The sequence below is a fragment of the Hemibagrus wyckioides genome, linkage group LG15 (genome assembly GCF_019097595.1).
Source record: "Hemibagrus wyckioides isolate EC202008001 linkage group LG15, SWU_Hwy_1.0, whole genome shotgun sequence".
NCBI classification, from domain to species: Eukaryota; Metazoa; Chordata; class Actinopteri; order Siluriformes; family Bagridae; genus Hemibagrus; species Hemibagrus wyckioides.
Window position 1 is genome coordinate 353,546 of NC_080724.1, and position 72,089 is coordinate 425,634.

The 72,089-nt window shown below is 39.2% G+C and overlaps 1 protein-coding gene across 3 annotated transcripts; it reads left to right on the forward strand.

The window, feature by feature from the left end:
• Positions 1-5,928: 5,928 nt before the first annotated feature.
• pax7b (paired box 7b) lies at positions 5,929-48,969 on the forward strand. 3 transcript variants are annotated; one of them, XM_058409273.1, is made up of 10 exons: positions 5,929-6,351; positions 7,303-7,538; positions 7,944-8,088; positions 8,294-8,422; positions 24,797-24,996; positions 31,678-31,843; positions 31,931-32,127; positions 44,313-44,562; positions 45,159-45,204; positions 46,787-48,969. In XM_058409273.1, exons 1-10 carry the CDS (start codon positions 6,267-6,269, stop codon positions 46,983-46,985), a joined length of 1,653 nt encoding a protein of 550 aa, XP_058265256.1. In that variant the 5' UTR covers positions 5,929-6,266; the 3' UTR covers positions 46,986-48,969. The 3 variants fall into 3 exon arrangements, with proteins under 3 accessions (XP_058265256.1, XP_058265254.1, XP_058265255.1); XM_058409271.1 differs by lacking the exon at positions 45,159-45,204; XM_058409272.1 differs by lacking the exon at positions 45,159-45,204 and having other exon boundaries at positions 7,944-8,073.
• The last annotated feature ends 23,120 nt before the right edge of the window (positions 48,970-72,089 follow it).

The window sequence follows — 72,089 nt, forward strand, 5'->3', positions numbered from 1 at the left end:
ACAACACCACCAACACCATCACCATCATCAACAACAACAACACCATCACCATCAACAACAATTCTACCAACACCACTTCCACCACCAGCAACAACAACATCAACAACTCCACCACCATCGACAACATCAACAACACCACCATCAACAACAACAACACTATCACCACCAACACCACTTCCACCACCACCAACAACAACATCAACAACAACACCACCATCAACAACAACACCAACACCATCAACAACAACACCACTAACAACAACACTACCACCACCACCAACAACAACACCACCAACAACGACATCACCACCATCAACAACAACACCACCAACACCACCACCAACAACAACAACATCAACAACACCACCACCATCAACAACAAAAACACTACCACCAACACCACCACCACCACCAACACCACCACCAACAACACCATCATCAACAACAACACCATCACCATCAACAACAATTCTACCAACACCACTTCCACCACTACCAACAACAACATCAACAACTCCACCACCATCGACAACAACATCAGCAACACCACCAACAACAACACTACCACCACCAACACCACTTCCACCACCACCAACACCAACGACAACAACAAAGACAACAACACTACCACCACCAACAACACCACCAACAACACTACCACCACCACCAACAACAACAAAGACAACAACAAAGACACCAACAACACCACCACCACCAACACCACCACCACCAACAAAGACAACAACAAAGACAACAACAACACTACCACCACCACCAACACCACCACCACCAAGAACGACAACAACAAAGACAACAACACCACCACCACCAACAACAGCAACACCACCACCACCAACAACAGCAACAACATCATCAACAACAACAGCCTGCTATCATCTAAGAAAAGCAGAGAAAAAAAGGCCACCAAGTAAATTCTTCACATGTTCTGTTATTTTAACGCCACAAGCCTTTCTGAATTAGAGTCCTGAATTATCATCGTTTTATATACAATAAATCAATTTACAATATTTTATTCACTCAGAAATGAAAAAAATGAACAGTTGTGTTTATTCCACATCTGATCAGAACTCAGAAGTATTAGGTCTGCAGGTCTTATTCTTTTTCTGCATTTCATACTGACATTTATATTACTTGGATTGTCTGACTTTATCAAATGTTTTAAGAAAATTATATTTATACGTACTATTAACTTAGCATTCAGTCTGCAATATATTAAAATAAAGCCGATTACATATAGCTTTTTTGTTTGTTTTTTTGTTTTTAGTTGTCTAAGACGTGTAAGAACATTAAGACTGGGACAGATGTATGTCACAGTTAAGGAGAGCTTCAGGTTCTCCTCGTGTGCAAGTTTTTCAGATTGATTTAGTGAAACCAATTGGGGCAGCATGTAAAATTGACTCTGCTACTTTCATCTACATTAAACACAGAACTTTTTTCTGACATTTTGAAAACAAAGCCTGAACTGATTAAAGCAAAAAAAGAAAAGAAAAAAGAAGCAGTCCATCACATGCTGATAAAGCTTATAGGACATCTCTTAGGGAAGCTTTCACCCTGCGAACATTGAGACAATCCAGTTCCCCTTTCAGAAAATCTTTAATCTGAGGTTGTTTTGTTTCTGTTGTACAAATACATTTAAAAAGTAAAATGTAATGTAATAAAAATGAGATTTTTATTTTTAATCAGATGAAAAATGACATCACACAATGATCCTATTGAACAGAGTAATGTAATGTTAAAGTAATAATTTGAAGATATTGGGGTGATGTGGTATGTGATGTCCTATCGCTGGAGCACGATTTCTTTGAAGCACCTGTTGATAAACTTAACCCGAAAGCCAGTAGATCTGATTTAGGAGCAGGCCCTATGATGCCCTTTCTTGACTTAACAGGGCAAGTATGTTCTCAGAGCTGAGACCTGAGAGCTGTGATGCTCCACACAGCATGACCTCCCTGCAGGTCCTGACCTCCCTCATGCTTTTACACACATACCATACCTGAACTCACACATGGGCACATGAAAGAGGCACATGGTGTGAAAGGACATGTAGCATGTAGCATGCTAGTTCTAGTCCACCTGGCCTTCACTCCACATACAGCGACATTTTAAGTGCTTTCAATCGAGATTTTTTTCACATCTTTCACATCTTGATCTGAAATGAAGCATTTTGTCATAAAACAAACAAAATCAGTAAACATGCTCATTCTTGTTTAGTTATGTTATACACTAGGTTGTATATAAAGCTGTATTGTCTATCTTCTATTTATTAAAATGTACAAGGTAAAGCTGATATCTTCTTAAAACATATTATAAGGTGGCATTTGGCTTGGTCTAACTTTTTAATAAAAATGAACTTACATTACTTTACTGTTGTTGTATTGTACTGTAAAATTGCGACTAGCCACACAGGTGTAATGACCTGTGCTAGCTATTTGAGTAGAGAAATGAACAAAGTTCTGACCACAGTGTGTGCGCCTCAAACCTACACTTTTGGAAAAACGGGTTTCTTCATTGGTTCTTAACGTTTAACAGTTCAATATAGAACCTTCTCTGAATAGTGTGTGTGTGTGTGTGTGTGTATGGGGGGAGGGGGGTTGTGTGTGTGCAGTTTTTATTCAATGCTAAAATGTTTCCTTTTGGTTTCTGAGATTGAAGTATTTTTTTTGTTGCAAGTTTTAGTTTTACTGCATAATAATTGGCTGCATTACTACTACTAATGTCAACAGTCAAAGGCCCTCAAAATATTGTGTGTGTGTGTGTGTATATATGTGTGTGGGTGTGTATATTGTATGTGTGTTTATAGGAATTAGAGAGTGAGAGTGATGTTCTGTACCTCACAGACATTCTTTCCTCTGCTTGCAGTGATCTATTGTGACAAGATGCCATTACCAGACCCATGATTTAACAGCCTTAACCACTTCCAGCTGCACCACGGTGCTAAATGTGTCATGAGGAAGTCAACAGCAGGATGACAGGAGGCTGTGTATGATCAGATGCACCTGCTGTCTCCTTCTCTGGCTCTACGAAAAGGCAAAGCATCTCAGCAATAGGAGCTGAACATAATAGCGTGTTCAAGCACTTCCAGGGTTGTGTGTTCCGTCATGCGTCCTGTATGTGTGTGTTTGCATATTCTCTCTCCGTGCTTCGGGGGTTCCTCTGGGTACTCAGGTTTCCTCCCCAAGTCTAGAGACATGTTTTAAGCTGATGGGCCTCTCTAAATTGAGTATATGTGTGATTTGTACCCCAGGGTTCTCTGCCACCCTGTGATAGGACAACCATTATTATTATTATTATTATTATTATTATTATTATTATCTACATGTTTATAAAAGATCCCGATGATTTCTATGAATAAACTTATCTGGATGTCACGGCAAGCAAACTAATTAAACATGACATTTTATAGCTTTATTGCCATCTAGTGGAAGCTTCTCTTCTCTCTAAGATAAAACATTTTATTTAAAGTTTAGGCAAGAACAATCGATCCCCATGCAGTGTATGCTTTTACTTTATCAACATGGTAACACCCCTGAATCAACTCAAACTTTTCTAGAACATTGGGAATTTTAGTGCAGCGCTATAAGAACTGGAACTGAAGATAATCATCAGCCGAGTTGCTGGACATCTACTGTCCTACATCCTAAATCCAGATCATCTACAGGACAGGAAATCGGAATCATATACACTCAATTAAGACAACAATTAAACCCTTCTGAAAAGGACAGGTTGTGTGACAATTAGTGTCGATAAACATTCCTTAATATTAGTCCTAGACATCAGGTTTTGGTTAAATGAAATTCTGTAGGAACTGATTTGAACAATAATTTCATTATATAGGGAACAGCTCCACGGATTATCTCGAATTATAATAACAGAACAATTCTCATTGTGGTGTTTGAGCCTCACTGAAGGTGGCTTCGTATATTTTTGGTTTTCCAGCAGCTGTTTTTGAGTTACTTAAAATGCATTTTTCTTCGTTTTTTTTCTCTCTGCTTTTAGGGCTTGGCTAACATTGTAAGTCATTATCAAAAGGCCCAGAAAGAATAAACAAAACGCTGGAATAATTTAGTTTACTCACAAAATTAAGGATTTGAAACAGTGGTGAAATAAAGGCCACTGGTTTGTTTTAGTTGTTCTGCCCAAGAGAAATGGAAACGCTGGAAAAATGCATGCAGTAAAAAAAAAAAACTCATAATCGTGTCATTTTATTTCAGTTGCTTTGAGTCGAGGATTTTTTAAAACATAATACCTATTATAAGATTGCAAAAAGTATTATTTTTTAGAGTTTAGCATTTATTGGAAGATGGAGAAAAGAGATCAGTAGCTGTACATTTCTGTTGCCTATGTGAAATAGTGTATTTCTGATTTACAAGTGAAGTGGATTCAGGTTTGACCAGCTTCTTTATTAAATTATTTTTTGCTTGTTTTAAAATGCGCTTTTTTTTAAACCTCCAAGGTATCACTCTAGCATGAATTATTTTGGTCTCTCGGGATCGTATGAGCTTTGCAGATATCTCATGTTTCACTAATTACTGATGCATTACTGTTAACGCCGGCGTGTGTGAATATCCCAACAGTCTGAAACTGTAATATAGCAAACAATCTAAACAATGAACAATTCTGTTTTTAATTAAATGATCACAGCCTGTAGTTATTCGCCTTTTACGCATGCGCAAAATGCTCTTGACGCTGTTGATCTTTTTGGGATGAAAATTTGACCAAATTCTTCTAAGGTGACTTCTGTTCCTCTGTTATTCAGTGAGAAGGTGTTCGATTAAGTGCAGCAAGTGTTGCTGGTAATAATGAACTTCGTGTGTGTTCGGCGTTATAAAATTTAAAAAATGCAGAATTTAGAGATAGATGATGAACAGAGAGACTTGTGTGAACCTTACTGTGAAATGTGTGTTAATAATGCATTACTAAACGACATGCTTGATGATGTTTTTAAGCCATGAATTGTTTAGCGATTTAATAAAGGATTTATAACCGTTTAACAACGTTCAATAGGCAAGTAGTTTACAATTTCAGGAAAATGTTAACTATGATCTTGATCAGCTTGGTCACCTGCCATTCTTCTACTACTGCCCTTATTAAATCATTAACAGTCTGGCTACTACACGGGTCAGGTCGCGGTCAATTTCCGTGTTTCTGTGCACGAGAACTTGCAGTAAGACTGTTTGAGCATACACAAGTGTTTATGCAAATTGCGCTACATGTTTTGCTTCAGATGAGCATGCAGAACCTGACCTTTAACCTGTCAAAAAGCGATAGAGGAAAAGTAATCAGCATGGCAACACCGTGCAACTACCTGTTACCTGTAGTACACGCTATATTTCTGAAAATTCATCAAAGGTACGCGTTCAGGTTCAAGTCTTTTCTATCACCTCTACATCACCACTACACTATAAGGAGCTGGATAGCAGGATACTCAGCAAACTTTTTTGTATTTTGAGTACAAAGATAATTTTGTTACATGCATTTACTTCATGGATCTTTCACCACTGAAAGAAGCATTTAGTGTAATCCTGCTGGAAACCAGGCTGTGAGTCACAACACTGAGCTGAAAATGATGTGTGAGCTGAGATCAGGCCTGTTTGCAGTCTTGACTAAAACATTTTGTTTGTCTTGTCCCGCTGGTGCTGTTATGAAAAGGAAGCTGAGCAGTGTTGTGTTTTGTTTGTTTTCTATTCAGGAGCGGTGGTGTGGAGTGAATGAAAAGTGTGAGCGCGTGAGCGGGTGTTTCTCCGCTCTCTGATTGGTCCATTAAAGCTCTGCTGCGCCCCTAAAATAAAAGAAAGCTGAGAGAGCCTATTGGCGCGCGCGAGCCTCCCTCCTGCACCATGCGCCAAAAAGTTGTCCACTTAAACTACTACTCGAGCTCGGCGCACATTTTACCATCAAAACCTGCCGGACCTTTGCAGAAAACACTGCGAAGAAATTAAGTAACCTTTGTCCACTTAAAGAGAGTTAAAGGAGCTGGTTCCCCTCCTTCCTCATTCGCGCGCTCGACATTTTGTTGGCAGTTGTGATTTTTGCTCGTGCCCCTCTCCACAAAATAGGAGACACGTTCATTCTTATATCAGTTTAGGAGTTTTAATATCCAGCGCTTTGGTTGGATAAGAATTTTTTGTTTTGTTTTGTTTTTGATTCGGATTTCCTGTTCCTCTGTTGCAAAACCGCATTGATCATCGAGTGTGGACACTAGTTTTTAATTTCGGCCTGTTCTGCGCCTCCAAAAAATAAACAGAATGTCGTCTTTACCGGGATCAGTACCTCGGATGATGAGGCCAGCACCAGGACAAAACTATCCCCGCACCGGCTTCCCATTAGAAGGTGGGTCAGCTACAAACATGTCTTTAAGGTTCAAACTTTTTCTTTTGAGAAAATAATGATCATTGAGCCGATTTTATTTCTCGGCTTTAGTTAACCTATTCTTACTTTTCTTTCTTTCTTTCTTTCTTTCTTTCTTTCTTTCGTACATTTGAGAATTAAAATTGCCCCATTTGAATTAATTTATTTATTTATTGCCACGTGCCCATCAAATGGTACGTGACCGAGTGGTTCAAATAAAACTTGTCAGTGATCCGGCATGTCCGACAGGATTGAGTGAAGAGTTCAGTGGTGCAGGTGGAAGCAAAATTGCACATAAACATTTGTAAAGCAGAAGTGCGAATAAAGCGGACCCTAGAAATTTTACAGGTTGTTCTAAAGCCCATGGAGCCTCTCATATATGAAAAAATTAGGCATTATTTAATTGTTGATAACATATTGGTTAATGTAATTAAAAAAAGAAAGAAAAGAAATGTGTTGCAGCCCAGTGTTCTGTCGAATTGTTTGGATAATTCGGTTCGGCCAAAAAATGGTTTTATATTTTGGATTATCGTAATTTTCCATTTTTAGTCATACTACGCTTACTAGGCTTTATTTCTCAAACAATAATAATAATAATTGTTTATTATTATTATTATTATTATTATTAATAATAATAATAATAATAATAATAATAATACTTTTTTGGGTTTGAAGAACGTGTTGCAATAAATGAAAATAGAATGCATTTACTCTGTCTTTTATTCATAATTTTGTAAAATGCACGGCCTAAAAAGTAAAAATATTTTAGATGTCTTTAATGAAAAATAATATTAGAGCTGTGCATTTTTACGAAATCCGAAAACGTGTTTTTGTTATCATTACAAAGATTTCATAACAAAAGTTATGTTGCCTTTTTTATAAACAATATTTTCGATCCATTCTAAATCTTTTTTTTTAAACCATTTCTCCTAGTGTCCACTCCTTTGGGTCAAGGGCGTGTGAATCAGCTTGGCGGGGTTTTTATTAACGGCAGGCCTTTGCCTAACCATATCCGACATAAGATAGTGGAAATGGCGCATCACGGAATCCGGCCTTGCGTGATCTCGCGCCAGTTGCGGGTCTCCCACGGCTGCGTGTCCAAAATCCTGTGCAGGTATCAGGAGACAGGATCCATCCGCCCTGGGGCTATAGGGGGGAGTAAACCCAGGGTAAGTAGATTGTTCGAAACTTTATTTTTCTTGTATTTTATGTATTTTTAAAAAAGTATTATTATTATTATTATTATTATTATTATTATTATGTTGCACTATATTTACACATACTTACATTGTATTTATGCACTATAATAAAACATTATTATTATGTCCCCAGTACTGGGCACTGGGACCTAATAATAATAATAATAATAATAATAATAATAATAATAATAATAATAATAATAATTTATTATTATTATTATTATTATTATTATTATTATTATTATTATTATCTCAGCAGGATGTTTTACATGTTGCTGTGGACAACTGAAATTAATTTCTTTCTCTTGTGTCCCTCTTCTCTCCACTTCTTTTTTTTTTTAATATATTCTGGTCATTCCTATTTAATCCTAAAAGCAGGTGGCAACGCCGGACGTGGAGAAGAGAATCGAGGAGTACAAACGCGAGAATCCGGGAATGTTCAGCTGGGAAATACGCGACAAACTGTTGAAGGACGGAGTGTGTGATAGAAGCACAGTTCCTTCAGGTGAGGCCTCACCTGGTAAGCGACCCTTTTTATACGATGACCATACTCACACACCTCTGACCTCCACAGCGAAAATATATTTTATTTAATATAAGATACATCATTATTATTATTATTATTATTATTATTATTATTATTATTATTATTATTGTTATTATTATTATTATTATTATTATTATTATTATTATTATCTGAATGTGTACATTTTTCTTTTTAAAAGTGAGCTCAATTAGCCGAGTGCTTCGCGCCAGATTTGGCAGGAAGGAAGATGAAGACGAATGTGATAAAAAAGATGACAGTGGGGAGAAGAAAACAAAACACAGCATTGATGGAATACTCGGTGAAAAAGGTAAAGAAAAAACGGATCTTTTTCCCTTTTCTCGGAACAGACATCTATGGTCACCGCGGGTAATTTGCAGGATTTTGTTTTAGTTTATCTCTCTGGGTCTTAACTCAGTGGACCTGAATTCTACAGTGCATGAGGTTAATGCATGCTTATTGGCGTTAATGCCCAGTGTCTGACCGACACTGCAGATTTGTCCTGCTGTTGAGCTGTCATTGCGCCATTTGATCTGGCCTACTTAATTATTTATATTGGCCCTGACGGGAGGTATTTAGAGCTTGCCGCGTTTGTACAACAGACTCCTCCGGCGCTGCGTAAATGCTCTCTAGAAAACTGGAGCCTGACAGATGACCGATGTGGCAATCAAATTCAATTACCCTCAGTAGATTCACCACTTTGCGCGCTGGTGCACGCCATCATGTGTCACTCTCAATTCTCACCTTAACGCATTTTTAGGCCGCGACCTACGCGTGTATGATGTGTGTTAATGCGTGCTTGCGTGATTATTTTTGCATCACATTTGACGGTGTGTAGGCCTGGATGCTTGCTTTGCTTTATGAGTTTTAAAGTCGTTGTAAGAAAACGTTTGCGCGCTTTGCAATGTTTTTTTTTTTCCTTTTTTTGAGCTGTGTTCAAACGATAGCAGAAAATGGTTTTCTTCACACTGACAGTCATTCATGAAACTTGAAGATGAACTTCACTCCAAAAAAGCCTTCATTCTATTGAAGGCTTGAAAGTAAAGAATCTGCGTTACAAAGGCAAGATCCAAAAGCGAGGCGTGGAAAAGAGGACTAGATCCGTGCATTCACATTCAAAACGCCGTAAAGGAGGAGAGAAAACTTTTAAACAAAAGAGCGAGAAAAGAACTAAAGCAAGATGAATTATTCAATACACCCCACTGATAGATAGTTTTGTAATTTTATAGAATCTGCTGCTGGAAAAGAATGATTTGGAAAAGCGCAAAATATTTGATTCTCACATGAAAATGCGCAGGATTTCTTTGAAGGACGTTACTGTGTTTTATTTTTATTTATTTATTTATTTATTGTTTATTTTATTTTTAGCGGGGCTGTATTTTTGTGTATTTTTCCTGAGATGTTGAGGGTGTTTTCTCACAGCCCTTCATGTAGGTGACTAAGGCGGCGTTTTCCAAACTTGTCGCTGGAGTTCCAGGTTTATTCCAGAGTTAAGGCTGCGTCCTAAACCCAGTTCCTTCGTAATAAAGTGTAGTAGACTAAGTGAGAACCGAGTACCACCCGCTGTAACTATGGTAACCTTTGGTGGCTCGTCATGCTAGAACTTTGCTATGCGCAGAATCTTTTTTTCTAAATTCAGACTCATATGAGCCCATACTCAAGAATTGACATATACTATATGCACTGGAGACAAGAATGTTCAACAACAATTTTATGAATTTACTGATGGTGGTATAATCATAGATTACATAAAAATATACCTACTTCATCACCACACCACATCTATCTATCTATCTATCTATCTATCTATCTATCTATCTATCTATCTATCTATCTATCTATCTATCATGTTTAATTATAAAATTGTGCTAGTTTGTAGTCTATATACACTTATCAAGTTGGGATATAAACACCGCAGCCTTTGAACAATTTGTCTCCAGTTTATTTTGTCATGTTTTTAGTTGTCACGGTGGCGCGTGAACGCAAAGCCTCAACACACACTGCTTTACTCCCAACGTAAAAAAATCATCTCTGGTCTTGTTTCACTCGATCATCCTGCTGGCATTTAATAACGTCAAGACTTATTAGAGCTGGTAATGGAAAGTGTGTTGTGAATGTGCAGATACTGGGCAGGGGTGTAATGGCTCTCAGGCACAGTGCGCAGTGTATTTAGCTCCTTCTCTCCCCAGCACTCAAGCACAAACGCTACGATGAAGGGGTTTAAAGCAGCTTAAATTGAGCCTTTTATTTCTCTCCACTTTCATCTCTAAACGCTTCTCGCTGGCTAGCCTTGGGCACAAATTCATGAGATTTGAGCTTCTCGTGCAGTTGTTAGGGTTTCATATAGATATTTGATTTATTTTGTTTTATTGTACTTTCCAATTGCTTTAGCGGATGCTGGAAGGAGCGGAAAGTGACAGACATACCGAACAAATCCTTAAAACATATGAACAAACAAGTCTACGCCTGCACTGGCAATCAGTGTTAACTTTTATTTATTTAGTCCTTTAATCAGAGCACATTAGATCTCTTGCTCGTTGTAACCCAGTTCATTGCTCGTTGTAACCCAGTTCAGTTCATTTGCATTAAAGTTGCGACGCCTACTTTAGTTATTCCAGTAGCTATAGGTGGACCGCATGATATTTGCTTTCAGTATTAAGAACCAAGATTTATGTTGAAATAATAATAAAAAACAAGAATTATGTTGATTATATTCTGATAATAAATATGAATAATTATTTGTTTGGTTGCCAGGCGATGAATTTCTGATGAGTAAAAATCCCATCTTTACACAAAGAGCGTTGGGAAAGATAAATAAAGGCTAACTGACCCAAATCCTGTGTCTCTGTTCAGTGACGTAAACTACCATGTGTGATAGAATAGAAATCACTTAAAAATGTAAACGAGGTTCGGAATCATACACAGGCCCGAGGCTGCAACTGTTTCTATTAAAATCGTAGTAAAATGCGAACTTGCATTTGTGTTGTTATTAATAACAAGCTGGAGCGCACGATTAAGACACTCACCGACCCAAATCTCCATCAGTCCTGTGTGTGCAAAAACAAAACAAAACAAACAAAAACAAACAAAAACAAATGACCACCAACCGGTTTCCTAAATCAATTTCAATGAGAGGAGAGCATTTCAAACAAATCTATATTAAATGGTGACAGAGAGGTTTACTGAAAGTATGGGGAAGTTATTTCGCTATTAATAACCTTTTTTCCTCAGGCATAAAGAGTCACTCCATCTGCACCTTCTCGCAGCTACTGGGCTGGGCTCAAATTGAGGGAGACCCAAATGTTGGGCAGAGATAACACAATCATCAGAGCCGCGCTCCTGTGCTGAGCATCAGTGTATTAAACTGGGATTAACCTCACCGCGCTGCCTCCCATCACATTTCACTGGAATTCTGGGGTTTGGAAAGTATATAGTCCAGTCTAAAGTGGGTTTATAAACCGAACAACAAGCATCAATTATTAATATTATTATTATTATTATTATTATTATTATTATTATTATTATTATTATTATTATTAGTAGTAGTAGTAGTATTAATAATAATAAATCCATCTTCAATAAATGGTTTATCCTAGTCAATGTCGCAGTGAATAATAATAATAATAACAACAACAACAACAACAACAATAATAATAATAATAATAACAACAACAACAATAATGAGAGGTAAATGGTCATGATTAAAAAAAATCATGGTAAAAAAGGACACTATTTAGAACTGATTGACCGGAACCGGAACCGTGTGCAGAATAAGTGAATTACATGCTGTTTAATTTTAGTCGTGCTCTTTGCAGGGAAATAGGGCTCAACCAGAATAAAACTGACTCCTTAAATCCATAAAAACCAAGTGACGTAATTCGTGGAACGAATCAAATTAGTCAAACCAGCAAAAGTGGCCGTCATTGTGAACTGGAACATCTTCGTAGTTTAGGTTGAAGAATTGTATATATATAAATTCAGACACAGTAGTGCTTGGCACAGGGTTACAAACTCTCTAGATGCTTTCTCATCTAACGAAATGGTGCAAATGATTTGTGCTTGGTTAACAGACCTACTTGATGAGCATTAATAAATGTCCATCTTAGAAATCACATTTTTTTTATGTAGCCTTGTAGTTAAAATATTTATCAATAATTTATTAACGGCTTCTTTGTATCTTTTCAGCGATTTGGAGCACATACATTTTATTCTGATATTTTATACATTTTGTACTTTCTAAATCACTTGGGATACTCTCTCATCGTTGCATAAAACAATATTATATAAATTTCCTCACCTATTTTAATCAGGTCTGCTGGCTGTTTCACCTGGGGGCAGATCCTGTATTTTACGGCAAAAAACCCCTATGCGTTTATATTCAAAGGCACGAGAGAGGGAAGGAAATAGACGTTAGGGTTGGGGAGAAGGTTGGAGGTGGATCGGGGAAAATCGAGAGGCTTAAAGTCTTTTGATCCTCGGGCGCTTTTGCTTATCAGAAACACTTGTGGTGACACCACGACAATGAGAGTTCATCACATTACAGAGTGCCAGTGCTCAAACCTGCAGCTCATTCATATAGCTGTGTGAGATTGGATTCTAAATTCAAAAAAGTTTTGTTTTTTTCTTTATTTTATAATTTTTAATAGTCATTCGGCATGGGTAAATTCGCGTCGCAAATACTATTTAGAACAAAATATTGACCACTCATTAACTTTAAATTAACCAACACACCCCGCACTCATAAAACATTTCGATGATCATTTAAGTAAACTTTTAAGCAGTAATTGATATGAGTGTATTTCGAAAGCTGATGGTCCAGAGTCGGAAACCCTTCATGCAGACTGGCACCGCGCTGTGCACCACGTCTCAGATCAGAAGACCGAAATGAACAAACGACAAGGGAAACTCCTGCTGACCGCAATAAAAGTGCTGGCCTTCGGGCTTCCTATCCAGTGGCACAAAAGTGGTTTTGATCGCCCAGTCACCTTCAGTGCTGGATGCGGAACCATAAAACTGGCATCCCAGAGAACTCTTGCTGACCCGAGCCAAAGAAAAGCTTAAATAGTCTATCTGTTTCAGGCACCTCTACTGAGCTCCAGGATCTAGAACATTTGATATAGAATGTTGTAAAGAAGCTGCAAAACAACCATTTTAAATAATCCGTATTGTACCATTAAAATGTACCGGATTGACCAGATTTATTGACTTAGGTCAGCTAATTATTCGGTCGTTTTAACATCACACAGACAATTAAGACTTCTTAAAAAGAGTAGGTGGTAATTTGTTAATTAGCCAATAGCCTTTATTAAGCCAAGAGACAGGACAGAAGCCAGCTTTGCAGCAAAGCACTCGGAAAACTTGTTGATTTTTTTGCGATATCTTATTGTTCGTTTCGCTTTCTAACAGCATTAATGGTCTCTTTGGGAATACAAATATACCAAAAAGAGGAGTTACCAAGTGGAAAGGGTTTTTTTTAATGGGATGAGGGTGCGGGACGGGGGTGGGTCGAGGCCCGCTCCTTTGCCATGGAGTGTTCAGTAGCCAGTCGTTAATCCCGCTTTCATTTTCGCCGACAAAATGCCCAGAGTCTTGTGTGGAGAGCCGCTGTGACGCTGATCAGCTAACAAAAGGCACTTCTTCCACAAGACTGACCAGGCGAAGAGCAGCTTCAGGGCAGCTATAAAACCAAAGCGTGTCTCTCAGTGAAAAGTACATTTTATACATTTAGAATGGATCGTCTTTGTTTACAAAGCTGTGTATAAGGGGAACTGAAGCAGGAAGCTGTATCACATTAAAGCGCACAAGGTGTCAGAAATGCTTAAAAAAACAAAACAAAACAAAATCAAACAAACAAACAAAAACAAAACAACGACATTTAAACGTGTAAATAAAAAAAGTCATCTACTGAATGTATTTTCAATGAAATCGATTTACATCGACTCCTTCCTGTGAATTTCACTGGGTTCTGTGAGATGGCAGTCTGTCTAGAAATGTTTTACTCACTGAACAGTTTTTTATTTATAATTTAATCCGTAGCCTGAACAATAGTTTAGATTTAAATAGCTTATGATAACAAATGAGAGCAAAAGTTGTTGTTGGAGTATTTCACAAAAAAGTTTTTTTTTCAGCTTAAAGAAATTGAAAAAGTCAACACTTGTCTATTCTTACCTAAAACCACTTTTGTTATTTCAATGTTCCAGCCATTTGTTTGAGCAAAGATCACTCTGTTGTTTCACTGACTTCCACAGCCCACTTTAAATACAGTCACTCTACATGAGAGAGAGAGAGAGAGAAAAGAGGAAACTCTCTTGTTTGGTGTCTTTTGGCTTTTCCACATTCACCATTCAGGCAGGTTGATGAACTCCTCCAAAAGTTTATTAAGAGGAGCGAAACAAAAGGCCCTAAAGCTTTTAGGCAAGCAGGGAGACAGTTTATAAACTGGCTGCCATTGTTCCTCAAAGGCGGGTGCATGAATAAGTTTGAATGGGCTCTATCAAACTGACATGATCCAGTCAGACAACAGCATGTTAAAAGGAGAGGCTTTTCTTTCGGCTGCAGGGATCGGTATATTTCCTGCATTAATGTACATCTGCGGTAGGAGGGCTTCAAGCCAGGCACTCTTGCCCTCGGTCAATACGCAGAGCCGCACTCTTTAGACGGCTCGAAGTAAAAGTCTGTGTTCCGCACGCCCACAGTGGGCAGCAGGTGTCACAGGCCTGGGAGAAGTATGGTAATCTCAAGTGTAGAAAGAAAAGGGTCAACCCTTTCTTAAAAAGACCCTAAAACAGACTGTTTTCCAAGTGAGTGACTTGGAATTGGCTTTTTGTAGTGTTGGATGTTGTCTTAATGGAAGTTATAGGATTTGCATTTCTATGACTGTTGCAGAAAGGTTTAAAGCTTTCAAAATGTTTGTATGCTTCTTGTCAAGGCCGCTTCTCTCGTGAAACTATTAGATGGTATAATTTAAGATGAAGTTGCCTTTGCTACATGGAAAATGATATTAGCCGAAATAAAGCTTCAATTTTGTATTTTTAGGGGTAGATTATATTTAGATAAGAAAATGAGAAATTAGACTGAGTTCAGGTCTGAGCAATTATAACAAAACAAAAAAACAAAACAAAAAAACTTTCTTTCAAAAAAACAAAAGCTTCCTTGTGTGTGTAATGCGCTGCTGCTAGAGGAGAACGGGTGTGATCTGTGACCTTAAGCCCACACTTTCACAAGAGTTGTGTTCTCCAGGTTAGAGTGTACGGGACAGCAATCCGTTCACACTGTGTGCTACTTTTTGGACATTAGATTTGAACAAATTTTACAAAACAAAGATGGAAATGCAAGGAAGTCATAGCTCTTAAGAGTCAGGACTCTTACACAGGGGCCAGATTTATGGAAAATGGAATTGTGTGAACGACACAAGAGTAATAGCACAACAATGCCTTTTAAAACAAACAAACAAACAAACAAACAAACAAACAACATTGAGCATTCTCAAATTCACAGTTGTGATGTTTTTATAAAATATTTGAATTGACCAAAGATGATTAGTTATGTCCATTGTTTTGTTTGCATGTGTCAGCATCTGGTCATCACAATGTGTCCAAGCAACAATGTTTTATTACATTTATTAATTACATAAATCTATTAATAAATCAGTGCAGATAAACCCCAAAGATTTTGCATGTACAGTTAAGCGGTTAATTACATTTATTTATTATAATTTTATCTATTTGTTGGTCAGTGAAATCCACAGTGCTTGGTATTCTGTTGCTCTGTGTTGGTTTTAGAAGCTGACAGTAAATAAACCTTTCTTTCTCTCAGTTATTTGCATCCACACCTCACTAAATTCAAGCTGTGAAATAATCACAATTGTTTAAGATGTTGTAAAAAAAATGGATCAGTTGATTAGACAAAGAGGTAATGATTTAAGAAGCATTTAGTTTATCTGGGTGCACGAGTCTCTACAGCTGTGGAAACTTGTTGATGTTGATGTTTAATACAGCAGAGCCAGGCTGAATGAGGGATGCGTTTCTGGTTTTTGTGGAAAATGTTAGTGATATTGTACACCATGCTTCACAACCAAAATAATCATTTAGCAAATGCAAAATGGAATGTTTGTTTTTAAGAAATGAGTATTAATTTATTTCTTTTTACAATTCATTAAAATGTCACCAAACAAATCATCCCATTATTACAGTTCAAATTAAAATAGAGCAAAACAAAATGCTGAAAAAAATGGCGACTAACAAACTGAAAGTGTCTCCAATTTGTGCAGCTCTGTCCTAATGTTATTTTTATTATAATTCATATAAAAAGTTGTTTAAATATGCATGCCTCCAGTTTGCAAATGCTAAAATTTCAGCCTGATTGAGATGACAGTAGAAGCATGGCCCATGTAATGTCTAGCACTAATTAAGTGGAGAGGCATTTGTCCCGCATCGGTCCTATGATTAGCAGCGAACACCATAGTCCAATAGCTTAAAAATCAGCTTCAGCCCACGCTACTTAAAACCATAAAATTTCCCATTTTATGCTCTTTAGCAGCTTCACCCCAAGATTCTTCATTAGCCTTATTTATAAGTTGTGCACTCGCACAAAGACAATAAACACGTTCCTAGAGTGTTACAAATCAGAAATGTGCTCAGATTTTTTTTCCCCACAATCTTAAAACGTGAAAGAGTTGGGCAGTGCAAGAGTGATAGAGGTCCAACTCCCGGCTCCCCATGCAGCTTCAAAATGGGCTCAGGCTATTTTTACACCGATTTTCTCCCTCATTTGTGTCACCATTTAAAACAACCACTCTGAAACACCCTTTATTACTGAGCAGTGAGTGTTTATACTGGATATCAGAGTGCTTAGATAATATGGGTATTTATTATGCAGCATTAATTATATTGACTAAATTATATTCAAATGCTGATCTCTAGATTTCTGAAAGATTGTGTACCTCGTCTGAGTTTCATGCTTTTGTATCAGGCCACATTACAAAGCACTTTATAATGTCTAAGAGCTCTAATCATTGAGCTCAAATAGTATTCTTTCTTCCCAAAGAGAAGAAATAATGATATTGTTTATTAAAAAAAAAAGATTATACATAAAAAAAGAAAAAAGTTGTAGATTTAAGCCGCAGACTGTCCACTTGGTGCCTGCATCTATATATTTACATTCATTTTTAAATCTTAAAGCTAAATCGCTGGAGAGCTGACAGTCAGCACTTTTCTGTTTATCTCTGAGAGAGACTCTACGCTTATAGCAATATGGAGATAAAGACTTTCGGAGACATAATGCCTTCACAACAAATGTATTTTTAATAGTTATTATCAGTTTCAAATTTTATCCATAAAGCTTCAGGTTCAGGAATCTCCCTGGAATTTCCATCACTGTAGTGTAGAATGCTATAGATTTTTAGATAGACAGTTTTAGATGCATTGTGTCTGCAGAGTGTTTGAAGTGAACAGATTTGCATCGATTTTCCTATCTGCAAAAACATCTGACACATATTTAAATAAATGTATATAATATATATATATGATCCATTATAATATCTGTACACTAAAAACCTTTCTGCCGGTGCAGTTGTTATTTTGGAAACATTTTGCAAGCCCTTGTGCAAGTAAGCTCTTTTCTGTGCAATATATTAAAGTGGAATTCAATTAAGGCGTGCGAGTTTAGAGCTCTGATTTTCTTCTGAATCTCTTCCTCCTTTTAGAAATTTGATTAAGTTCCACCATTTTGATTGCTTTTGACCTCAATTACCGAGATCCATATCCCGGGAAATGAATTCAGTATTAAAAAAGAGCGAATGAGACTGGATGTAAATGGACACCTGCTTTTCACCTGCAGTCTGAACAATGCTGGCAGGTAGAAACTGAATTACATCTTTCCCCCTTTTCTACTGACTGCCTCAGCATTTCCCAGCAAATGGAGTCCACTTTTCATGTAGCAAGCAAAAGGAAACTCTTCCGTCACTTCATGTGGCCCGAAGCAATATTAAGAAATTTGATTCTTAGCACACAGATTTAAATTTCAGAGCAGGGACTGGACAAGTCGCTCAGACATTTTTATGTTCACTTAAAACGTGGTGATGAAATGTCAAGAGGCCATGCAACCGAAGCAAAAATCTGTCTCTCGTGTGTTACTACAACTCAAGCCAGACTCAGATGACTCTACTCAAAGTGATCTAGATTACGACTCATTTCTTAACCTTTCTGTAGACCAAACATGCGGCTGCCACATTCCAGGACATTCAAAACCTAAGAGACACAAGCCATCCTTGGCCACCCCCCCCTCTCACCATGGTGCCGGCCCTCTCCCCAACCCCTTAATGGATTAATATGCAGGCAGCACTTTCCAGTGGCGCTTGGGCACAGAAAGTCAATATGTCAGCATTTATTGATGCCCCACAGAGCTGTGCAGGGTTTTCAGCCCTCTTTTCAGGCTTAAATGGTCCCCTAAGGTGCTGCCTCTATTGGGCCTGAAAGGCCAGGGAGGCCCCTGAGGCTCTCTGTTGTTTAAGGTGAGCACGCTCACACACACAGGCAATGGACAAAAAGACCACTGAGCCTTCAAGCACATGACAAGACCTATAAAAGAGCATCACCCATCACCTCTCCTTCACATTTTCCCTTTTTCCCTCCAAACTTTTTTGTGCACAGCGACAGAAAGAAAAGAGAGCTAATTGTTTGTTGTGGGAGCTGGAGATTATAGAGGCTTCCCCCCTTTTCTTCCTTTTTTTTCTGTTTTCTTATGCAGCTTCTTCTTTTTTTGAGGATGTGCTTTTATCCCATGGAATGAAAGGAATGGACATCGGGTAGAAGGAGTCTCAGCCCTAAACACACCGGCATTGCATGTTGCCAACCTGTTTTAAAAAGTTAGTTATACTCTGGACGTCTGATATATACGTTTTTGATATATATTTTAAACTAAACTATAAAACTAAATTATTACAGATTGTGCAGTTAGAGAAATCAAAGTAAAACATATTTAATGAAAGAAACTCTGTGTCCAAACAATTTCTCACTGTATACTGTATGCCCTTTTTCAGTATATATAGCTATTTGCATAATTGTTTTTAAACCTCATTCATAAATTAGTTTTTTCAAACCTCATTTCTGCATCAATCAACATCATGGTTTCAGCCAGACTGTAACTATTGTGTGTGTGTGTGTGTGTGTGTGTGTATTTTTTAATCCCTCAGTCAGTCTGCACCTCCGTCTCCTTCTGCTTCTGCATTTCAGTTCTTTGCGCAGACGTTAGAATCGACAGGTCGGCTTAAATCCAGCCCTCTAGCCACATGGACTGTTCTGTAGCAGATGCACATCAGAGATAGGAGATTATAATAGTCTGTTTATACAGTATTTCTTCCCACTTCCTTACTCTCCAACTGACCTATAAAGAGGACACTGGAACAACTGTGAAAACAAGAGAGGAATTGGAGAGAGGTTGGAGTTGGATTACAGTGCTTGATGAGAGCACCTTTTTTGGCAGTTTTGGTGTATTTTCTTTAACATGACATAGATAGTGGTAATTTATATTTATTGTGAGGCAGACTGGGCGTGATTGGAACAGATTTATTTGCGGGGAATTTGCAAAAAAAAAATATATATATAAATATATATATATATATACATACACCATCTGTTTTTTCCTTAACAAATGGTTGCAGAGAATTAGCTCTTTTAAAAACAGGGGTGGTCTTCTGAAGAATCACTTTGGATTGTAAATAATAGTCCATGTAGTGCAGTAGAGTATATTGAAAGAGGCTCCATGCAACGGCTCATTACTTTCCATGGCTAACAGAGGCCAAACGTATTGCTCTAATTTGCTAATCGTCGCTCGCTGGAAATGAGGAGAGCAATAATGTGCCCTGGCTAATGTGTGACAGAAGCTATAATGTTGTTTAGACTGCCAGGGTTGATGAAGACAAATGTGTAAATGTTTGCCACCGTACTAAGTGCAATGCCCTTTCAAGAATGTGCAGCTGTGGAGTGCCACATTTCCTCAGGCCCCTTTAGTTGCCGGCAGGAACGGCCGAAGGAGAGCGAGAATGAAAAGAGGGCTGAGAGGAGGAAAGTGTGGCTGTGATGATGAATATCCCATCTGCTGCTTCACTGGCTATGCTGGCGGTTGATGGGAAAGATAGAAGAGAGGAGCTTGTGTTGGGTGGTCATGACTCCTCTTTGGCCCCAGTCACACTTCACCCGTAGCAGTTAATCACCATCCTGGACCGGACAATTTTTAACCGGCCCGACAGCCTAGGGCTGATGATCTTCAATAACACACATTATGTAGTGAAAAGTCTTTGACAAGATTGCTGTTTTCTTTTTTTTTTTTTTCATTCAGATGATTTTGAAGGTATAAATCAATAATCATTTTTTTTGGCTGGTTATATGATTCATTATGCTGTTACTTCCTGCAAGCAGTGAGCGGTCAACCTGAACAATTCAGGAGACAAGATTGCATATTGTGTCCTCTGGGAGTCTAATCTGAAGTTTCTTTTTTGTTCCAGTTGATAAAAAAGTAAAAATCACATTTAAATATTCTTTTCTTAATCACTCACTAGGTTTCCAACCAGGTTCACACCAACATTAGAGCATTTAACAAAATAGTGAACCCTGGAGGTTCTTTAAGGCTTATTGCCATCTCAATAATTCTTAATTAAGCTCTCATTTCATGATAAACAAGAACATTTTATCAGCATCCCTTGAACTTTCAAATAGAATGAAATGTCTTTTTATTATAATCAGGACATTCCTCGTTATCACAGAGACAGAAGAACAGCTCGAGAAGTTCTCCTGATGGAATTTTAAAACAGATATATCTTGTTCCATTTACCGTATTCCAAAGACGAGCTTCTAGGCAGCATATGTTTTACTCTGTTCCATTTATGCTGTAGCACATTCATCATATCTGCTAACTTGCCACGGGCCCATTTGCGTGTAGAGACCTAGCATGCCAATTGCAGGATCTCTTTTCCGAGACAAAGATGAGGTTCAGGTTCGGGCTGCGTATCTGCGCCAGCATCTGTTTCATTACCATAATCCTGTCTTCATTATAGCAAGGGACAGAAAGGGAGAGACGCTGACCTTCAGCAGGAGCACGCTGTCAAACTTATTCGCTTTCCATCGTGTGCCGCAGACCCAGTAGCTCATGTGCTGTGATGTGGCAGCTAAATGACGTTGTAATTGTTGTGACCAGGGCAGAATGAGATGTGGCAGGATGCATACTCATCAGTCATGCATGCACCTCTCTCTCATTCGCCTGGCCTCTCGAATGCATTGCTTAGGTTTATCTCTTCAGGTTTTATTTATTCAGCAGCTGGTGGAGAAAAAAAAAACCCGGGTAGTATTTGGGTGGGTGGGCAATTTTTAGGGGGGCAGTCGAGACTGGCGATCAAAAACGTTAAGAGGAGCAATCTCTGACTGGAGCTGAATCTGTCCAGATAACTATGTGGGTTGGTGATGCAAAGCAAGGCTGGATGTTGGCGGATTTACTTTCCCCCTGTCTGAAATCCAACAGCATGTAGGAAAGCATAAATAAATTCCATGCTGGCTCTAAAATGAAAGCTTCAACCACCCCTAAGGTTCGGAAGGTGCCTTTGGAAGGTGATCTGTGGACTTCTGCTCTGGCCTCGAGTATTGTCATGGAGACTTAAAGCCAAACTGCTTTGTCACAATCTTCCCTCAAAGTCAACAATGGGATATTTGCTACATGTACAGTGTTGTTTGTATGTGAGTATATTTTTACCCCAGCCTATCAGAGGAGGTGGTACTTGGGGGAAAAGGAATCTTTGTAAAGAGAAAAGGCAGAGGAATTGATTTAATTAATGCGGCCTCATGTCCTACGGCCACATGTAATCCGTTGAGAACTGTGCAGTGTGAGCTCTGGGAGACAAAAAGACAGCCACCAGAAGACTCCTCAAGTGGCCTGTAATGAGAGTCTCTATATAATCCCGTAATTCCTTGTTTAATTAAACTGTGGTGCTGGCCTGAAGTTGGAGACACTTTGAAGGCTTTCCTTAAGCTTTTTTTTTTTTTTTTTTTTTTTTTTTTATAAATGCACTTTTATTTAGACTGGGTTTGAAGTTTTTCAGGGGTTTATTGATACTTTAATAACAACAACAAACAAACAGAATGTTTATTAATTCCATAATCTGGGAGCAAATGCTTTTTGACTGCATTAGTATTGCGACAATGACAGAGGATGTCCAGACCGTTAGTGAACATACCTCCATTTTGCATTCATTAAACAAATTATTGACATGGATTCAATGAAAATGCACACGGGCGGGTATTAATTCCACATGATAGTCAAATTCATCAGCGTGTCGTCCGAACACACACAGGGATGATTCTCACCTTTTATACCCTTTGTTACAGAACATAACTTGGCCAATATCACAAATGCACTCCATTTGCACTGCATTTAAATAATTAAATATTGAATATTCAAGATATGGAACATTTCCTTTCTTTGATTTATTTTAAACTTTTATATTTTAATGTTTCTTACCAGTTTTAAATGAAAAGAAAAAACATTTTCATTTGTGGTCTCAAATATTTGGACCCCACTGTATATAGCTTTAATCTTTTTGGCAACAAATATATAGGAATTGCTTACCATTTGTCTAAACATGTTCTCAGGTACTAAAAATTCCAGTAGCCATGCATTCCTAAACTAGTAACCAGTCGTGAGTCGTGACATACCCTACATTGTTAATATACTTTTAGAAGTTATCAGGGATTTCATCCAGGGATACCGCAGTGCCATAGTGCACGGCTTAATGGATTATGTTTTGCCTACTCTGCCGAATCCCTTTATAATTAGCAGTTAAAACACTCTTATTCTTCAGAAGATAAGGATAAGTTTTCCTGTGATATTTATATTTACTGCCGCTGCTCAACCTTTACCTCTGTGCTGTCCCCTCTGGCAGCACATGTCCTGAATCGGAGCACGAGTGAACATGAGCTGCTGTCATCATTACACTGATCAACCTCACAAATTCCTATCCAGCGTATTTATCCAAAACAGCCAAGCAATTTCATACTGACAGGCTGAATGGGCTGGATTTAGTACACTTGTACATTTCAAAAAGCTTTCTTTAAACAGCTTCAGCTGGATTTCACTTCTTTCTTTTGAATGTTTATCCTGACACTGGAGCTACCTGTCATTCCAACCAGGAGTTGAACAGGTCAGATGGGGGTCAAAGCTATCAGTTCATGTCCCAGATTAATTAAACTCTTCAATACCATTGCCTGAAGCTAGCTCCTATAAACCCTCATCTAGTCCTCCACCTGAACCATCCTCCTGCTGGCATTTCCATAACAAATACCGCCACAAAAAGCGATAAAAGTAATAACTGTCATTGAAGTGGAGGTGTCAATCATGAGAGAGTAAGAGTGTGAGTGATAGGATCTAGGCTCAGGGCTGAGTATCGGAGACTGGAGGAGTAGCAGGGTCACTTGCTATATAGTGGCTGTTCCATCTCCTCCAAAATCAGTCCCCTTCTCAGAGGAAGCCGCCTGGGAAGCCCCTGGCAGCACTGGCCAATGAGGAACCAGGGTTCAGCCGTCCCTAATGTGGAATGGCTTAAATTTGTGGGGAAGTCATGGCCTGGATTAAGGCCTGCATCTGCAGCATTGGGCCCCTGATGCTGCCAGGGGGATTTTTAGAGGATCAGCCCAGTGCTGCCCAAACTGGAAATAAATAAGGAATAAACTCAAGGCAGAAAAGCTCTTAGAGCCTATCTTTATCATTCCATTAATGTGGAATGGGTGAAGGCTCTTGATGTGACTTCAAGAATAAAGCAAGAAGTAGGTTTATCTTTTATCTGTCTTTAAGGGGACTGTTGGTGGGCCTGATGAGAATTTTGAACAAGATAAAACAAAACAAAACCAAAAATACCAACAACAAAAACCCCTAAGGGTGATATGGAATGATTTTCTTTCATTTTATACAAATTATATTTTACTGACAGTGCTAATGTGCATTGTTAATGCTTCACATGCATAACATTAATAAACATCAAAATTTAGAGTGGACTTTACAAAGACATTTAGAAAAATTAAACACATCTGCTCTTTCTAATAATTTTTCCATGCATCCATTCCCTGCTTCAGTTATCACCTACACATATTTGCCCTCTGTTAGGTGATGGATTTATTCTTCTTCTCTAGTAAATGTAAAAAACATTCCTCCACTGAGTCTCTAAACAACAATGGTGTGTTATCAGAAATTGACATGGGTAGCTGTGGTGTGGAAGATAATCTGCTGTCTGCATTTTAAACGCAATGAGGATATATTATGCACCTGCTTTAAAGACACCACATAATATAATACTATGGATATTAAGGCAGTTCCAGTTTTGTTTCAGTGCAGAACAATAGTGGCTCGCTAAGGTGGTCTGTTAAGATTAACTCCCCCAGCTCTCCATCATGGCCTCGGGGCCAGTTAGGATTTGTCCTCCTACAGAATTGCTTTTAACTAAAGCTTTGATTTTTTTTCTCATATAAATGAGCAAACTGTTTGCTTGAAAGTCATGTTATTATCATTTTAATTTCCTTGTCACACATCATCCATCCTCACACTCAGTGAAATCTGATGAGAAATGATGATGATTAAAACACTTTAGTAGCTTGTGTCAATTTTGATTTTCAACTGCAACTAATTTCCGCTCCTTTTTCAATAACAGGGAGTCGTGTAGATGACGGCTCAGACGTGGACTCGGAGCCGGACCTGCCTCTGAAGAGGAAGCAGAGACGCAGCAGAACCACGTTTACTGCTGAGCAGCTGGAGGAGCTGGAGAAGGCCTTCGAAAGGACACACTACCCCGACATCTACACCCGGGAGGAGCTGGCTCAGAGGACTAAACTCACTGAGGCTCGAGTACAGGTACACCACCTCTCTTTCCATCACTGCATTCTAATCTAATCTAATTACACTGACCGATTAGTTCCTCAGGAGCTCTTGGTTGCCCAAATCCACTTGACTTTAAACTGTTGAAGAGCACTGAGACATTCTGGAAGGATCGTGAGAGAGAGAAACTTTACTGTTATTGTAAACAATACAACGGAATTTAGTGTGTTAACTCTCAGAAAGCAACAAGGACATTTAAACATAACACCTATGAAAGGAATCTAAAATAAAAAAAGAAAGAATTAAGCATAAATAAATACAATAAAAACACTTTAAAATATTTACTAGATTGTACATGATCATATTGCCCTGAATATTGAAACATATGTTGAGATACAATACGCATCTTATATTGAATTATTAAGATTCTTTTTTTCAATCTTATTAAGAATTATTTAAAATTCATCTTTAATAATACAAATAGTAGAAAAACCCACTAGGGCGGTCAGTCTAATGTCAGTGACCTGCTGAGAACACAGAAACATGGCCAAGCATTTTGTTCATTATCATCCATGTCTTTAATCACTTTGAATCGTGAACAGGAGTTAACTTTAGTACAGAAAAAAGACACTAATCCTGAAGGAGAAATAAAGAGTTAAGAGTTCCCTCCATCATTTTCGGGGAGAAAGAAGCTGCAGTTGACGCTCGTCACTGTTTTATGAAAGGGCTTTTTGTGTCTACACTAAACATTAATGATGCAAGTGAACCATTTACCATCACTAACCAGACCTCTCTTAAATCTCATCTGTGCTACAACCCCTCCTGACATAAATAACTGAAACAGTGAAGAGGGAAACTACAGTAGAGTTATAGCAACAGCTGTGGTGGACGACAGGAGGGGGATGAAACGAGAAGGAGTGCATTCCTGATGGATTTCTCACTCCAGCTCTTGGCTGAGATTGTTTCTTCCCACCACTTTCAAGCCCACCGCTGCTCCTTATAAAATTTGCTGCATATCACAGTGGATCCCTCGTGCTCTCCTGGGAAGTCCTTCTACACAAGCAACATTTATCAATCAAGAGCTTGTGGAAAAAAATACAAAAAGAAAAGGAAAAACAGGGCAGTTTACCTCAGCTGCGGGATTTCTCGGACACTTCTGCATTTTACCTAAAGAGTTTAGTTACAGCGTACAAGCTACCAGAGTTTATAATTAAAGTTGACAAATTTATTAGACTGTTTCCTCTAATCTGCTCGACTATAATGTTAAAGGGATTTTATTTCATGGTATGTGATGTCAAGCATGCAGGAAAAGAACTTTGCAGACTGTTGTGATTATCACATACTGCGATGCAGCTGTCCCTTTCGATCATTTGCCAAAATTAAAGTCCAACCCACTTTTATTTAAATTAATTATATTTAGGAATTTTTTTTTTCACATGCAGTACAATGACGAATAATTACACTGTTTAAGGTTTTTGAGTTTAAGGAAGCCAACTTTAATTTAAAGTGAATTTTAGAAAATTGGTTTTTGCAATTTTATTTACTCGTGATGTTTTTTTAATTTTATAGCAAACAATAGCAAAAAATTCCTCCAATACTGTATAGGATAACATCAGAGCTATAAATATGAATACTTTACTTGGAATGAACAGATAATGTGTTAAAGACAGATATAAATACAGATATGAACAGGAGATGCTCTTCATTAGGGGTTTGTCATGTCACTGCTGTACTGACCTTCAAAATAAAACCATATTTCTGTACAAACTGACCCTAAAATACACATGTGAAGATTTCAGCTTAACATTTTTAGCTTACATAGACGACACACACTGCTGGGTTTTTTTCCGAAACACTGTTCTATCTGGTGTTTTCCAGTATTTCTGTTGATGTAGTGCTCGTATCCACATAGAATAAAAATAAAATTCCAGGCCACACATACAGATAGTGCCATTACATTACATTCCTGTAATAGACAGTATATGCCTCATATTTGCATCACATGATTTAATAATAACAGTTTGGTGCTGATTTGCTGACCAGACAAAGTTCCAGTTGGCATCACCGCAGACCCTGCTGATCTCCCTGACAAATTTGGCCCTGATTTTCTGTCACTGAAAAGCTCTCCAAGAAGCATGTGGTCCTTTTGTGTTTTCATGGTAACTGATGCAAATTAGACAAGTGCGCAAACATTAGTGCTAACAACAGTCTTTATTGTTCTGTCTAAATAAAATCATAATGAAAATGATGATTTAATCGCATTTATCAGCTTTATTATAGTTGTTCTGAAGAATTAAAAAAAGCTTTCAAAAGACATGTCTTTAAAAAATGAAAAAGCAGTGTTATAGCAGTGATACTCTGAGGGTGAGTATGATTCGGGTCGTTAGCTGGAACAAACTCAGATGGAGATGCCAGGCTTCTAGAATCGCTCCTTTTGTAGTGGGGAAGGTGTCTGACCCTCTTGGCTTTTGGCAGACCCCGTGGCCTGAATGTCAACCCACTTGAACACAGCTGCACTGACACAGTATCCAGATGTCAGAGGGAGCAAGACAGCGGGAGAAGGTTGGAACAGAGGGGGTGTAGCCCACAAAAAAGACAGACAGACATGGTGTAGTGATTGAGTGTGTGTGTGTGTGTGTGTGTGTGTGGTGGGGGGGTGTTTTGGCAGTGTTTTGACCTCTAAGTTTTCTTCTCTTATCTTGTGTTCATCACCAGCCACTGTCACTGAGTCATTCTTCTTTCTCATGATAAAACTGATTTACAGTCCCAAAGGACACATGATAGGAAGTGATCCATATTTGCCTAACCACAGGATTCTTTGTCTTATGACATGGCTACCTGTTTCCCCTCACTACTTTAAAAACATGACTACACAACTACCACCAGATGGAGATTTAAGCTAATATCCATCTGTAGTGACTGCAGTCAATCTGAAGATGAAACAAATCTCATCGACCGTAATGATATATAAAGTGGGCAGTAGTCATACCTGAGTAATATCTCAAGAAAATATAAGAAAAGTATCATATGAAAATAACTGCATACTTAAGTCTCAAAAAACTACTTTGCTATCAAACATGCTGTAGATCCTGTCTCTATACAGCAGTGATATGGCCAAAGACATCTCTCATCTATACTCAAATATTCAACGGTGCATCTATTTCAGAAAATAACAGTAATTTGAACAACTTTCTTATCACAGTGACCACTGGTATTTTCTCTGACCAGGTTAAAAAAAAGCTATAATGTGCCATTCGTCAAGGAGTTGATTTAAATCATTGCTTTTTGGTTAACATTTAAGTAATGTGTACAGAATGGTAAAAGTGTGTTTTTTCATATTTATTAAAATATTATATTTGCAATATTTAGTGTCTGGTAAAATATATCAGGGATAAAGTAACCACGTCTGAAGTAAAACTTAAAATTCGGGAAACAAAATTAGGAATTTAGTCAAAAGACAGTAAAACATACACTCAGGTAAAATAGAAAATATACTTAAAAACAGTAAGAAATTATTTGTTTTCTATACAAAAAAATGTAAGGAATATCACTGCATTGATCGAAAGAAGCCAAGAAAGCAAGAAAGCAAGAAAGCAAGCCTAAACATGTTCAAAAATCTTCTTTCTTAGATTTGAAACTTTGGCATTTATCTTATGACCTTTAGACAACTTGACTTGCATCTAGTGTTCAAGAAGCATGCTTGGTTTTGCTCATGTTCCATTAAGCTGGATAGAATAGAAATGAATATAAATAGAAATAGAAAGAGAAAAATGGCATGAGTAGTAGATGTTAGTCATTCCATATGCTCTACAGAGACAGGCACAGGGCTGTTTTCACTTCTCCTGTCTGTTCTTACACTCTTTGATCCACTCCGGATACAAGACATCCAGGTCATGAGTGTAAGCTCCTGTGTTGGGGAATTATATCACACAAGCCACAATTGGTCGCAGGAAAATCTGGAGCCAATAGACCTGTGCTTAATCCTAACAAGTCATGGAGAATGGGAACATCCTACAAAGGAAAGCCTTAAATAAATGACAGAATTCTACTGTGTGTGTGTGTGTGTGTGTGTGTGTGTATTAAAGCATTATTCAGTCTGTCTGTAAAATAGGAATGCAGTATTATTAAGGTTGTAGAAGAAACTTCCAGTTTGTTTTTATCAGACTCTATCAAAGTGTGACGTCAGGACCTTATAGAGTCATACCTGCCTTTTCTCTAACATCCACTGAGCACTGACCAGGCCAGCAGCACTCCAGTCCACTACACACAGCCACAGAGAGATTGATGTGGACCTTTTCTACGCCTCTCAACCACTGCTATGTTCTTTTTTGCTGTGAAATTCAATCACGTTAGCTAGGTTTTACTCCTCACTGCCCACCTCCCACTACCCCCCACCCCCACCCCCACCATGCTGCAGTGCCATAGCAATAGCAGAGAGACATGTAGACCCCTAGCCACTGGCTTGTGTGTGAGACAGAGAGAATAATTGATAGGAAGACCTGGTTGATTGATACAGGATGAGAGTGGATGGTGCTATCCTGGGGCTGGCGTACCCCAGCTGGCTTTGGTTGCCATCTCTGATGTAGAAATGCACAGAACAATCAGATTTGTCTTCCATTTACCTTCCTTCTTTTTGTCTTTCTTCTCATGCTGCTCTGCACAGCCAAATGAATTGAGGTATATGGAATTTTTCCACTTATACTTTGTTGATACTCACTGACGACAGATAACAGGTTCTTCCTCTCCAATCAGAGCTATACCCCTTCATAAATGTCCTGCTTCACACCTCTTTTTTGCTCAGGGGAATTTCTGAGAAATATAAAACGACTCTCGAGCTCAAGGCTCCTTCTTAGCCATGCCGAGCGTGGTATGCTCCTTGTCTGTTGAGACGGGGAATTAGAGACAGCAAAAGAGAGAAAATCCCTGCTCAAGGTGCCTTTGTCACCAGGGTCCAGAATCGAGTGTTCATTCAACTTGTGTCAAGCTCCTTCTGAGGTGCTGGGGCAGTCATGCTAGCTTCTTATCCAGAGTTATGCACATCCTAATGCCCTGGGCTCTCTCCTCAGTATCACAAAGATCCCTCTTTACTAGAACATGTATAGTAAAAGAAACCTGAGTGAATGGGTGTGGTAGCTCAGCGTGAAGGGTTTTAGCACTGGCCCACCTTACACCTGTGAAGGACTACTACATTAATATGATTTGTGTCATTTAATTTAATTTTACAGAACTACAATTAGCTAGTCTTTAATTAATAAATATGTAGTCGCTACATTGATTTTTGGGAACATTTATGTTTACACAGAAGGACAAATACTCACACTTTGTTTAATAAAACACTTGGTGCATGTATTGCAAGCTGAAAATATACACCTACATTATATCTAAATGTATGACTACAAGGCAGGTGAAAAGCATCAGGTATAAAGCGGATGCTATTATTGGCATTTAGACATGCATTATTATTATTACAGCTATATTCAAAGGAATATGGATTAAATATTGATCATTAGAACCCTTGAATATAAATATTTGTTTCCTGTATTTCAATAATTGACCTTTCAAAGTGGGAGAAAATTAAAAGTTTTGAAAAGAAATCCAACATGCATCTCATATACCAGAAACAATCTATAATCAACATACTTCACTATTAATATTAGTCGTCTCATATTATGGTGAAAATGGAAAGGTTAGAAATCCTTTTGATGTCCAGACTTGGTGGTGTGGTCAAGGTATTTAGGCTGATAATTCCTAAGCACACATAATAACCACTGATTAGTTCCCTGCTGGGTTAATAACACTAATTTCTGCCTCTGGAGTGGGGTATTTCTAGGATTTAGGCTCATGCTTATTTCAGGTCAATCATCCTGCATGTCCACCCAGAACTGGAAAGAATATGAAGAATCTGATTTTGTTTTAAATTTTAAACAAAGATTTCTAGTTTGTTTTGCTTAAAGTGCATGATCTACTTTGTTTTGGTTTCTCAGAAATGATTTGAATGTGTCCTCATGTATAATGTTTTTTTTTTTTTTACCTTGCAACACAAAATATTTCTTTAACCCACTAAACCACACTTGAACAAAATACTTTTTTTTTTTGCATACAAAGCTTCAAGAGGCTGCTAGGAACAGATACAGAGAGTGTGCACATACAGTATGTCTGCTCGAGCTCCTTGATCGATGTCCTGGCTGAAAGAATCGTTCTGAAGGAGCTGTTTAAAAGGGACACCCACTCTTTGTGTCCGATTCATCGGGAAGCTATTGTCCTTCTCTTTCAACACCGTTCACAATGGCCGAGCACATTTGAAAAACAACAGTAGATTAACTGTGCTGCCAGTGTATTAAAGTCTGAAGAATGGCCCCTCAAAGGCAACGTCATTCACTCTTTTGCATACACAGGGGCAGGACCTTGTCCCCTTGCCACAGACATTATTAGCATCAGTCATTTTTTAAATTCCCATCATAACCCACTGAAGCTGTGAATTTGTGAACATTTATTTAAACACCTTTATTTATTTAATCACATTTTCACGTCACCTATATATCTAGCTTTTTCCAGGCAACTTAAAATCATGTAAGATACAATAAAAAAAAGCTGATTTAAAATGTTGGTTGATTAAATAAATGAGTGCAGAATGAGAAGAGCACATATGAGTGTGTTGCTATAGTGCTTTCTACGTGTGGCTCAATTGTTAATTCTTTTGTTATTCTTCTCTTGCAGGTGTGGTTCAGCAATAGACGAGCCAGATGGCGCAAACAAGCCGGAGCCAATCAGCTCGCCGCATTCAACCACCTGTTACCAGGAGGTTTTCCAGCAACAGGCATGCCAACTCTGCCAACATACCAGCTCCCTGAGCCCAGCTACCCCGCTACCACACTATCACAGGGTACGTCTCCAAAATCAACCGCGTAATAGGAGGCTAGTTTGGTGATATGAGTGAGGAAGATGTTAAAGATATCGATGTTTTCTGCAGATGGCAGTAGCACAGTGCACCGACCGCAGCCTTTGCCCCCCTCCACCATGCATCAGGGCAGCCTCTCCAGTGACAGCAGCTCCGCCTACGGCCTCTCGTCCAATCGGCACAGCTTTTCCAGCTACACTGACACTTTCATGAGCCAGTCAGCATCCAGCAACCCCATGAACACCGTCAACAATGGCCTCTCTCCACAGGTTAGTAAGGGTCATTGACCAAAGTGTGTAAATATTCCACTCTATAGACAGATGTCAAGGAGTTTCTCGAGTGGAATTACGAGAGCTCTGTGATGATAAAGGAGAATGCGCTTTGTGTGCTGCCGTGTCTGTGCTGTGATTAAATGCGTCTCTTGGGTGTGAAAGAGATTCTTTCTAAAGCAGTAGTGTTTAGATAGGAAAAGAGTTTCCCTTGTGTTTTCCCGTCTAGGTGTTGTGAAGATAAGATTTTTGTTATTAATTTCCTTCTATTTTACGTGCTCTCATAATTAAAAAAAAGCAATAATAGTTTGCTTTGAAAGACTTTAGAGCTTGAATTTGAAACAATAGTCGATACCCTGCAGAGAACAAATCCGCTGCTGCATAATGAAAGCAGGGGAAAGAACAGCGCCATGGCTCACGGAGAAAAGGAATAATCGCTCCAGACTAATTAGTCTATTCATCTAATTGTATGCAAGTAATTTTCCGGAGTTAATATATGTTTAAGAAAGTCAAGATGCTTTAATTAAGTGTAACAAATGAATCAGTGTGGCTGAGATGAGGGCAGGCCTCTGTGCTGCTTGTGTAGGGTTTTCCAGGACTGTTGCCTCTTTATACACATGAAGCCAATACATTCAATAGATTTAACCCTATTTTATTCTGAATAGCAGAATGCAATTTCTGAGACCTCCTTTGTGTTTATTTGTGTTTTTTTTGACAGGACAGGGTTTTTCATCTGTTCTGCTACGTGTCCTACTTCTACCACAAACAATACACATTTGAAAGAAGCTATCTGATTACGGTTAATTCCTCAATAAACAAAACTGGCTGATATTGATGCTAATCACTGGTATAAAGTAAATTATATACAATTACGCGCAAGCACTGGGCAGTTGTGCCCACCATAAGCAGCAAGATCTGACTAACAAGCAGAAAATAAGATTGAAATGGTGCATAAGGAACTGAAAATGAAATTCAGGTCCTTATTTGTCTGCAATTACGCCCTAATTCACACACATTTTATTGTCACTTGTTTCCTCCACACCATCAAGATACATCTCAAAGCAGACTGGAAAGTCATCTCTACTATCTCTACAGCTCTAATGGATTGCTCTTGTGTGTTCATGGTCACTACAGTTTTTTTAATCCAAACACTGCTCTTGTATGCTTTTGTTTCTGTGAATTCACATTCTAGGATTATTGTTTAAAAAGTTTTTACAAGACAAAATAAATGATAAATTTGGCAGCTAGAAATATTTGATCCGTGTTTTCTCACTGCACTTATATAACCTACTACAACAACATATAACCTTGTACTCTGTTTAATATTGTCACTACTAAAAAACAAATCTGATGCTTGTTTAAAGTTCTTCCTCAGTAAGTATTCCTGCGATAAATGTAATGGTTAAAATAGTAAATATTCTTGTTCACCTTCTTTGAGTTTGAATTTAAGTTTATTCCTCCATCTCTGTGCTGTGAACATTACCTCCCTCCACTTTTTACCCTTTCACCCTCTTGCACATGGCACATGTGGCAAGTCCATCAGGCCCTTATTGTGAGAAAAATAATGTCCCCTTTGACAGGAGTATCACAGTTCAGCCAACCATCACACTGTGAGTCAATGACCATTAGAGACCAGCAGCGCTCTCCAACAACAAAACACCTCTTTTTGTTTGCTCTGACTGATTTGCAAATTGCCGGCTTATAAATCCAGAACTGCAGTAATCATAGACAACTTGTATGTTGTACAGCCCTAAAAAGCCAAACACAACTATAAAGAGTCTAACAATACTGAAATACTTATTATTAAATAAACAGACATTAAATAAATAGACAAAGATGTATAAACTAAAACAAAATATTCTTTTGCACTTGTGTTTTAGGGAAGTACAGACACATGAAAGGAATAATGAATAGTGTCTTTCAATAATCCTAAAACGACATGAAGTCTCTTAGGCCACCATTAGATGCTAGACCAGCTTTACTGCACCTTGGCATCTCTGGAACTGCAGTAGAGAGATAAACATCAAGTCTTCCATCACTTTATTATTTTGATGATGGTGGTGGAGAGGGCTGTGAAATCTCCCACTGATGTTCAGTTGGGGTCAAGATAGGACCAGTGCCAGTGATCCCTCATGTCTTATGAATGTAGGGTGAGGTCATCCTGGAAGAGACCACTCTGATCAGAATAGAGATGCTTTAAGGATAAAGGTGATCTGTCAGAATAGCTTTGTATTGATTTGATTTTCCTCTAGGGGACAGGAGCACCTAAAGTATGCCAGAAAAAGGCTCCTTTACTTAACATACCTCAGACCCAACTTTATCCTTCTCCCACCATTTTTTGGCAAATGTGTACTTTTCTAGAACATGATGAAGGATGTCTCATCTAACCTCACCATAATCACCTTTCCATCATCTCTGTAGGCTAGTGCTTGTGGGATTTTAATCAAATGTACATTCTTATTGTTTATCCACTGCAGATCTACTACACAATCCATGTCTATGTAGCTGTACAGAGATTAGTCTTGCTGATAATCTGCACTGACTTTGAGAACTGAAGAACAGCTGCTCTGCTGTTCTTCCTCACACATCACACTGATGCACAAGCATCACGGTTATTTAACTTTTGTCAACAATTTTCAGCACTATTTACTAGTTGATGCCATTTCATTATGTTTCCACTGAAACCTTTATCGCCTTTTTTGTGCAAAAATATTGAAACCAATTTTAAAGTCAAATAGATCTTTTAGGATCTTGATCCAAAATGAAGGTCACCTGGACACGCTCGGGTCTATACACGCCTCAGAGCATGGTAAGATGTTAGCTGTTTAATCGTCATGTCCAATATGCACTCATTATATTTCTGCACTCATTAATTCTTCTAATTTAAATACTGATCTGTTTGTATAAATGGCAGAGAGACTTATTTTATTTATTTTTCTGTTTATTCTTGGCAGAATCTCAATAAATTAGTCCTCTCTTGACTTTTTTATACCCGGATTGAGTTATTCTTGTTAAAGTAACAAAAAGTGGCCCAGTGATTTTACAGAACATGTTTCCTCGTGAAAATGAGTCTTTAATGGATTAAACACTTCTCTGGACTCATGTTATTAAGTAGTTGCTATCCTCATTCCTGTGGTTGCTGAAACAGTGGAAGTGTCTTGTTCAGATGTTCTTGTCACAGAGAAAGTCCATGTTGAAACACAGATGGGGAACACCCTCTCATTGAGGTGCAGACAGACCACTTTGTTAGCGGGTTGGAATGGAGGGAAACGCCTGCTCCATGGTAAAGAGGTGGCGGTTTGCCAGGCTGTAACCTAATCCTACTGGGCTCACTACACCAACAGGTGCATGCTATCAGCTCACACATAGCACTTAGTCTTTGCCAAGTATGCACTTTCTCACTGCATTTCTGGAAAACATGGTATGACCCACACACTATAATTGCTCTTAATATTTTCTATAATATTGCCAAAATATTGTTTTATCTCCAGACTAGATCTGACCATCTCTGTCAAAGAGGCTGATTTTCTCATTAATCTCATTAATAATATATACTGATATTCTGATAGTAACCACTGTCGTTGGGTTTTGAGCCTTTAACCTCTTACCCTTTGAATTAAGTCATTGTTTTTTATTGTAAAGGTGCAGAAATGATTAGAACAGAAGTTCAGGGTTTGGTGTGATATAATATGTAAAAAGTGTGAAATGAATGCTGCTAGTCATCCCCATTTTATACCGTTAAACCTCTTGCTCTCAGAAACATTTTTAGCCACTACACAGAACAGCAACCTGTCATAGGAAAAAAAATGACTAAACACACATATAGACTTGCAGTAGATGTGGAAGGAAAGGAGGGATGTGGTGGAAGAGAATGTAATTTTGCAGTAGGAAGATTTGTGTTTTGGAATGAAGGAACTCTGGCTAGCATTTGATGTTGGGAACGGAGAGAGCCTAGGCTGGGTTTCAGCGCTGGGGGATCAGAGGCAGAGCAGCGTTCACCAGCGCTGCCTTTGATCTGTATCCCCAGGCCTCGGCGCCTGAGCCGCACACACACTAGCCCAGGCCTCTCCAGTGATTCCTGACAACTGTCAGCTAGAGATAAGGGTGGGGGGACTCAAACCTCGCTCGCCTCTCCCATTAGCACCGCTGCCACTTTAAACTGGATGAATTATATTTAAGAAGCCCGCACAGGGGTTGCCAAAAAGGAAACTGTTATGCGGTGGGGGTTGGGGTGTGGGGAGAGAAAGAAATATGATGGAGTTTCGTCCGTTCTTGTCGGAGCTTCCTTCTTTCTGATGAGACATTGTGCACCAGCATGTGAGTGTCTCCAGGTAGTGATGTTGTAAACTTCTCACCTCCAAGCTGACACGGTTTTTTTCATCAAAGGCGTAATAGATGCACATGTTTACATCACTCCTGTAGTCTGAGAGCATGGAAGGAAAATGCTCATTAATTAAAATGTTTCTTAAATATGGATGCTGTTTCAATTTGGCAAGAATTAAAAAGTAAGCAGCTTTAGAAAAAAAAGAGATGAGACCTGCTTGAAAGCTGCCAAAAAAAAATCAGGGAATTTAAATCATGCCCATTGGCAGAATGTTTTCTGCACAAATTTATTCCCTCCCTCTCCTACACACACTCATTCTCTATATGTCTTCACTTGGACTAAGTGGAATTGTAGCATCTGTGATCATATTAATCACAGATAGTGGAGTTCTCCCAGACTAACTTCCTGTGCTCCTCTCTCATAGCAGGGGGAAATTAATGACACTGTCCACTGTATTAGAGGACGAAGTTTAAGGGTATGTTTATGTCTACATTACTGCGGTGGGTTTTTCTGTTGATCTGTAGCTGTAGAATAAAGGTTATATCACTGTATTAAACACATACGGACCGTGTGTAACCAGGCACGGTAAGAATTCTCGTGAAAATTCTCTCAATGTCTTAATGACTCCTTTTTCCCTTTAGTTATGCTGACATGGAGTCTGATGAAATAAATCGTGTGTTGGCATGTCTCCTTTGTGTCTTTGTATTTTGTAGTCAAACTCTTCTATCCTGCTACACCACCATCTTCCTCTTTTCTTATTATAACACAATATTTTCCTTTTTACCCTTTAAAAAAAAAAAAAGCTACCTCACTGGTCTGTCCTCTGGCTTCCTTCTGTAGATGCCCTCTCACTGCCCTCGACTCTCTCTCTCTCTCTCTCTCTCTCTCTCTCTCTCTCTCTCTCTCTCTCTCTCGATCTCTTCCCGGAGAGAGTGCATTATTCCCCATGCATAGATGAAAGGCCATATCAGACAATAAAACCACTATTTAAATTCAAGGGTGTTTGTGTGGGTGAGAGATATTTCCTGCAGAAAGTGAGCTGTTGCATCCTGATAAATAAGAAATATACGGGAATGCAATTTATATTTATCACATACAAGTGGCCAATATGCATTTCACCAAATCCTAGAAGATGAATATTACACGTCACGTACTATGAGTGGCTATGAGATTTCAAGCTATCACCTATTAAAAGTCACAAGATCACCATTATTTATCTTCCTGAATTCTTAGCTACATTACAGTGCATTCTAAGGTTTTTTACATGACATATATAAAGTGATTGAGTTGTATGGATATATAGGTTAATTTCTGGACACTGTAAAGGTACACTGTAGTGGTTTTTCCTCTTAGATTTCAGACATTTTCCTGCTACTTACAGAAGCTCAGTGAATATTTTAATGTATCTCTCTATAATGTTAATGATATCATATGTGTTAGTCATATCATGAATGTAATATGAAGTAAAATACAATGAGACTCAGTAGATTCTGTAACTAATATTAAGAATATTGGTTTAAGGTTTATTTTGTTAGGGTAGTTTGTGGGGTCACTGAACACTGTGTCTGAACATCAGAATCTCAGACGTGTGCAGGTCACTGTGTGGACGGTTTGTTCAGTGTGTATGCGATGTGTTAGTTCCAGACAAAATCCTGACAAGCGTGAATCTGTGATTATTATTACAACCTCACAAACCACTAACTTTCCTCTACAGTCTTCTGCTCTTCTTTACTTCAGTCTTGCTGACTGTTTTTAGATGGTTTATTGCATTACTTGTGATTTTATTTTTTATTTGTATATTGCTACAGTAGGTTTACGGTCTACACGCTCGAGCTGCACTATCTCTCTTTTTCCACACTAAGCACTGCTGGAGTCCCCATCTGGCCTCCGCTAACTGTTCTGCTCTCGCTCCCGGTCTCCAGCTGAGAGTTATTTCACTGTTTATTTACATGTAATTATCTCTATGAGGTGCCGATATTAACACTGTCAAGAACAATTTGACCTGACATTCTTCACTGTGCCTGCTGCCTGCTGTTTATAGCAAACAACCCCCTCCTCCCCCCACCCCCCCACTCACTCCTGCCTCCACCTTGTATTATTCCTGGAGCCGGTTACCGTGCCTTGCCCTCCCATCCACTCTTATGAAATCATTTTAAGCAATCGTTTAATTTAGCGGAGGCGACCGTGCGAAGCAGACAGACCGAAGCAGCTTGGAGGTCAGAGAGGGATGTTTGTTCCTCTGCCTGAGTTTATCCCACACTGCTGCAAACATATTGGAAAAAGTAATCGGATTGCAGTGCATTCTCGTGCTGCACATCAACCCAATAGGGTGCATTAACCTTTGGTTAGCGAGAGGCCTCGTAGCACTTTAAGATATTTAGGAAGTGCTGCTGCTGGTAAGATGATGTTTGTAGTGCATTCGTTGCTGTGTTTGAGGGAAAAAGATCTTTATTTTAATGCGCTGCATCACTGGATATGAATCCTGTATTTATTAATATGCCTGTAATCTCTTATACAGCATACAGAGCTGTTGGAAAATGCATATGCAATGCATTATGAATAAGGAAGCATGATCAAATTTTATTTTAATTGCTAGACATTGACAATTTTTTGCAGAGATGTGACATCTAAAAAAATCTAATAAAAATATTCATCTAGTGCAGTAATACTAGACGCATCTGTTTGCTATGAGTTATGCCCTCTTGTTTGGCCACCCAGTCTTTCCCCATCCATCAGTCATGGATTAAGGAGTCCGTTAGTAGGCTGTGTTACCGTACAGGGTTAAAAGAGCCATATGCCCAGTATTTCCCATAGCTAACGTGTTGCTAAAAGTGACAGCTTGTTTGGCTGCATGCTAATCGTTCTCATCAGGGCCCAGCTTGTCAGTGCCCACTTTCTGTCACTGTCAATCACATACCTAATTTGAAACAATTAAAGTCTCCCTAAGCGCCTCTCTCCTCTTTCTCTCCCCCTTCGCTCGTTGTATTTCCTCCTTGTCTATTTCATAGACCAGCCGTTCTCCCCCTTTCCTCCTCGATCACCCCTGTCCCCCTCACAGGTTTTTTTTGGCTGATGCCCCTTTTCACTTTCAATTAATGTGCAGTGGCCCATTAATGCAATGACACACGGGTAGGGGAAGAAATCATCTCTGTCATCTGATCCCTACCACAGGGGGAGAGCGGGAAATTAGAGGAAGAGAGAGGAAATATATTGACTTGGAGAAAGAGGAAAGAGAGACAGAGGATGGATTTAATAATTACCTGCAGTCATGGCAAAACAGTTAATTGAATATATGCAAGTGTATTTATTTCCTCTCTTAGATGACCACCTGATTTCTTTCTTCCTTCCTTCCTTCCTTCCTTCCTTCCTTTCTTTCTTTCTTTCTTTCTTTCTTTCTTTCTTTCTTTCTTTCTTTCTTTCTTTCTTTCTTTCTTCCTTCCTTCCTTCCTTCCTTCCTTCCGTTCTTTCTTCCGGGTCAGTATGGTCAGATTAACCACTCTGGGTCACTAACAATATCTTGGCATTTAAATCAGACTAATCAGACTGAGTGTAATGTCATTAATCCACATTCCAATCTAAAAACATCACACAACGTTTAAATACCAGATGTTATTTAATGACCTTTCAAAATTTCTCAAATCAGACAGCAATTGCATCAGAATCTTACATTTCCTGGCCAGAAATGTGTTTGTTTGCATACAGTCCTTCCAGTTGACATCATTTGCTGATAGATGGGGGTGTTGGGATTTGCAGAAGGATTATGGGTGCTCTCTGAAATGCATCTGCCTGCTTGAGAATGGCATTATTTTCTGCTTTAATTACAGCTGCATTGCATCAGATATTCCTGCAGAAAAATGAAATGTCGCTGTGTGTGAGTGAGATGTTCTCGTGTTTGTGTCTCTCAGGAGCACAATGTGTCAGGCCTCCTAATCCGACAAATCCCATATCTTTGGGGAGGTGTGTCATTTTTTCAAATATATTTATACTGAAAATGATCATTCCACATAGTCAGTAGTGAACAGCAGTCTGTGTGGGTGTGGTGTAAAGTGTCTGGATGTGGATAAAGGGAGGATAGAGCTCTGCACTGTAGAGATAACCTTCTCACACCTTGTGTGCTGCTTAAGGCTGCTCTTTGTACAGATGACCCTTGCTTGGCTACACAACATCTTCCTCTGAGTGAAATGTGAGCCTACTCCTACACTCCTGCAAATCCAGTCTGTGTGTGTGTATGTGTGTGTGTGTGCTGAAGAGTTAACTGAGAGTAGTCCTATCTGTTCTGCAGGCAGGCATGCCCCGGGGCAAGCACAGTCCTCCATGAGTTTTTGTCTCCCCCTCTCCTCCCCTCTAGTCTTTTCTTCTCGCTGTCTCTGTCCTCTGCCTGAGCGCAAGGATACACAGAGCAGGTGGACAGGCCGATTGTGAGGATGCTGATGGCCTTCTTTATTATCATTAACACCATTGTAGCACTGAGCTCGGCAGGGCGCTCACCCACGCCTGCTACAAATCTCCTACATAGTTAGGCTGTTTGTTGGTCATTTATTCAAAGTGCTCAGTCGGTGCAAACGTTTGAAAGAAAAGCATACTTACAGTTTTATTATAAATTCTGCCTTGAGGAAGATAACTAATATGCGTTTTCTTTTTTTCAATCATTTTTTCTGCTATCCAGTTTTGAAATATTGGAATAAAGGAAGCATTTGCTTTAACATGGGAAGCTTTCCATCTAGTTAATATTCCTCTCCTTTTTGAGAAAAGGGACTAATAAAACATTGTCGTATCAGTCACGTGCCGTTAAAGCCCGAGCCTGTCTGTGTTACACTTAATAAAATTCAACAAGAAGTAAACCTGTGTCAAACCCTTAGTTGGACAAAAATTATAATTTGACAGTTAAGGAAATGAAAAATAAAAATGTGCACACCATTCATTTATCTTAAAGGATGCACATTGTATTAATTTCCAATTTTACATTTTACAAAGCTGCAGCCTTGAGAGTTGAGAGAATTAATTACTGTTTTATTGTTATTTGTAAAGAAATCTTTCTATAAAAGGAAAGAGAAGAGTAAGAGCAGAGGGATGCCTGGGGCTATGTCTTTTAAACTGGATCCTGCGTGGCATTATCTACTTCTGCAGTTCTCCAAATGAAAGAAGTGAAAGCCCAGCTACTGCAGAGAGAGAGAGAGAGAGAGAGAGAGAGAGAGGATGGGGGTTGAAGAGGGGGAACATTTGAAAGGAATAAAGTTTAGTGTGTTTCAGACTGTGTGTGTGTGTGTGTGTGTGTGTGTGCCTGAGTAAGAGAGTGAGTTTAAAAGAGAGAGAGAGAGAGAGAGCGAGAGAGAGAGAGAGAGAGTATGTACAGGTACTCTCTAAGTTGTCATAGTGCTCATAGGCTCTATACTGCCTGGGGGATGTTGTTTGTTATCCAGGATGATTGTGATCCTGCTTCCTTCCACCACCATATCAGATACACAAAGGTTACACGTAGAAAGAATATTGATTTTAACTTAGTGATGGTAGAAAAGCAGGAAGTAATAGATTATAACCTGCAGCCTGGACAAGCTTTTGACCTTGATCACTCCCAGTACTCTAACACCATCTAATATTCATCTTCCAGTTTAGACTCAGACTCTATGACTAATACATACAATACTATTTTTCTACCATTAACCGATAATACAATTTTTCTACCACGATTACATATATTTGACATTGAAGCTAGTGTATAACATTATAAAATTAATAAGCAGTCATTTAAATTGATTCTTTTAATTATTTTAGGGATTTTTCCTGCAGTAGGTTTAAATAATAAATATAACAGAGCCTGACTTGCTGATTCTGTTAGTTTGGTTTTCAGGCTTATTTTGGAGCTTTTTATTGACTGTGTTAATTTCAGCTGGTTGGCTTGGTGCCCCATGACATGCTGGCACCAGCACACTGGGCATGATGGGCTGACAGCCTCCTCCTTACCCTGTTCTGATCCCACTCGAAGTTGCATGCTTCCTCTCGCCATGCCGGAATATTCTCCATTTGCCACTTTAATTGATGTCAATAAGGTTATGCTAAATTTGAAGATTTGAATAAATTGGCATTCAGAAACATAATGCCATCACCGAGGTTACAGGCTGCTTAAGTGCAGGGCTGAATAGAGGTGTCAGACGCCCGACGCTCTCCCTCAGCTCTCACCCCGGCATTCTGCCCCGACACCCGTCGTGCTTCAGCCTTCGCTCATCTGATTAAAACTCCACTCCTGCCGAGAGTTTGAGAATACACACGCTGCTGCTTTGCTATTAACCAAAATTACCTCCAATTACACCCAAATGTAGGTTTAAGGGAACACAGGGGATTATGGGGTGTCATGACTTTATTATAGTTGATATCCTGTGAAAAAAATATAAGCAACTGTAAAATGAAAATAGATTTAGCTGGAGTTCATCATGGCAGCAGGAATTTATTAGTGGAATTATATGTATTTGAAATATTTCTAAAAAATATTATTTAAAACAACAGTAATACAACGTTATAGTCGTTGAACATAATCAACACTCAGTCAGTTTCACCCTCATCTGTCTGTTGTCCTCCCCTGTGAGGCGGGTGATCAGATGAGTGGGCACGACCCCACCACCCCATGCCTGGGGTCACACTCCAGCTCCCGGTAACGTCAGTGAGACCGAGACCCCCATAGGCCATCACTTTCACACACTCCTCCTCCTTCCTGCGCGCACATGCACAAGAACTTCCTTGCTGCTTTATGTTTTTAATAGAATTCAAGTTCTGATGCAACTTTTCCAAGAACCTTTGGGCAGAGGATATTAAGCTAAATTCACTTATAGTTTTAGGACTTGTATTAACCTTTCCATATGCCCAGTGGTTTGCCTAACGCACAGAAATCGCTGAGTTTTCAAAATTAGTTTATGAACTTGCAGGTTGGTGAACCTTTAGCAAATAGCCCATGGTTGTTGTCAGAGCTGTGCATGTGGGCCTGGTTTTGCTCTCTGCAGCCCTGTGAAGGGCTAATTGGTTTAGCAGGCTGGGGCCTGAGATGGCCAAAGGCCAGTGGGGCGTAGCGAGACGCAACGAGAACCTGATGTTCAGGAGGATGCTTTGTGTCAGCCTGTGGATGGGGAGCATGTGGCAGACAGAGCAGCTTCTACAAGTAGCTCTATTCTCTGTCTCTGTGTCTCTCTGTGTGCACTTTCCTGCCCCCACCCTCTGCCTTTCTACCTCTTCCCTTATTCATTTTTCTTTCCATTTATTCCACTCATAGCCCTTCCAGCCAGGTTCCTCTGACATTTTTAAAATGTGGTTGTGGCATTATTATTCCCCTTCGGTTTGAGGTTTGAGGTAATGTCAGGTTAAAATTGTGATCAGTTGAACAAAACAAGAAGAACTCTGCACCGTTTGATTTGTGGCTAATATTAAGTTAAACCCGAATGATAGTCTGCACTCGCAGACCAGTACTGCTAGCTGGCGTTGGTCTCCGGGGATGCCTAATGTGAGCATCTATTATGTGAAACATTTTAATCATTCATGAGGTCTGAAGCTGAGGGATGACTGGAGGCCTCTGATTAAACCCTCCCTCAGAGCTTGTTATGCAGTCAGCCTGAGGTCACACAAACCTGCACTGTGTCTGTCTCTCTTTCTGGTCCCTTCTCTACATTCTCCATATTACCCCTTTATGTTATTTACTCTGACAGCTTTTTTCAAGCTACTAAACGCTCCCTCGGGATGCCCTGATGGCTGCTATTGGGCTTCCACTTATCCCTTTCTGACGATTAGACCCTGTACCTTGTATGCTTGTTGTAATACCCAGTGAATTACTAAAATAAAGTGTTATGTTGATTTTAAGCCAAACCTTTCATTCCTGCAGGTTATGAGCATCCTGAGCAACCCAAGCGCCTTGGCTCCTCAGCCGCAGCACGACTTCTCCATCTCACCCTTGCACAGTGGGCTCGAGGCTTCCAACCCTATCTCAGGAAGCTGCAGTCAACGCTCAGAGCCCATCAAGACAGCAGAAAGCCTGACTTCATCTCAGTCCTACTGCCCTCCCACCTACAGCTCCACCAGCTACAATGTGGACCCCGTCACAGCCGGCTACCAGTACAGCCAGTACGGCCAGAGTGAGTACAACACCACCCAAACCCATAATCATCAGGTTTTTAGTAGTGGATGTCCCATTGACCCAGGCTATTGCTTATGGTTTGATAGTAATCTAACTATAAAAGATTTTTTTGAAATATCTAACGTATATTGTCCTCATCCAAATGATTAGCGATGTAACCAAAATGATTTTAAACACACAAGCACAACATCCAAGGCTTTCAGTCCAAACTTGAAGGATGAACTTCCTGCATGTTCTCAAACTCAGAGGTCAAAATTGTTCTAATATAAATAAAGTGAATAAAAATTCAATTTAAAAGTTTTTTTAATCGAAGATGGGCTTAATACGTCTCAGAGAACACCTGTCTGATTTATGAAAATGTGCTGGGGAAGATGGAGGCTTAGACGGTGTGTGGTGCAGGGAGATGACTGTGTTTCACGTGTGTTCCATGACTGGGAATGCCAGATAGAGCGTCTCTTGGAGGAAAAGGTGAGGCAAAGTGTATATTTGAGGCAGATTTAAAGAGTAAACCTGGGATGACAGAGAGCGAAAGGGTGTCGACAAGAGAGGCGAGAAGAGAGCACAGAGTTAAATCGTTGGCGATTACTTTGCCAGCTGTCAGGCTAAGCGTCTGCAGTAAGGACAGTTGGCCCACCCACAGGTATGCGCCTGCTACCGTACACACTGCCTGCTCATGACAGGCTCAGTTCTCCACATGCTAACACACGCTAGCGCGTGTTAAACCTCACTTACTGTCACACTGACAGATGCCTGGCAACGTCCAACGTCTCTCCGCCCCACCCTGCTGCTGCTACACACCACAAAGGAAGCAGGAGAGGTGAAAATTACCTTCTGCACCAGCCAGTGATATCAAAGGACCTGCCATGCATCTGACACACCTGACAGGCCAGCAGATAATGTCAACATGGTAATTCTCATAAATGGGAGAGGGTTTTTTGATCATTAATAATGATGGCTTGTGTTTTTTTTCTGGTCCAGGTGCCTTTGTGATTACAGATGTCACTCTGATTCAGTAATTATTGTGTATAAACCTTTTAAATGGCCCATAAATATACCATTTGCTCCACATTCCTCTTAGTTTTTTTTTGTTTTAAGTACAGGACATGGATGTGTATTTTTGTGTAAAGAATTACATTGAGAGTTCTCACTCGCCCAGCCTTGTGCTAACTTAATAATACCCATTTCCACTTTAGCTATGGGTTAAGCACTAAAGGAAGGTCTGGGTAGCCATTCCTTTTTAAATGGGAAACAGCTAGAAGGGGTTAATTGTTTTTTCCTTATTTTTGTCCCCATGCTGTACTGCTCTTGGTTTGTCCTCACAACCTCTTTCCCTTTTCCCTTGCCTTTTTACACAGACCCAATGCTTTTAATGTTTTTAGCTTGTGGAGTTGAATTGAAACCGTATGAAGTGTAAGCCAGACCAATGCATCGGTCCCAGGCAGTGGGTGAGATTTTTTAACGCTGCATGGGCTTGCAGGTTAGTCTTCACACATGATCCTGATAAAGGTCTGTGTTAAAGCACGTCTGTGAATCAGCCCGAAGACCCTGCGGTCAGCAGTGCTGTTATAGTCACACCAGTTCAGAGATATCAGGTCAACTACCTGAAAGAAATCGCTCCCTTCTTTACTTTCTTGCACTTGCTGTAGGAGTTATGATCCCTATCAACTTTCATTAATTAATTCATTCATTTATTCATTAACTCAATGAGTTTTTGTACATGCTTTATCCTGGACAGGAAACACACTGCACATGCTCGTTATTATACTTTGTATAGTCTGGGACTCACTGTGCCACCCTGACCCTCTAAATAACACGAGATTGTAATTTTATAGCAGTTTATTTAAGAGAAAGTGGCAAAAAATGCTTGCTTTGAAAATTCATACACATTTCTCTGTGGTGACACTTAAAGTACAGATGATCTATATTACCACATGAGTACTATGTCCAGATCTGATGCTAGTTGATGGAGTGTGGAACGCAGATATGAGAGTGAGATAATAAAAGATGCACAGAGATAAACCCAGTATGACAGGAGTGAATGACAGCAGGGAACAGGTGGCTCATTTATTTCCCCAAACGACCATCAGCTGCACATTAGTAGCCAAGAGACGCTCTGAATAATTACTAGATGTAAGGACTCAAGTTCATCTCAGAGACACCTTATGGAATCAGAATTCATATCCTAAAGACAACGGTTTTGTTTTTTGTTTTTTTTCTTGCAGCTGCTGTAGACTACCTGGCCAAGAACGTCAGCTTGTCCACACAAAGGAGGATGAAGCTCGGGGAGCACTCGGCCGTCTTGGGACTGCTACAAGTGGAGACGGGCCAAGCCTATTGACAAACTCGTCGTCTGGAACATCACTTCTCTCTTTCACCAGCATCCCTCCATCCACTGTGCTGTGCAAGAGAAAAGAGAAGTAGCAAAATTCATAGACAGCCTTAGATCCCTAACCTACGGCTGAGTGAATGCAAAAGCCATTTAATAGACAGACACTATAGTGCCGCTTCTCGACTCTCTTCCTCGTCCGTCCCATTTCTCGTCCCCCACTGACCATTTCCACAAAGAGACTCTTTCAGGATTTCTGAGGAGAAAGCAAGCGTCACAGCAGTCAATGTTAACACACAGGCCACGGTCCCACTCGGACATGGTTTGGACCACATTAATGTTTAATAGGATTTAAAATGATGGTATTACATTTATATTTGATATAATGATTGTGGTTGTTTCTATTACTGTTGCAGTTATTATTGTTAGAATGTTTTGTTTACATCTTATATTTGTCTTTTTTTGATTTCTCAGCCACTTTTTTATCGCACCCATACACAGAGAGGTGGGCAGCAGTTCAGCTTGCCCTCGGTGCAGGTCATTTGACCTTTTAATCTAAGTTTGACGCTCAGAGAGATTTGGGACTGTCAGTGGGGTGTCTGGCTCAGTGGAGCATTCTGGGTGGGTCTGGTCAATAAGCACACCTAGAGTTTCCAATCCTTGCCCCTTTGTTCCCACATGGATTATCCACTGGGAAAAGCCACAACAGTTGGAAATGAAAACAGTCCTGAAGTGACCCCTTGATCTACACCATGGGCAAGTTTCAGAGAGAGACAGTTATCAGTATTATTTGTGGTATTTTCCTATGGAATAAGGTAACATTGCATTCCTGAAGTATTAAACCAAGGTTATTAGTGAAAGATCAGGCCATTTCACTGAAGTATTATCACTATGGTCTTATAGTCACTATGGTTTCTTTCTTCTTTTTTTTTTTTTAAAGCTGTCTCTATCACTAAAAGGTGCTACATTCCCGAACATCTCATGGGACCCAGTGTTTTTAATATCTACAGTGTATTACTTAGCATTCCCCACGTCTTGCACTTTTTCTTCCTTTCTTTTTGTTGTATGCAGTGTTCATACTTCACCAATTAAATGATTACCTCACAATTTTTTTTTAAATGCTGTCATAATGTTCTAACAGCCTTTTGCTGAGGCATTCTAGTAGACCATATTCCATCAGTCTGAGCTACAGTAATGTCAGAGCACTTGCTGATTGGTCACTGTAAAGTATTTAGGCTTTTATACAGCATGGATTTGTTGTGGGTGAAGTGACCAGAAGTTCCAATGCATAAATTTTACTATAATGGATTCTGTTTCTCCTCTTCTGAAAATTTCTTGTTTCAACTGCATCAAGTATGTAATGTAAAGAATGTAAAGAAAGTCATTTTTGCTTCATATAAATAATTAGTGGTTTTGAATTTACTGTGCCCTTCTTAATGGGAGTGTCTTATTCTTCACAAATCATTCCATTAACAAGAAGACCTCTAAATACATGGTGAGCCAAGAACAATGTTTCTCTACTGTCCAGGACCTATGTTCATTCCTATCTTGTTTGGCTTCCCATTCCACATGTTTGGAGGTATAGCTCATTTGGTCAGAACATCACAATGAGGCTAAATGACAGAGGCGTTGGTTTTCTAGAACCGATTTAATAGGAGTCAGAAAGTGAGGATAGATGGCAGGACAAACAGGAAACAGGACACACCCACTCAGGCACGGGACCATGTGCCATTAAGGACTGATAACATTGCATTTAACGCTTCAGATATTTTGTTAAGAAAAAAGAAAAAAAAATATAAAGGAGGAGTGTAAAAAGTTTTTAGTGTGTAGTATTCATTTCTAACACAGTCTACCTTTTGGATATTTAAAGCACTATTTGAGTTCCAAAATGATTTCCTAGCTTCAGTTTTTCCCCATCGACATTCCTATATAGTTCTTTCTTAAGCGACCGTAATTTGCTTTATCTTTCTGTTCAGCATGTATGTATATTATCATGGCATAATTTATTCTGCTGTATGAAACAATAGCATAATGGGAACTTGTACTGGTTTTCCTACATTCAGCCTGTTGGTGTCTTTACTGTAGCACTGTTACTGATTAAAGTTTTGAAAACTGGATGAAATTCTTGGTGCATTCTTTCACAGTCATGTTGCTCTTATGAGTCAAAAATACATAAGCCTTAGTTGAAAATGTGCAATTTTCCGTACGAAAATGTCATTCCACATTTTCCCGAGCACACGCAGAGCTGACACAGCCTACATACATGTTTTAATCACTGATATTTCTATTCAGTCATTTTCAAGGGGTGAAATATTTATTGGCATGTATCATACATACATACCGCCGTTTGATCTCGCTACAAACAGCAGTTCTGATTTAATCCCCTTTTCCACAATGCAGTGTTTTTCAGCGCATTTGAAGTCAAGTGCATCTTGACAGTCATAGTGATTTACGATACTAAAAATAGTTGGCAGTAATTGAGCCGAGCTGTGAGGGAATAAAGAAGAGCTTAAAAGCAGTGTCACAACACAGATGCCTCAGTGCCACTGCCTTCACAGAAGGCTTGTGTAATGGCTCAGTAGCCCCAGGCCATGCGCCTCAGACCTGACCACGAGGGCATCGTCTGGGCACAGAGCATCTGAACACTTGCCAATGAGTGCTGCTTATGGCCTGAGAGTCAAGAGCCTGAAGAATTTGCAACGCGCTGATTACTTGTTCAAACACCTTGAACACAACAGAGAGACATTCCTTTACGTGATTAACAGAATTACAGGAAAATATGCATGATGAAGAGTCAGTCAGGATCCAGCTGTGCATCCTACAGCAGTTACATGTGATGATGAAATCTCACTGGTATGTGGTTTTGAGCTGAGGAGTCCCTCTTTATGATTCAGCTGTCCGTGGCATTTTGTGCTGTCATTAAAAGTCATTTCACATGTGAGCAACGCTGCGATCAAGAAAACAGCTGTCGTGTCTTTTAAAAACGAGGTTATTTCTTTCTCTCATATCTGTAAGAAATTTAATCGAAAAAACAAGTGAGAAGTAATCACTGGAAAACACACAGACTTGCATACAATATATTTTTGAACAATTTAGATAGAATAATTATCAACAACAATAATAATAATACTTTTTATTATTTTGCTACTACTACTACTAATAATAATCATTTTTCTGTTATATATATTTTAAAATAAGCAGAAATCTATTTTCTAAAATAGGCAAAGGTGAAAATTTGATCACTGGTGAATGTAATTATTGTCATTGTAATAAAAAATACATTTAAAAAAATGTAAAGCATTTCAGAAGCCTTGTTTTTCAAAACATTATCGTTACAAGCGAAATAATGCCACAAGGTATGAATTGATTAAAACATGTCTGAAGAAGAAGTCTGACGCTCCTCCTCTCTAACAGAGCCTAAGGCTATTGTGTTGTAGAGACTGTGCTGTGTCAACCTCTCCAAAATGTCACAAAGGAAGCACTTACAAAGCCTAACATCTCCTTAAATCCCATAATTATTCCAGGATACATTATGTACCTGAGCCTGCCTGTCTGATCTCCACTGAGGGGATTCTACATTCCCACAATCAGCTTACACCGACAGATCGCATGATTGCCTAATAACCTGGATTGGTAAGTAGACTACTTAGTAGAAGATTGTTATTGAGAAAGAATGTTTCCTTTCAGCCAAAACCATTGTTAGATATATTCCTTTTTTTTCTGACACATTATACTCTTACACAATGGAGGTTTTTTTTTTCCCACTGTCGATGTCAATATGGCTAAGACAATTTTATTCCTCCCTTCAATTCTCGGGAAGTTTTTACTCTTAAGCCAAGCCTTTCATTTGCCGTCTCCAGGCACTGGAATACAAGATTATAGCCCTCCATAGTAACCCCGGTATTCCGTAGGCAGCCTCCTCCATATGCCCCTCCCTGCCCCCAGTCTCTAATCTCCACACGCCAGCATCACTTCAAAATTAAGCTGTGAGCAAACTGGAAGTCTTGCTAACGCTACTCACTCTCAAAACCACTCAATACACCCTAGTCCCGCATGAGAGCGGTCCACACTCGAATAAATGACCTCAACACCTCTCTCTCTCTCGCTGGCCGTTTCATGTCCTGCATCCTATAACTCATTCTTTCTGTTTCACCAGCCAAAAAAAAGGAAATTTGAAGGTGGGCTTGTTGAGCCAAGACATGAGTTTGACATAAATCATGAAGGCTATTTGTATGTTTACTTTTGAAAAGCGCTCAGCTTCCAGACTAATTCATGTTAATAGCAAAAAATGGAAATGACCTGCATAATGCACAAGCCTCGGTGCATTTTTATGAGGAGATACACGCATAAAAGTCTCCTTTTGAAAACCAGTCAGCACCTAACACGCGTGACGCTCGGGCATAGACTCTAATACACAGAGACAATTTTGCTAGATAATGGCCTATCACGCAGGATACAATTTAAATTAAAAAATGCAATTTTCACCTTGAAATGAACAAATGATTACAATTTCTATACAAATTAAGGCATCTAGGCGGTGCCTCAGTGCTCTGCTCAGGCCATGAAACTTGACATAATTACCATGAAATACATTTTGAAATATTTGTATTTTTTTGCCCGTTGCTTTAAAGCATGCTGCTTTGCCTTCTGCCGGATTGTGATCTCACCTTCTGGGAATAAAAGAGAGAGAAAAGCAGCAAAGATGAAAAGCCCTTCAACAGTCAAGATAAAAAAAAAAAAAAAAAAAACATAAAAAAGATGAGAAAAATACAAACAGTAAATTGACGCTGTTCAGCCTGCCAGCGTCTGCTGTTATCTGTAAAAGACAAATTATCGAGCCTTATCTGGAGAATCGTATCGAATAGTGATCTGCTCTGATGTTTTTTTTCTTTCTCCCTCATTCCCTTTCTCTTTACTTCACTCTTCACTTGCATTTATTACTCTCTATATAGTTATGAATAAATTTCTAAGAAACGCTAACGTGTGTGTTTTAGCGTTTGGAAGTTGTGGCGAATTGCGGACAGAATCACAGGAGAAGCGTGTAATTGAGAAGTTAGAGACTCTGGATGATATGAGGATCCTTGCTGATGGGTTTGCTTCTGTTTGCAAAAACACACAAAAACACACTAAGGGTTAAAATACAACAAACAGTTATTTATCTACATTTTCTGTTGAATCATTCACAGACTTTAGATGCTCATCTGATAGTGAAAAAACATCTGCATGGTTTTCTGCGTGTGTGTGTGTGTGTGTGTGTATGATCGACCACAATACTTTTATTTAGTGATTTCTTTGTATTTTTTTCTCATTGGTGAAATCTAGCCACATTTCCTCAGTAATACAGTGAGAGAACTTGTAAAGTGACCCTGCTTTCTCCCACTGCCCTCCTCATCATCCATCTCTGAGCATTGTCAGTGTGATTCCAGTCTGTCTGTGAGGCACACATCAGATTTCAACACTTGACCTCATAATGCCAGAGGTCAGCGCCACACCAGCACCAATTTCACACACAAGATGAAAGGGAAATTAACATTGAAGTTGTCCAAGGCAGCAGCTCCGGGCCCCGCCTGCCTCTGGCCGCATTCTTCTGGCCTCTTGCACACTGTGAACCACAAAGAGTAGGAGTGAGGAGCAGTGCTGCTGAGAGCTGGAGGAATTCAGTCTGCTCCTGCTGGAGGCTTAGCCACTGGCTCTCACTGCTGTGGGACACAAGCGACAGGATAAGAGAACAGTTCTCTGCTGCAGAGCGCAAACTAGATATTAAAAACAACCCGAGTGGATTTTTTTCTAGCGATACAGACAATATATAGACTTTACAAATCAAATCCTGTAAAAATCAAGTAAAACCTGCCAAGAGAAAATGAATTATAGAATAAATCATATTTAAAGTATTGTATAAAGCCTTTTGCAATGGTATTATTTTCTCTGATATACAGTACATTTGTGTGTTTCTGTACCAGGAGTTTTCAAACTTTTCACACTTAGAGACGCCCTCAGTACACATTTATTTTATAAACATTATTTATTACCAGTTTTCAACTAAAACAACTTAATGAATATGATAACTCTGACAATGGTTAGCAAACAAACAAATAAATAAATGAATGGATCTCTGAGGGTTGGTTTAATTTAATAGTGTTCAGGACACAATATAACAGTATTGCAGCACCATACATCTCTCACATCTGTAACTAGTCTCACTGTAATTATTAAACATAATTGCTGATGTTTGCTGAATAAACTGCTTTAGGATGAATAACTAAATAATACTCTGAGACCTTAGAGGCTAGGGTTAGGCGGCATTTTATAAATTAAAAATAAAATAAAATTATTGCTTTAGGTAAAATTTAAAAGTTAAGCTTAATCCACAATAATCAAGGGCAAATTATCATGATTTTATTTAAATACAACGAATACAACATTTCTAATACCAAAATTCTAGAGATTCCAACTCCAAAATCTTTCCATAAGTTTCTTGCTTTCTCTTCTTTTCTGTCATAACACTGCTCATAGGCACAGCTGGAAGCAGCTCCTTTGCATTCATGAGGAAAGCAATAGATAAATAAAAGGCTCATTATGGTGCTAACGTGTTACTAATGATATGTACCTGCCACACAGCACCACCGAAAATCTAATGTGACACACTGGAATGAAAAATCTATTTCATCCGCTCAGACTGTGCTGCTGAAGTGTGTGTGCTCAGTGGAAATTTCCTCACCTTGGCCCCGCCTCCACGCTCGGTGCTCTATAAAGCCTATATTTACAATTCTGTTGATATTATGTCCTACCAAGACCTGTGTGGCCTCTGTCATGACCTTCATATTAGCTGAAAATTGGACATTGCAAACTAAACATGAAAGGGAGAGAGAGAGCAGAATCGCTCTTGCATGAGAGAGCAGAGGAGCTCAGAAGCCCAGCATGAAGCCTGGGAGAAATCAGCCTCCTGCAAGGAAGATTGACAGATATTACTGCACACTATTGCCAACCATTATGTGTGGGTTTAGATTTGTTACCATTTTCATATTAGTTTTTTTTTTCATCTACTTTGCTTTTGTAGGAAATTTGGGTTATAAATCCTGGGACACGACATAGACACCTAGGCAAAGGTCTGATTTTTATTTTTAAGTCAAATAATATCACTTTATTAACAGCTTGAATTATTCTTTCCCTGTTTCTCATATCCACAGTCCAGAATAATTTAACAGGTTGTGAAATAAGAATTGTTTGAGCATTTATTAGATAGAAGATAGATAAAATAGTAAAGGTCTGTATGTCACAGACAGACTCTTAATAAAAGTTGATTCAGAAATATCCTGTCATCCCACCTAGCTGGCATAAGCATTGTTAATTAAAAACATTTACAAATATGACAAATACATGGCATTTACTTGCTGGTTAAATGTGCTTGTAGAGAATGTATAAGGGGAGAATGTATAAGCTCAGTGAACATATGTAGGTAATGTTCTCATATTAAAAATGTCCAGATATAGGCTTGAGTGTGCAGTGGAAAACAACACATAGCACCAGGGTTGCCAGATTAATTATGATTAAATGTGCAGAGTTGTGCATGTTCTACCTCATGTTCATGTGGTTCTATCAGCACTGGATAACCACCAGGGGCAGTGAAAATCAAATGGATAAATTATTCCAAAATGTCATGAGGGACCAAACCACCTCTGTCTGGAAAGCTGCTCTCAGGCGACTAGTAGGACTGATGTCCTCTCATACAACCTGTTAAAGGAGCACTCCAGAAAGGAGGACATGAGATGCACCTTGTAGATAAGAGTCATCTATCACACAGTGACCCAGGCTCTCCTGACACAGAGGAGATCCTCTTGTTTTTCCCTCTCTGAAAGATGAATATTTGATCTGATTATAGAATAAATAGAAATGTTTAGTGCAAATTTTGGAATTTTCAGTCATTCCTTAGTCCAAGAGGGAGCAAACTCCTTGGTAAAGATCTGTAATTCTAGTATTAATGAGACCCCAATGTGCTTAAAAGCCTGTGGGTTGATGGGAGTTCATACCCCAGTAATATTATAAGCAGGATGTTGTTTGATGTAGTTGATGCTCAGTTTTTCTAGCTCTAACGTGTCTTGCATCATGGATGTGCTTCCGTTAAGGCATGACCCATAGAATAAATGTCCCTAGGGGCCTTCGAGGTAAAATATATGAAAAGAAACAAAAGAATATGCTCTCTTATTTTTAGCCATATATTTCAGCTGACTTCCTGATGGGCAGTGCTTCCATTTAACATGTTATTTTTACACTACAACATGCGCAGGTGAAAAACCTACACCTCCATTTACAGTGGAAATGATTCCATCAGAATGAAAGCTTAGAGTCATTTGTTGCACTGATTCTATGCAGTGTCTGAGAGATTGTGAAGTACAAATTATCAGACAAAGTCACTGAATGGTTTGTTGTGTTTTTTTTCTCTCTTGGCCCCTTGTGCATGCAAGCTGTTATTGTTTATCCTCGAGCATGCTGATAGCAGCTTCCAGAGCCTTCTAATTTCATCACATGTCCCATCAGAGCCATCAGGCTGCAGACATGAATCAGGCTCTTGTTTATCTAACATGTCGCAGTGTTTGACTGATGAATTCATATGACGCCAAATGCAATGTTCTGCCCTGCTTGTCATGTTTTCCCAGCGCTGGGCACATTTTATTATTAATTGAGTTCTTTTTGGCTGTCATTTTGACTCTCTAATTCCTTTATAAGGAGACAGGCTTCAAAAGCTGCTTTTCAGAGGTGCACCACTGCGGGTCATTAATTATGATGGTAATAAAAGGTGGCTGTGTTCTGCCAGCAAGCCTCTGCCAGTCTGAGGAATCTTTGTTAACATGGAGGCTGTTGATGAATGTGGCTGCTTTCAGGCTTCGGGGGTACATTGTGTGTCGAAACATCACAGCCGTAGCATCACTGACTTTCCCTCAACTCACTGTATGTTGACTCTGGAGTATGAAATCGCAAGTCCACCATTGTGAGAGCTCTGCTCAGACTTTGGATTGTATGAGTGGTACTAAATATCATAAAGAGATCCCATGCATCTTGTAATACTGCCCATCCTCTGAGAAAGTCTTGTATTTTTGTCATTGTCTTGATTGTCAGCTTTATAAAGTGTATAAAGGATTTAGAAAGTGTTGTTTTGGATTTCGCACGAGGATAATGGTAACGTTCAGAAAAACAGCTTACAAGACATTCAGTCAGACTTCCTTTATTTAAATCATCAAAAAGCTCTACTGGTTGTTTTGGCAATGTTAGGCCTTTTAAAAATGACTTCCATTATGGAATAATAACCATAATTTCCTTTACAAAAAAAAAATCCCACTCTCCTGAAAAAATGATTAGCATATAATTGAGGAATATGTTAATCCCCGGTACAGCAGCAGGCTGTGTCCTCTCCTGAACACCTGTATTAAACACTCTCAGCTTTCTTGAGAGTCCTATTAGGAGAAAATCCTCTTTTCGATGTCCTTGCCTATGGAACAATAAACGTCTGTATTTGAGCAGACCTGTGTTTGGTTATGACAATAGAATTTAAAGTGTGGGCTAGTGCAGGATTACAAGGCCTTATATTAGCGGTAGAGTGATTCCACTTTCATTACAGTCAGATCTGGGACTAGCATTGATGGTGGAATGGGATTTAAGCTGGGTTTATTCTATATCATTTTGTCAGAGACAAATCTAACACTTTGTAGAAAAAATTCAGTGATTTTCAGATCAGTGGTCTTAGAGCACGTAATTTGACGCGTCCACTGACAGCTGATTTAATGGCATTGAGACTAAAGATGGTCAACAAGAAAATTCTGGTTGTGTCAAAAATCTTTCATTAAAATGTGGTAGTGTGATTTATCATTTATGGCATTCATGTAAAAGCCACCGAATGGATGATGGGATATGGCATATTTTTATATATATATAAAACTGGAAAAAGCAAAACATAGCAGAAACATGCTACTGGATAGAGAAATGTCCTGCATCAAGCTCACTTTGAAGAATATTTCTGTATATTTAGGGTTATTTTCTACACAAGATGGATTGTTCTCATTGATGAGATAAAAAGCCTGGAGTGTTTTTGTTCATCGGCTCTCCATCACATGATCTGACCTGGAGCACACACTGGAGTAGATTTTAATGCACAGTGTAAAATTCAGCCGAGGTTTTATTGGGATCATATCGTACAGAGTGACCAGTTATAATCTTAAAACAGTGATGAAATCAGGGAGCGACACGTAACAGACCATTTGAAGCATTTGCAGGGATTAGAGGTACTTGTTTTTTAAAGAGAATTGAGGGATCTCTGTCCATTCAGTATCTGATTGTGTGATGTCCGACACAGCGCTGGACACACAGTAACAGTGTGAGTTCACGTGTAGTTTTACCCCCTCTATTTAAATAAAATCTATTCCGTTCGGCTGATGTCACTGATCCGAAGACCCCGAGCTGGACACCGAGTCTTTTTTCTTAAGAAGTCACAGACAGTGTTGAGAACTTTATAAACAAGTACATGTCTGGATGGAGAGATGTTACACTGCATTTCACGTCTTGCCTTCAATCAGGAATCTTGTTCCTCTATACAAAATGTGCTTTAAGCTTTGTGGTACACTTCATTTTTTCCTTCACCAAGACTCACACCAAAAAACAGACCTTAGGTTTCAGGGGCATCAGACAGGGAGGGGAACATGGCATTACAAGGCCATTGAGAGAGAGATCACTTTCCCAGGGTTCTGACAACTACAACAGCTGAGATTCCTTTCTCCACCATCCCCCTCAAGCTCATTCTGCCTCAACAGATGTGTGTGAAGCATGGGAGGTTGTGATGTTATGCCAGAATGGGGAAAGTTGTGTAAAGAGAGAATCAGTGCCCGTTTCTGGATAATGTTTTTGTCCCACGTGCTTAAAGAGTGGCTAAACTAACAGCTGCATCCAGGAGCTCCAGCCTTGAGCTCAGTACAGTCTGGGGATCTTCAACCTCTCCAAATATTTCTAAAGTAGTTATTCACTCACTAAAGTGGAATAATCCTCTGATTATTTATATATTTTATTTTTTACTGATAGTCTTAATCTTTACTGGGGATCATTTGCAGGCTAGCAAGGCAAAGAATCATCTGGAAAGCCCTTTCCTTTTACAATCGGTACTTTGACGAATGAGGAAAGCTGTTTGTGAACCTATTTACAACATAATTAATTTCAGTTTCTTTAAAGAAAAGCATCTCTGAACACTTGTGTATACTGACAGAACTGTGAAACACTTAATGATTCTTTTAGCAATTTGTCGGATGTTGCTGTATTCCTGTTTATTTTTCCACGATGCCGTGCCGTGCCGATGTTAGATTACGGGCGACAGTGAAGTTTTACTGTAATCTCCTAAAACCAAGTGCACAAGATTCCTTTTTTAACTACACAATGAACAGGATTTAAATTTGGACACCAGGAAATCATCTGATTTATTAGCAACAAGCTAGCCAGTGATAATGATCACAAGTTTATGATATAACAGCAAACAGTGTGGTCAGCGTAATAGATCTAACCGGTGAAGGTGTTTTTGGTGATTATGAAATAAATTCTACAATGAACTCGTTTTATTCTATTATTTCTAATTCTAATACAAACTCAAGCAGTGAAGTAGACAGCGTGAGCACCCATGTCCAAATGTGCATCCCAAGTGGAATTGAGGGGTGTGTTCTATGTTTTTAAGGAAGTTATTAAAAGTATTAGTTGACTACAGGACGAATCTCAGCAGGTGGCTGAATGGCATTGTGGGTAATCCAAGTGAAAATATACCATCAGGTTGATGGAAGAAATTTAAACTCAAATTACAAAATCAGTGTTTTATTAAGACAGAACTGAAGATTGGTTTTTTCCTGTGTCACTTGTTTTAAAGCCCCACATCAAACCCTAAAAGCTCATATTACAGATGTAGTTAGAAATACAGATGTTGTTCTGATAAAGCTAATATAGATTTGACAATCAACTTATATACATATAAATGATTCCTGCCAATAACAGATAATAAAAATGAAACATGATAAAGAAAACAGATATAAAATGTTCCAGCTCTCTAACACTGAGAGCAGGGTTGACATAGGCAGTATAAACAATACCAGTTTTTGTAACTGCCTGTACTCTCCTCTCCTGGCGTAGCGGACTGAATCTTATCTCTCCGAATACATTTCGGGGTGCATCATGAGAACAGATCCAGAATTTAACTGCCAGACTCACATTGCCAGAAATCTGGCTTCAGCTGATGTGTCACTGCTGGTGGGTAGTTCCCAGTGGCTGTAGTGAAGTGTTGGCTTTATTATGCGGGAAATGTTGAGAACAGATGTCAACAGCTTTTCAGACCCCTGCAACTGGAGGTGGGGAGGAAAATTCTGCTTGTCAGAAGGCTTCCAAAAAGTCAACATCTGTTCTTGTCACTGTGCTAATGCAGCTGGAAAGCGGTGTGATGTCATCAGTGGGCAGCTGGTTCTCCAGGAAAGGAGAGAGAGAGAGCGAGAGAGAGCGAGAGAGAGTGAGAGAGAGAGAGAGAGAGAGAGAGAGGAAGCAGGAGATAGGAATTGGCAGTAATGTAAGGTGACATGAGTGAGTGTTGTGTTGCTCCCAAGTATTCTTGCTCGGAATATAGCTGGGAGGCCATTCTTTGAAACAGATATGGCACACAAATGTGAGTTTGCATGTTTGCATAGTTAAACCTGTCTACAACTGGGGCCCAGGCTGTGATTAATGCATCATATTTCAGCTGGCTAAAAGGGTATCGTGATGGTGTCCAGTCAAAAGCCTGGGTCTTCTGATTATACGGAAAAGGACTGATCTCTTGAACAGTAACCCTGCGCCTGGCAGGAGAAGAGCTGACCATTGTAACACGATGTGTTTCAGAGGAGATGTGAGATGAGGCTTAAGTAAAAGATGAGCTCTTGTATTTAAATAAAAGAGAATCAAGGATAATAATATGTGGCTTATGTCATCCTTCATGGTAATGTAAACCACATAAACCCAACATCCCGTTGCTGTGCCACCTTCAGGAACCTGAAGTTAAAGGAAAAGCTGGTGGATTTATTACACTGTAGAGGGCATTGTCCTGCCATCGCCTGGGTCTACTTGTCTCTTTAGAAGGGTCACTGCACATCAACGCAACATTCTTCTGACTAACCTAACATGTCCTCACCCACAGGGTACACTGGTTTACTGAACAATTATGAAAATGATGTCAGTCGTATGCTCTGGCCATCTTAGTATCAATATCTCACCTGAACTCTTGTGGAAGATTCTGTGTTTCATATTTCCATATAAGATGTGACTCTTTGGCTGAAATAAACACATGACGAAGTATTACATGCTGATTAGGATTTAGGGATGGTGCATTGGAAATACGGAAATATAAAAATCTATAAAAAAATCTTCCTGCAAATGAAGTTTTTGTAGACTGAAAATTCCCTTCAGCATTTCTGTTTTTGTAAACGATATTCCCCTCATCTTCTATTTGTGCTGCATGGTGTTTTTTTGTGATTTTACTTGACCTTGCTCACATGGCCTCACGCTTCAGCATTCACTGCATCTGAAAACAAGTTGTTGTATCTATAATGGGACAAGCTGTTTTTGACTGAAAGCGCTCGCCCCAGGACATATTTTTCCCTCGGTAACTGAGCGTACAAAAGCAGGCAGTGTGTTGCAGCAGTTCTCTTTCTAATCTGTGGTATCCTCTTAACCTCCCCCTTCTGCCTCCACCTCCTCCATCACTATAATAATGCTACAGTCTCTATAATTTGGTGGCATGTCTCTGATCGACCTCTGGCTCAAGCACACACACACACACACACACACACAGTGCCTTGCTGATAAGCAGAAGGATCTATTTCTCTGTTGGATTTGTCTAATAAAGATGGACAAGGAAGCTTGTCAGTGACTCTCTGCTCCAAACTCCCCCTGCAGTCTGCCTTTTATTTAAAAGCAAAGAGCAACACATAGATTCTGTGTAAAGTCTCTTCTCAGGGAATATCACTTTTCTCGCCCAGGCAGCCTGTGACCATGAGCCATGAATTTTTGTCACTACATGCGTGTGTAATACGCAGTGTTGTGACATTTTCATGGCTCTGTATCAGTTAAAAACAGGCAAAACATCTGTTTGTACAATACAAGTCTATGATCATGTGGTTTTCATACACAGCATTAATGTATAAATTTGTATGTAGGATTGTATGATGGATTTTGTATGTAAAATCCATCCCTCTCTTATTTCTTGTCTTAGAGACACTTAATCAAAAACCCATCTCAACTGCTCTAATAATTGATCATGCTGCCCCCTGCTGCCCTAATATTGAATAGCAGTTGTTGTAGTAAAAGCCTAGCGCGAACAGAAGAGGCATCATTTTTCATTTAAATATTAAAATGGTGTAATATGGTGTTCATTTCATTTGTCATCCTCTACTCAAGCGTGGATGAAGACATCCTCGATCTCTTGATATTTCTTCTCTTTTCCTCAAGCACAAGTGAACAGTAATATGAATAGAAACCTCGACACTCCACAGAATGAGGAGAGAATGGTTGATTTAATAATGTGAAAGAGACAAAAGATTGAATCAGCTGCCAAATTCCCCTGTACTGTCCATGATGTGGACATATCTGTCCCTCTGCACCCTGTGAGATCAGCGTAACCTGGAATGGACAGACCAAGAATGTAGGTCTGCTTTGGTCAATTGGCTTAAACATCAATTTTTCGCTCTTTTAAAAAGGACACATCACTGTTGAAATTTTAAACAAACAGAATCAGTGTTCCATGCTGCTAAAGAAAACGCTCCAGCTCGGATAAGTATTCTTAAAGTGACCAGTGTTCAAGGGTGTGTGCCGTGGTGCTGTTCTTATTCCCCAGCTACTTTATATTATACATCAGTGTGACATCATGCTGCACCATAAATCATACAGAAATCCCAGCGCCTTCCAAATCCCAGTGTCTGTTTGCATTTCCATGTGCCTTTATGTGAAGAACACTTATTACAGTTTAGTATACCAGCAGAAATGCTCTTTCTGTAGCACTGTTGTCTGTGTTTGAGATATATTAATCCCAAATCACACGCGCTGGCTTACTGAACTGAAAATGTTTCATTTTAGCATTTTATTCCTATTGTGCTATTTCACAACACTTCTGCAATGTTTATGGCTTATTTTGGCACATAATTCGTAAAGTTTGCACCAAATGGCTGTGGATTTCCAAATCCTCAATCATATTAGATATAGTGTTTAATATTTAGCCCTGGTGAACAATAAAGTCTGTAGTGCTATGCCCATTTACTTACTGCTGTGCGTAGGACAGATCGGGGGAATGTGAATGGTATCGATGGGGAAACATCTGTCCTGCTTTCATCTGTTCTCCTAAATGAAAAACCACTCCTCCCTTGCAGTGCACATTTGTTTCTCGTTCATGGATGTCCGGTGACGGAGCACGAGAGCTCCTCTTCATGGGAAGAAAGGCCGAGACTGATCTCCACTTCATTCATTTCTGAGTGTGATATTGTGTAGAAATAATTGATTGTAGCAGCGGTGTGGCTACTCTTGTCTTTTGATGAGGATTTGAGAAGAAATTTTTACCTTTTCGATACTATAGCGCCAAAGATATTAAAGGAATTGTCCAGTGGAGGATATTTCTCACGTTCACACATCAGGGCATTCAAATTTAGCTGTTATTGTTTATTATTATTATTTTTGGGTAACATTACAAATTATCCCCCGTCTTGACGCTAAACATTCTCATTCCTAAATATTGTGAAGTGGTTTAAGAGAAAAAGTATAATTTAAAAAAAGTTTTATGGAGATGAGATTTACCTGAAATAGGAATATTAGCTTATTCTGGGCCAAGAGTAAAGGTATATCTAAGGAAATCATTAAAAAGTGCAAGTAACGTATTCAGTAGATTTGTCAGGATTTCTCCGGGTGAAGAAACAATATTTTTGAACACAACATACAGAAGTTCATTGTTCATTTACTGCATCAACAGCTGAGCATTCTTTGGTTTCCTGCATTGACTTTATCTACAACGCAAGCCCTTATAACGTTGACTAATGAGGTGTGAAGAAACATGTAAACTAAGCCAAGATTTAACTGAAATATTTTCTTACCATGTACATCACATATCAGATCTGCAGCCTATTACCATGACCGATGTACCGAAAGCAAGCATCTCGGCTCAGCATAAAAGTAAGGAGGGAAAAAGAGTGAAACAAAAAAAAAATATATTACCCATGATGTCTTTCTGCATAAATCTTCCTGTGTGCAGAAGGATTTCTAAAGAGGTTCAGAGTAAGAAATGAGAATTGATGGCATCCATATGTCAGTGCATGTCGATGTCTTCAGTAAATGACATCACCTAATACACAACCTGAGCCAATAGATAGATAAAGGGTACTGCATCTTTAGATGGCTACTGTGTGAAATGAGTGGACGGGATGGCCATCCGTCACGCCACAGCTGCACGTCCAGGGCTCACCAGCATCTGGGGCATTTTCCGTCTCTGGCAGGTCAGACTTGAGCAGACTACACCTGCTGGGGCTCTAGTCACTTCCAGTTTTCAGAATATCAATCATTTAGCTCTTTTCTTCGTTGGTTTGTAATGTACTTTAATTCAGCACTAACCTAAATACTCACGCTCCACATCTACTGAACAGAACCGTATGAACTTTATAATATCAATGAGACAAAAAGCAAAGTTTTACACGAGTTACTGTTAAAGTCCCTGCTTCAGCTGTGATGAACAAATACTGAGCTTACTCTGGAACTTTCGGCTTACTCCTTCAAGGCCTTCTCGTTTCTGTGTACAAAAAACAAACAAACAAAAAAACGCAATATTTCATCAACAGTAGTTCATAGAAATATTATTACCTGTAAATGGTGGAAGTAACAAAGAAACACACTGTGAGCAATGACGGGTCACTGCTTCAGTCTCTGCATCTTCATTACATTTAGAGCAGCACTTCTTCCTGAAGGAACATCTCTGGACCACAAGGTTCCATCTTTAGCAGGGGTTATGAGGGCTTTGTGATAAGCTGAAATCCTCTGGGATATGATATATTCCACCCTGAACACAATAATAATAATAATAATAATAATAATAGTCATGTTGTAAAAACATTACAGTACTGCATGTTCATATCCACTTTATTCTATTGAAAATGTTTATTTACATACTATATACAATATTTGCATAGAGTCTACAAATATTAAACAAACAATTCAATTTCTGTGAAGAAAAAAGATTTTTGTGGCATGTTGCTTTCCAGAATTAAAATAGCATAGAAGCTGTCCAGAAATCCACGCTCTATATTAGAGTAAACCATTCATTAAACGAAAATCCTTCATCCTGTACACTGTTTATGATATTCCATTATACAGCAGGTTTTAAAAACAAAAAAGAAAGAACAGGTTTCAAACAATCTGATAATATGCCCAGAATTACAGGATGGAATAGCTGACAGTTTGTCATGGGTGCACGGTTTTATGGAGTGTCAGAGTAATAGTATAATCTGGAGCACATTATCACCTCTGAGCTCCGAGAATCATAAACGGAACAAAGTCCAGATCATCCATGAAGCAATGAGGCCATTATTCAGGGTTGGACATTTTATCTGAGCATAAGGTTAGGCATTTCTGATGTCAGACACATTATTGCTAATCCTTCACTGAAATATAAGCCAGTTTTGTATTATCCAGTGAAACCTACTGACCTTCATGACAGCTGATGAGTCCACATCCAGTATAGCTGTATTTATCCCTTTGTCTTTATAAAAACAGCAAAAGCTAAAATATAACTTTTACTGTACTGAACAGCAGAAAGGGCTATGAAGTTTTATGAATTTCTGGCGAGTGTAAAAGTGCGTGTTCACCGTTTCCTATGCAGACAAATGAAAATTCTTTATAATGAATATGAACTGATCCCTGCAAGTGGGAGAAGAAAAGCACAGGGTAATTAGTTTACAATGCTTGTTGTCTCATCTGGCTTCGGAGTGGCTTCCCCTGCTTTACAGTAACAAAGAACACTGGAATAGAAAGTTTTATATTTATGAGGATGCGTCTGCTATGCCTGATTTAAATTTGCAGAGCAGCACATATAGCATAGTGGAGGAATTTGCATTGTCAGTGCATTCTTAATCTAATCCCTATTCTTATGAGGTTACCTGGTTTACAAGCAAGTTTAGTAAGCCTTCCCTCACTATGATCATATGCATAATATAAGCTGCTTGTGTGAAAAATAAATACAATAAACAGATGCCTGTTAGGGAAAAGAGCTGGAGAATTTCCGAGCACACAGATGAGACAGCACAGGCCACATCTTTTTGTTAAAAAATGCTTCGCCGCATGGATTTGCACGCCGTCACACAGAAAATGGGATGGCTCGGGCCTCCCAAATCTATGCTTAATCTGTTGTTTCGTTGAGTTCTGTTAAGAAGCGTAGTCATGAAAAGAATCGATACAGCATAAAGTGCAGCTTTAAAATGGAACAAGTGACTGTTTATTAAATCTTCAGCCATTTACGGTGGGATTTACATTCTCAGATTTAGTCCTCAGATTCCTGCGGCTCTGTTCTGAGTGATACAGGGCTGCCCTGACTCAGCAATGAGGCTGACTCACATCACACCTCCTTCAGAGTATTCACAAATACTGTACTGTGTATATCTGCTGTCTCGTGTCCTGAAGGTCAACATCTTAGAAACACTGACTCTAATAAACTCTGTACATATTCCATAGTCTGTAGAAATACTTGAGTTAATGTCAGTAAAATGAACACACAATGAAATTCTACACAGCTCTTATACAAGTGATCCTCTACTGCCATCGACTGGTGGCTTTCAAAAGTGATGAGTGTGTGCTTTAAACTTTATAGTTGTATTAGAAATTTTAAAGTTATTAAATATAGAGACCACATTTCAAAGGAAAAGCAACAGATGGTATATGGATCAATCGAAGTCCCATAGAGCACAGAATTCATGTGATTTCATTTACAAAATACACATTTTCTGTTATTGTCTGAAATATTAAGCATTTAAATAAAAAACAAAAATCTTCTATAAAAATCACGTGAGCAATATTAATTCCTAGATATAATATCTAGAGTGAATGCACATTTACACCACATAGAGCTCTTATTGGTACATTTGACTAAGATAAGGACTGAGTCTGCAGACCCGAGCCAAATCTGACCAATATTTGTTTAACCATGTCTACAAAATTGGAAGGAATTTCACACAGTGCACATGGGTTAGAGGAACTTAGCATGGACACTGCATGGCATAAATCTACATGCGGTCAGGAGAGCCAGATTTATCCCGTAGATAAGAGTTGGCATGCCTCAGCCTAGCCTATTTAGGAGGAAAACATTAATCCTTGATTATATTTATGAAACTGGATGTCATTGGTTAAGAAGACATCGCACTATTGGTTAAGTTTCATTTGAGTAAAGGTATGTAACATGCTTTCAGTACAATTATTCCATTTTAAGTGACTTAAATGATTAGTTATGGTTTTCATAAATCACTGTTATACAGTACTGATAATGTTATACATGTATATTACACTGAATCCAGCATTTTCATAATAGTGTAAATAATTTTGTTTTATGAGGAAATTATTGAATTTTACCAACTAGACTAATTTTTAAATAAAGAACATACAGTCTGTGTTGTCTTTAAACCTTGAGCAACACTACGATGAAAACAGTGAGGAATGCTTGTGCATGAAGTCATTCAGATACAGAGAGCTTCAGTTAATGTTCACTTTAAACTAGTCCACAGAAAGCCAAGATCAACTGATTAAACCGGTGGAATCAGGTGTATTCAGACTGATAGGAATAAAATCTGCACCTACACGCAGGGGCGGACTTAGTGATTTGGGGGCCCTAAGCGATTCCAGGTATGGGAATCTCAAGCATGTGCAGTACAAGAGGAAAGTTCCACTATTCATGAGGGGGGGCCTCCCATTTGAAAAGATGTAATAATAACGTTAAAATCTTAATGGTTATAGACAGACCATACAATATATGATAGAAAAGTTGTAAGTACTATATAATTTATATAGGCTTCTTGGTATTGGTCGGGGCCCCCTAATTCCCCAGGGCCCTAAGCGGCTGCTTACCTCGCTTATTGGTTAAGTCCGCCCCTGCCTACACGGGTTCTTCACGGATGAGATCTGTCCCCCTGTTCTTAGTGTGTAGAGAGGAAATGTGATGTCCTGTAGAGGGCGCTATTACATTTCACAAATCATGTGTAAAGGAGTTTATATTAAACACTATGAGAATACAACAAGAAATCATTTATATTGCTCTGTTAAATTTATCAGAAGATAAAATAGACTTTAGAGATTGTTCTCAGCACTGAGACTGTAGTTACATGTTGTTATGAGTGTGTGTGTCTGTGTTGTTATGAGTGTGTGTGTGTTGTTATGAGTGTGTGTGTGTTGTTATGAGTGTGTGTGTTGTTATGAGAGTGTGTGTGTTGTTATGAGTGTGTGTTGTTATGAGAGTGTGTGTGTTGTTATGAGTGTGTGTTGTTATGAGTGTGTGTGTCTGTGTTGTTATGAGAGTGTGTGTGTTGTTATGAGAGTGTGTGTGTTGTTATGAGTGTGTGTTGTTATGAGAGTGTGTGTTGTTATGAGAGTGTGTTGTTATGAGTGTGTGTTGTTATGAGTGTGTGTGTTGTTATGAGAGTGTGTGTTGTTATGAGAGTGTGTGTGTGTTATGAGAGTGTGTGTTGTTATGAGTGTGTGTTGTTGAATGTGTGTGTTGTTATGAGATAGTGTGTGTTGTTATGAGTGTGTGTGTTGTTATGAGTGTGTGTGTCTGTGTTGTTATGAGTGTGTGTGTTGTTATGAGAGTGTGTGTTGTTATGAGTGTGTGTGTCTGTGTTGTTATGAGTGTGTGTGTTGTTATGAGAGTGTGTGTGTTGTTATGAGAGTGTGTGTTGTTATGAGAGTGTGTGTGTTGTTATGAGAGTGTGTGTTGTTATGAGAGTGTGTGTGTGTTATGAGAGTGTGTGTTGTTATGAGTGTGTGTTGTTGAATGTGTGTGTTGAGAGTGTGTGTGTGTTGTTATGAGTGTGTGTGTTGTTATGAGAGTGTGTGTGTTGTTATGAGTGTGTGTGTTGTTATGAGAGTGTGTGTGTTGTTATGAGTGTGTGTGTGTGTTGTTATGAGGTAGTGTGTGTTGTTAAGAGTGTGTGTGTTGTTATGAGAGTGTGTGTGTTGTTATGAGAGTGTGTGTGTTGTTATGAGTGTGTGTGTTGTTATGAGGTAGTGTGTGTTGTTAAGAGTGTGTGTGTTGTTATGAGAGTGTGTGTGTTGCTATGAGTGTGTGTGTTGTTATGAGAGTGTGTGTGTTGTTATGAGAGTGTGTGTTGTTATGAGAGTGTGTGTGTTGTTGAGTGTGTGTGTGTTGTTATGAGATAGTGTGTGTTGTTATGAATGTGTGTGTGTTGTTGAGTGTGTGTGTGTTGTTATGAGATAGTGTGTGTTGTTATGAGAGTGTGTGAGTTGGTATGAAAGTGTGTGTGTTGTTATAAGTGTGTGTGTGTGTTGTTATGAGTGTGTGTGTTGTTATGAGAGTGTGTGTGTGTTGTTATGAGGTAGTGTGTGTTGTTAAGAGTGTGTGTGTTGTTATGAGAGTGTGTGTGTTGCTATGAGTGTGTGTGTTGTTATGAGAGTGTGTGTTGTTATGAGAGTGTGTGTGTGTTATGAGATAGTGTGTGTTGTTATGAGTGTGTGTGTTGTTATGAGTGTGTGTGTTGTTATGAGTGTGTGTGTTGTTATGAGTGTGTGTATTGTTATGAGTGTGTGTGTGTGTTGTTATGAGAGTGTGTGTTGTCATGAGAGTGTGTGTGTTGTTATGAGAGTGTGTGTTGTTATGAGAGTGTGTGTGTTGTTATGAGAGTGTGTGTATTGTTATGAGAGTGTGTGTATTGTTATGAGTGTGTGTGTTGTTATGAGTGTGTGTGTGTGTTGTTATGAGTGTGTGTGTTGTTATGAGTGTGTGTGTTGTTATGAGAGTGTGTGTGTTGTTATGAGAGTGTGTGTTGTTATGAGAGTGTGTGTGTTGTTATGAGAGTGTGTGTTGTTATGAGAGTGTGTGTGTTGTTATGAGAGTGTGTGTGTTGTTATGAGAGTGTGTGTTGTTATGAGAGTGTGTGTGTTGTTATGAGAGTGTGTGTTGTTATGAGAGTGTGTGTTGTTATGAGAGTGTGTGTGTTGTTATGAGTGTGTGTGTCTGTGTTGTTATGAGTGTGTGTGTTGTTATGAGTGTGTGTGTTGTTATGAGAGTGTGTGTGTTGTTATGAGAGTGTGTGTGTTGTTATGAGTGTGTGTGTTGTTATGAGTGTGTGTGTATTGTTATGAGTGTGTGTGTGTGTTGTTATGAGTGTGTGTGTTGTTATGAGAGTGTGTGTTGTTATGAGAGTGTGTGTGTTGTTATGAGTGTGTGTGTTGTTATGAGAGTGTGTGTGTTGTTATGAGAGTGTGTGTGTTGTTATGAGAGTGTGTGTGTTGTTATGAGTGTGTGTGTTGTTATGAGTGTGTGTGTGTTGTTATGAGAGTGTGTGTGTGTTGTTATGAGTGTGTGTGTGTTGTTATGAGTGTGTCTGTGTTGTTATGAGTGTGTGTGTTGTTATGAGTGTGTGTGTTGTTATGAGAGTGTGTGTTATGAGTGTGTGTGTGTTGTTATGAGTGTGCGTGTGTGTTGTTATGAGTGTGTGTGTGTTGTTATGAGTGTGTGTGTTGTTATGAGTGTGTGTGTTGTTATGAGAGTGTGTGTTGTTATGAGTGTGTGTGTTGTTGTGAGTGTGTGTGTTGTTATGAGAGTGTGTGTGTTGTTATGAGAGTGTGTGTTGTTATGAGAGTGTGTGTATTGTTATGAGTGTGTGTGTTGTTATGAGAGTGTGTGTTGTTATGAGTGTGTGTGTATTGTTATGAGTGTGTGTGTTGTTATGAGAGTGTGTGTGTTGTTGTGAGTATGTGTGTTGTTATGAGAGTGTGTGTTGTTATGAGTGTGTGTGTTGTTATGAGAGTGTGTGTTGTTATGCGAGTGTGTGTGTTGTTGTGAGTATGTGTGTTGTTATGAGTGTGTGTGTTGTTATGAGTGTGTGTGTTGTTATGAGTGTGTGTGTGTTGTTATGCGAGTGTGTGTGTTGTTGTGAGTATGTGTGTTGTTATGAGTGTGTGTGTTGTTATGAGTGTGTGTGTTGTTATGAGTGTGTGTGTTATGTGAGTGTGTGTGTTGTTGTGAGTATGTGTGTTGTTATGAGTGTGTGTGTTGTTATGAGTGTGTGTGTTGTTATGAGTGTGTGTGTTGTTATGAGTGTGTGTGTGTGTTGTTATGAGAGTGTGTGTTGTTATGAGAGTGTGTGTTGTTATGAGTGTGTGTGTTGTTATGAGTGTGTGTGTTGTTATGAGTGTGCGTGTGTGTTGTTATGAGAGTGTGTGTTGTTATGAGTGTGTGTTGCTATGAGTGTGTGTGTTGTTATGAGAGTGTGTGTGTGTTGTTATGAGTGTGTGTGTTGTTATGAGTGTGTGTGTGTGTTGTTTAGTGTGTGTGCGTGTGTTGTTGAGTGTGTGTGTGTGTTGTTGAGTGTGTGTGTGTGTTTGTGTGTTGTTGATTGTGTGTGTGTCTTGTTGAGTGTGTGTGTGTGTTGTTGAGTGTGTGTGTTTGTGTGTTGTTGAGTGTGTGTGTGTTGTTGAGTGTGTGTGTATGTGTGTGTTGTTGAGTGTGTGTGTGTGTGTGTGTTGTTGTGTGTGTGAGTGTGTGTGTGTGTTGTGTGTGTTGATGAGAGTGTGTGTGTGTGTGTTATTGTTGAGTGTGTGTGTTGTTGTTGTGTGTGTGTTGATGAGTGTGTGTGTGTGTCTTGTTGAGTGTGTGTGTCTTGTTGAGTGTCTGTGTGTGTGCATGTTGTTGAGTGTTTGTGTGTTGTTGAGTGTGTGTGTTTGTGTGTTGTTGAGTGTGTGTGTGTGTGTGTTGTTGAGTGTGTGTGTGTATGTGTGTGTTGTTGAGTGTGTGTGTGTGTTGTTGAGTTTGTCTGTGTGTGTTGTTGAGTGTGTGTGTGTTGTTGAGTGTGTATTTGTGTGTGTGTGTGTTGAGTGTGTGTGTGTGTTGTTGAGTGTGTGTGTGTGTGTTGTTGAGTGTGTGTGTGTGTGTTGTGTGTGTGTGAGTGTGTGTGTTGTGTGTGTGTGTGTTGATGAGTGTGTGTGTGTGTGTGTTATTGTTGAGTGTGTGTGTGTGTGTGTGTGTTGTTGTGTGTGTGTTGATGAGTGTGTGTTGTGTGTGTGTGTTGATGAGTGTGTGTTGTGTGTGTGTGTGTGTGTTGTGTGTGTGTGTGTGTGTGTTGATGAGTGTGTGTGTGTGTGTGTGAGTTGTGTGTGTGTGTGTTGATGAGTGTGTGTTGTGTGTGTTTGAGTGGGTGTGTGTGTGTTGTGTGTGTGTGTGTTGTGTGTGTGTGTGTGTTATTGTTGAGTGTGTGTGTGTGTGTGTTGTGTGTGTGTTGATGAGTGTGTGTGTGTGTGTTATTGTTGAGTGTGTGTGTGTTGTTGTGTGTGTTGATGAGTGTGTGTGTGTGTTGTTGTTGTGTGTGTGTGTGTGTTGATGAGTGTGTGTGTGTGTGTGTCTTGATGAGTGTGTGTGTGTGTGTTATTGTTGAGTGTGTGTGTGTGTGTTGTTGTGTGTGTGTTGAGTGTGTCTGTGTGTGTTGTTGTGTGTGTGTGAGTGTGTGTGTGTGTGTGTGTGTTGTGTGTGTGTTGATGAGTGTGTGTTGTGTGTGTGTGTGTGTGTGTGTGTTGTGTGTGTGTGTGTGTGTGTTGATGAGTGTGTGTGTGTGTGTGAGTTGTGTGTGTGTGTGTTGATGAGTGTGTGTTGTGTGTGTGTGAGTGGGTGTGTGTGTGTGTTGTGTGTGTGTGTTGTGTGTGTGTGTGTGTGTTATTGTTGAGTGTGTGTGTGTGTGTGTGTTGTTGTGTGTGTGTTGATGAGTGTGTGTGTGTGTGTTGTGTGTGTGTGTGTTGTAGAGTGTGTGTTGTGTGTGTGTGTGTGTGTTGATGAGTGTGTGTGTGTGTTGATGAGTGTGTGTGTTATTGTTGAGTGTGTGTGTGTGTGTGTTGTTGTGTGTGTTGATGAGTGTGTGTGTGTGTGTGTGAGTGTGTGTGTGTGTTGTTGTGTGTGTGTGTTGATGAGTGTGTGT

Bases quoted from the DNA above. Each gene is read 5' to 3' on its own strand.
- pax7b (XM_058409273.1), top strand. From the start codon at position 6,267: ATGTCGTCTTTACCGGGATCAGTACCTCGGATGATGAGGCCAGCACCA. The intron at 31,844-31,930 runs GTACGTCTCCAA...TGTTTTCTGCAG, and splicing joins CGCTACCACACTATCACAGG to ATGGCAGTAGCACAGTGCAC. The intron at 45,205-46,786 runs GTATGCGCCTGC...TTTTTCTTGCAG, and splicing joins GACAGTTGGCCCACCCACAG to CTGCTGTAGACTACCTGGCC.